The sequence below is a fragment of the Lepisma saccharinum genome, chromosome 11 (genome assembly GCF_977018435.1).
Source record: "Lepisma saccharinum chromosome 11, izLepSacc3.1, whole genome shotgun sequence".
NCBI classification, from domain to species: Eukaryota; Metazoa; Arthropoda; class Insecta; order Zygentoma; family Lepismatidae; genus Lepisma; species Lepisma saccharinum.
The window spans coordinates 77,387,737-77,459,825 of NC_139239.1; the positions used below are offsets into that span (position 1 = coordinate 77,387,737).

Consider the following 72,089-nt stretch of genomic DNA (forward strand, 5'->3'; position numbering starts at 1 on the left):
AATATATAGGGTGAGACCACATTGACAGATTTAAACTTTGTAATTCATCTTCATCCAATTCTTCAGTATGAAAAATTTTACTGTCGAATATTCTAGATAAGATGTCTGAAGACACATTATCTTTGGCAGTAATATGTTGAATTTCAAACTTGAAGGTTGAGAGTTTTTCTAAATAGCGTGCGTATTTAGTAAATTTCTTTGAACGTCTTATCATCCAAGTCACACTTAAACAGTCCATTTGAATGATAAATGGTTGTGCTTTCAAGTAATATGAAAATTTATCGAGTGCTAACATTAAACTATATAATTCTATGTCATAAATGGTTTTAGATTTTTCATTTTCTTTTAGTCTCCTTGAGTGGAAAGAGACTGGTCTTAAGTTACCTGTCTCGTCTTCCTGTAACAGAATTGCACCATAGCCAGACAGACTGCCATCAGCTTGAACAACAAATCGTTTATTCATGTCTGGTAATTTTAACACTACATTTTCCTGAAACAACCTTTTAACGTGATCTAATGCCTTTTGTTGGCAAGCCCCCCATACAAATTTTACATTTTTTCTTTTCAACTCGTTTAAAGGACCAATTATTTCTTGGAACTGGGGTATATATCTCGAAAAATAAGTAAGGAACCCTACCAATTTCATCAATCCTCGCAGATTTTTAGGGGGATTTAATTGCTTAATTGCTTCGACTCGTTCTGGGTCCATTATTAAATTTCCATTCTTAACAATAAAGCCCAAGAATTTAATTTCTTCCTTAAGAAACTGTGACTTACTAGGATAAATGGTAACCCCAAATTTTCTCATTCGGTCTAACACTATTTTCAAATGTTCAAAGTGAGAGGCTTTATCTTTTGAAAATATAATTAAATCGTCACAATACCAATAAACAAAGTTTCCTTTTAGATCTCCAAAGATCATTTGCATTGCTCTAGCTAGAGCCGCTGGACCAATCGTCAATCCGAAGGGAATGGTACGAAATTGATATTGATTGTCTTGGGTAACAAAGGCTGTTACTTTACGGCTCTCTTCGTCTAACAAGATTTGATGAAAAGCCTTTTTGCAATCCAAAACCGAATAAATATTTCCTTGACTCAAAATTGATAAACTTTCTTCTAGGTTACTAGGAGGAAACCCATCAAACATTATATGTTCATTCGTCTTAGAATAATTAACAACTAAGCGTTTAGATTTGCTTTTCTGATCGACCAAGAAACAAGGTGCAGCATAACTACTATTCGACGGTTCAATTACATTTTGTTCTAACAAATCTTTAATTATAGTGTTTACTTCTTTCCTTCTGTCAGGGGACGAAGCATAGGGAGCTGTGCGAACAGGTGTTTGATCTTTCATTTTTATAGTGTATAGAAAATCCTTAATTAACCCTATCTTATCAGTTATTACATCACTATAAGTTCGTTTTAACTCACCGATTCTTTGAGTGTACACATCATTGGGAGGATCGATTGAAGTTGCTAAAGCATTCATTGTTGAAGGCTGAGTAGTCTTCTTTTTCCAGCTTCTTCGGTTCCATCTCTGAAATGAAGTTTGGGGACGCGTCTGTCTTCCTGCAGTTGACTCCAACGAAGTGGACGTTTCCGGAAAGGAAATTTTCACCTGTCCCTGTGAAGAATTTTCCTGCGAAACATGAGTGGTATTAATTAAACTATCACAGTTCCGCACTATAGGCAAAATGTCTGGCACGTTCTCGAAACGAACTATTCCTTGATTCATATCCAAAATTGCTTTAGTTCGTATCTGAAATTTTACACCAAGAATAGCATCTACGGGTAAATTTTCCACTACATAAAAGTTCACTGGCCAAGTTAACTTTCCTAGGCGAACTATCACAGTAACTTGCTTATTAACTTGTAACATAGAGCTGTTACCGGTCATCACTTGACAGTTTTGAGGAACAATCTTTATTGCTCTTTTAGCTTCGAGAAGTTGCAAAGTTGTACTTTTAATTAAGTTATCAGTTGATCCCGTGTCTAAACATATATTTACTGGTAAATGTTCTAAATAACCATTTACAAACACTGCTTTGATACTGTTCGTACTTACGGTATTTGGAGAAGAAAACATCACCTGAGAAGTTGAGGGCATCTGTGAACGATCCTTCGCTCGGAATTTAGAATAAGACTGGTTCCTGTAAGTACTAAAAGAAGCTTTTTTTTCTTTCTTAGTTCCCAGTAATTCCATTTTTCTCTTCTCTCCACCATAAAAATCTTGAGTGAGACGGCTATGTTGATGAAAAAGAGTTAGCTTCTTTTTCAACATTTTTAGTGTGGTAATCGGTTCTTGAAACATTAGCTGTCTTGAAATGTGTGGTAAAAGTCTCTCCACTAACATGCTCACGAATGTTTCTTCTAACGTTGTCACTGGCAAAATTAGTGCGGCACGTATTCTACTGTCAAGGAATTCCACTATATCCTCATTCTTATCTTGCACTCTTAATACATATTTAGTGATCAGTCTTTCGCGACTCAAAGAATTTACAAATTTATTCACGAAATTATCACAGACTTGCTCCCAAGAATAACCTTTATAAATATTTTCTATCCATAATTTACTCATACTATCAGGCAATTTACTCATTACAGCCAACATGATATCCCTTAGGGGATACAGCCTCTTTTCTATTATTAATTGTACATTATACAAAAATTCAAAGATACTTTCCGCTGTGTCATCTTTCACAACGGGGACTACTTGTATTAATTGCAACAACGTTTGCTGTGCTAAATTTGTACACAATTTATTTAGGGCACTCCCTGTAAAAACTGTAGGACCCAATTCCTCATCACTAGAACTGGAGCCACTGAAAGACATTAAATTGCAAGCGGGCCGTCTATCAACCCACAACGGCTTACGAGGAAGCCTCGAACAAGTTTGCTGTACCTGACCTTCTCTTTGCTGGGTTGCCAAGTTTAACGGAGAAGTTTGCATTTCTCTCGTTAGTGCTACGTGTTCATGTCTTGTTGAAGAAATTGGAGGAATATACACAGTTGATTCTGAATCAATTGGCAAGAGTGGATCTGGTAGTCCAGTTACATTTATAGTATCAAGAGGGTTTAATGCAAAAGCCATTTTTGACCGTAGTTCCGTTTGACTGATAAAGCTTTGTTATTTCTTATCTACTCACGACCAGGAAATTAGGAAACAAAACTGAATACCTCCGTTGGCTACTAAACATGTGACTCAACACGCTTAATTTCCATATTCAGCGGAATCATTTACCCAAGCCGTAACAAGCATTGTGTCAAATTTTGAGTACTGAAAATAAAGTTTTTTTTTTTACACTATAACTGAGCATTAAGAACCATGCTCTGACTTACAACCGCCTTTCGGGGCTGAACTCCTACCAGAACTGGGCCCATAAGAGGTCCCCAATACTCGGTCGAACAGTAACCAGATTTGCAGTAGTCAAAATTTGAGTAACACACAATTCAAGATAACTACACATTTATTCAAATTAATCGGTGGCTTAGTTACATATTGTTGGTTTAGTTACTGAATATACTATTTCACATGGTCACACATTCAGTGGGAGCGTGCATGAGAGAGAGACAGTAGTTCCTTTCTTCAAAATGGTAATATGAAAGTTAAATCAAATTAAACTTCTTTTGGAATGATCACTTAATCAGTTAGTTACCAATTTATACACTTATGCACGCACAAGGAAATAAAGATCAAACCAATAATACTTAACTGAAAACTAGACTGGGGATTGAAGTGAAGACAAGGCGACTCTCTCTCTCCCATGGCTGCCGATAGACAAGAGCAGTTATCGTCCTGCACGTACTCCTCCACTCTTCCACCAATCAGCGCCCTTCAATGACATCACTGTTGACGTACATTCACTGTTGCCAAGCCTTTTCTTCATAATCGCACACTTACACAAATCAAAAAAAAACAAGAATATGTGATCGAGGGGTTATACCTACTTATTGATTTCTTTACTTTTTATTGACTTCCATGACTTTTTCGACTGGCAGACACCCTGAATAACTTTGTTCTCTATACCACTGCTTTACAATTAAATTATATTGAATATTAAATAAGAATGGGCAACACCTTGTTCCATCAGTATAAACCCTAAGGCAAGAAATTCTGCTCAGGCATTGAACAGTGACGTTATCAGAAAGTGGTCCCAAAAATTTGTTCATTAAGTGCTTCCGTTTTCCTGTTTGTTTAATAGCAGGGCAAACTTTTTTTATTTTTGGGCAATGACTCAATGACTGAATCAAAATAAATTTTACTATTGAGTTTGGAAGCGTAGTCCATAGACTTGTAACTTGCATGATTTCTTTCTGTTTCTTATTTTCCTAATTAATATTATGTGACGCTCAAAATGTAGGACATTTATGATATTTTTCAAATTCCTCCCGGACGCAGGACATAATGCTAAAATGTAGGACATGTCCGGGAAAACCGGACGTCTGGTAACCCTATTCATTTGATCTAAGTTATATATCTTAAAAATAGTGACTTTACCGTAAAGTAACATTAGCATATTGCATTTTTGGTTCAGGGAAAGTATGATTTTTAATATAAGTTTCATCCATTAAATATGTAGCTACCATATGATAAATATGTAGTAAAATTACAAATATTTAATTTCCAAGAGCCTATTATAAAACCAGGAATTAATACGAGGAAGTAGTAATTTGAAAACTTTTTTGTAGTTTACAAACATGCTTTTATATGTTTTTTTAAACAACGAAATGCTATCGTAGACCGTAGACCGAGACCGGAGCCATCTACTTCTTATTTTCAAGTAGCTCTCCAATTGTTCTCAGAACCCTGAGTCAACTCCAAAATCTTGGTGGCTCTCACTGAGTATTGAACCGGTGACGGCTCGCACCAAAGACGTTAGCTGTTTGATTGCGTATTATAATACCGGTTTATAGTTTCTAAGTTCATGGAAAGTGTTAAATTGAAAACCTATCACCGCAGCGTTTTTCGTCTAGTGGATGAACCTACTCAAAGTTGGCTACTCTCACCTGGAGCTGAAGTGCAATGTTGCTAAGTTTACGATTTCGGGACTTAGAATTCTTTCGGGGCGGTCAAATAAGATGTTGCGAAGTGTACTACTCGTATCTTTACTCTTCCGTTTTCCGCCTTCTATTCACCAGTATACTCTCTTATATATCTCTCTCTTTCTCTCTCTCTCTCTCCCTCTCTGTTCGTCTTTCCTTCTTTCCCCTCTTTAATTCTACCTTCTCTATTATTTCTCTCTCTCTCTCTCTCTCTCTCTCTCTCTCTCTCTCTCTCTCTCTCTCTCTCCCTCAATAGTTTTAATTTCTCATTTCCACCTTTCATTCTCATACTATACTACACTCTGTAAAAAAAAATAGCATCACTGTATTCTTATTACGGATGTTGACAATTTTGAGTTTCGTATGCATGCATCTTTCCTGCACAACTTCAAATCAATTGATTGAAGTATTGGTCTGGATTCACTGCGTAGTGTGGTGTTATTCTTATGTTGATTTAGTGTTTGGAGTATCCGCTAGAGGGTGTTGCAATCAGTTACTGCTGCAAGGCTTTGTAATCAATTGTCAGGAATCTGTAAAACGATTGTTAGTAGTGCAACTTCTGACGTGTTTTATGTTGCAACTACATGTTCATTATTGACAGTTTGTATACGTTATCATATTTGTGAAGTGTTCTGGTGCTGTGTAGTGTATTTGAGCGTGTTTTCTCGAAAAAAATGGGCAGAAAGTGTGGCATTTCACCACGTAAGCAAGGAATGGTTCTTGCGTTGCATATGGATGGTCATTCTCAGAGAGAAATCGGTCGACAACTTCAAATGCATCAATCCACAGTTAGCCGCTGCCTGCAAAAGTAACAAGAACATGGAAAATCATCACTGAGAAGTCACTGTGGCAGAAAGAAAAAGACATCACCTTGACTGGTTCGTATGATAAAGGACATGGCACTGAAGAACAGATGAATGAGTTCACGCCAAATTGCACATAAACTTCAAAATAAGGTGGGAGTTAATCTTACTCATGCTACTGTAGTATCCCGACTAAAGAAACAGGGTGTTTCTAAACACGTCCCACGTAAAAAACCCAGACTTACTGACGCACATGCAAAAGCTAGACGTGAGTTTGTCACACGTTATGGTGCATGGAATGATGCAGATTGGGAACATGTGATATTTTCTGAAGAAAAACGATTTAAATTGCTGGGGAATGACAGCTCAGTTAAACTGTGGATGCGGAAGGGAGAAGAACTTGCAAAATCTTGTAGTTTAGAAACTCAAAAGTTTTGTGGCAGTGTAATGATTTGGGCATGTTTCTCTGCAAAGGGGATTGGCAGGATGCATATTTGCACAGGGACAGTTAAGGCTGATCAATATCTGGAAATCCTGAATCGGAAAGTTCTACAAACTGCAGGAGATCATTTTTCTGGACAGAATTTGGACTACTTTATTTTTCAAGACGATAATGAAACCTGTCACAGTGTTCAGGTGGTGAATAACTGGTTTCATGATATGAATATTGAAAGACTTTGGTGGTCACCCAACTCTCCAGACATGAATCCTATAGAAAACCTGTGGGCTATGGTGTGCAAAAAACTTGGTAATTAGACGTACAGGTCAAAAGAGGAACTTATGGCAGCAATTGTACATGTTTGGAATGAAATTGAGGTCGAATATTGTCAAAATCTCATTCATAGCATGCCTCGAAGGTTGAAAGCACTTAGGAAGGCCAGGGGTGGCCACACTAAGTACTAGTCAATGTATTTACTTACTATCATTTCAAATTAACATATCATGATCGATTTAAAACCTTTGTTCAACCTTTTTACTTGTAAAAATTGTCTTTGTGCGAAAACGTTCCACAAGCTATATTTGCAATAATTTTTATATTAGTACTGTCAAGTGCATTATGTACGTAACTATGACTTAAATAATAAAAATATATTGTACAGATATAGTGTTTTATATAATTGTTAGGAAAACAAATCGACAAGTCGAATTAAATCAATAAAACAACTGATAATTCACGAGCGAAATGCCGACGACCAAAAATAATGAAGTGATGCTATTTTTTTTTTACAGAGTGTATATAATATATATCCCCACCTCTCTCTCTTTCAATACATTTATTTTCCCACTTTCATTCTCATTTTCTACTATCTCTCTCTCCCCCTCTCTCCCTCTGTCAAAACTTTTATTCTTTCCCCTTTTCATTCTCATTCTCTACTATCTCTCGCCGGCCCCCGTGGTGGAGTGGTTAGCACATCGCGCTACGATGCCAGAAGTCCCGGGTTCGAATCCCGGCCTGGGCATGGTTGTTTGTGAGTGTCCAGTCATGAATTTCAAGGTATCATCACTCATCCCCATCTTCGCAAATTAGCCAAAAGTGGCACAAGAAGCGAAGTAAAATAATGAAAGAAAATCTACTCTCTCTCTCTCTTTCTCTCTCTGCGCGTGTGTGTGCCTGTGTCGATTCTTTCCTTCCTTCTCCATTCCATTCTCATTCATTATTTCTCTCTCTCTCTCTCTTCCTGTGTGTCATTTCTTTCCTTCCTTCCTTCCTCTCTTTCATTCTCTAATATTTCCTGCTTTATTTTTTCTCTCCCTGTCTCTCTCTTTCTGTCGATTCTTTCCTTCCCTCCCCTCTCACATTCTTCCTTCTCTCTCTATTCCTCTATTCCTCTCTGCTTCTCAGAAAACATCCCTATTTTATAATGGACTGTAAAAATGATATCGCACGGTTTTCACACACACACACGGTGGCTGAGCACCTGAAGTGGTCGTCTTTCGATCTCACCACTGACGTTTCCGGGTTCGACTCCCGACGTCGTGGCAATTAGCCAAAAGTGGCAAAAAGCGACGTAAATAAAATAAGTACAATACACACACTGCGTAAGAACAATTTTGAAAATAAATGTTTTGACCGCTAAACAGTGGGAACAGGGTAGACCGCGGACTTTCAGGAAGAGCCACTCCCCCCAGTCACTATATGAAGTATATTTGTACTAATAGGTAACAAGATTGCCATGTACAGTCAACTGTGTTCCAGATTTTTGATAATTTGTTGTGTACCCCTCCCACCAAATCCGTCAATGGCCTATCCTTGACCCACAACTAAATTTGTTCTGGTGTCGCTACGGATTCTAGGCACGATATTCCACCGTTTTGGAAACTGTCAGTTGCAGGCCAACCGGTACAAATGCTCAACACAGCCTGAATTGTACATAAAAACACACAACCTGTTTCAAGATCTTTACGATCACCTTATCGTCAACACACAAGAGTGTACATTATCTACAGAGCATGGACAAATGTCAGTGGAAGTGAAGAATGCAGCGAGTTCCACTTTATTTTCATTCTCGATTCGTTCCGAAACCGCAGATTCTAGAGAGAGAGAGAGAAAGAGAGAGAGAGAGAGAGAGAGAGAGAGAGAGAGAAAGGAATAGCAGAACTGTTAAGCTTGTAGGGGAAGGAGAAAAAAGAGCGCTCCAGTTGCAGGATACGGCGATGTCTTTTTGTCCTTTTATTGCAGAGGTTCATTTCTTCTTCTCGGAAAAGTGGAACACATTTAGGGGATCATTTCTCCGCAACTTTCAGTAGGTCACCGAATTCCCAAGCACCCTTCGGACGATTGACTCCAGAAGAAAGTGTATTCCATGCACAAGCTCTTTCCAGCGACAAACAGTGACGTGCCCAAAGTACGAAATCGAGAGGGGTTAACACGTTAATAATTTTCATTCATCCATACCTATAACTAATGTGTTTGAACGGATGCATATCATCACGGCAGTATATATAGATAAATAATAGGAAGGGTTCAACTTTCAACGGTCCAAGGATAGTGAAATTGAAATAGTTAATAATAACTATTAATTGAGTTGGTGTTTTAAGTCCACTTCGTCGTCGTCACCTTGTAATTAAGAGGTCCCGGGTTCGATACCCGGTGGAGGCACATAGTGGTTCGAATCCCACTTTAAACTGTAGGTCCAGTCCCAATCAGCGTTACTGTGTATAAAGTAGACTTAAAACACCAAATCAATCAATCGAATTTATAAGTATATCACTCAGGCCCGTAGCCAGGCAGGGGCCAGGGGGTTCAGCCCCCTTGACATTAGGTAAAACTATTTTGTATTCTAATTTGTTTGAGGTGAAGAGTGAAAATGTAGACAGAATATATTCGTCGGTCCAATGACATAAAGACGTGTTTTTTTTTTTTGTTTTTTTTGCGAAATTGAGTTATTAACATCGTTGTGATAATACCGGTGTCCTGCATCACCTGGCAAATCGGCGTAACTCAAATCCAATTAATAAGGAAGTCATGAATTTTTTTTGATTTTGCGTATCTCAATTTGTTAAAAAATTTGGTATGACATAGCGGCGTATCTTGACTTCCGTCGTTATGTCAGATAAAGTAAATCCTAAACTGTTTCGCAAATTGGCGTATCTCTTTTTGCTTACAGCAGAAAGATGCAACAATCGGGGCCAATACACTCACAAAGAGGAAAATAAAGCAATGCAGAAATGTATATTTCAGTGTTTACAAATCAGCGGTCACAATCTTAACAATAGCGAAACGGTCTAACAAAGATACCTTTTGTTGATGTCGGAAATAGCACAATTTAACATTAGCGGCACGGTTTTTCGAAGAAGGATCAAAGCTGTATATTAAGCATTTTTTGTAAGCTCTGTTAGGAAATATGCAACGTTGTCAAAGCTTTCAACTTGTCCCGATCATTTTGAAATCAGCAACCTTAGGAATAAGATGGACGTCTTAGTGCTGTGGGAAGATGGCTCAAGAAATATTGTTCCATCAAGAGAACTACACGTGATCGGAAAGAGGAGAAATAACATCAAAGCCGGGATATCTGTAAAATTTTACTGGCCTCCAGAAAGGAAGTGGTACAAAGGAACTGTCATAGAAATATTGAATGAAGAATCTACCGTATCATCTGGCGAAGATGTACCTCTGTCTTATCTGCTGAAGAAGAAAGACGATGTATCATCCCCTACACAAGAACAGAACGAGAGTGACTTTGATGCCGAAAGTGAATTTCTTGAAGATGTCAGTGACCCGGATGATCCAGATTATTTGCCAGGAAAATCGCAACATTGTGAAGCAAGAGGATGCAAAGATGAGGTCTTTTCCTCGTGTTCCAGATGTTACATCCTGCTTAGCTGGGATCATTTCGTTAAAGATAATGACTGTACATTACACAAGAAACGGGGCCTTACTGACAATTCAAAATGTGTGGTAAACAAAGTGCAGGATAACAATTCTTTAATATGTGATAGCAATGCCATCACTAGAGACCACATTACAACAAATCCTGAAAGTTATGATGTCGACGGATCACCAAAAGAAGGCTCAACTACAGCTTCTAGAAAAGGAGGGAAGAAAAATCTGAGTAAGAAGTTACATAATGAAGGCTATGAATACTTCAGTTCAACTACAGGGAAGGTTTGTAAGAAAATAAGATTGCTGAAACCCCCCTGCACAGGTTCAGCCTTGGTTTACTCTACCACCTAACTCTGGTAATTAAAAGTTACAATACATATATGTATAATACTAAAATAGTGTAATTGATACTATAACCAGTACGAGAAATGATGAACCCCCCTCAGGCAGATTTGGCCACACTTAAAACTTGCTCAACATGCCCATATGAGCTTTTTGCTCAAGTGTGGTACTCTGTCTAATCCAAGATTTTTGTAAAAATGCCCTCGGGAATTTCCCGTGAAATGATGAGCCCCCTCAGATTGATTTGTCCACACTTACAAAAGGCACTTCTGTCAGATTGTTGTCCATAAGCTTGTTAAAAATATGCCCCTCTTGATATTTTTTGCCCACACCTAAAACTAAGCCAAGATACACCCACCCACACACACCCACCCACACACACACACACTCACACACACACACACACACATTTACTTCCGGTCCACTTCCGGTCCACTTCCGGTTCACTTCCGGTCCACTTCCGGTTTGGCTACTTCCGGTCCACTTCCGGTTTGCCTACTTCCGGTCCACTTCCGGTCCACTTGTGGCCTATTTCTGGTTTATTTATATTGCATCATGTTTTGCAACAAATTATTACCCAATATTATGCAATAAATTATTAGACATGTGTTGTTTTCTGATTGGTTGGTTATGACATAATATGATGATGTGTTATATTCTGATTGGCTTATTGTTTCAGATGTTTTCAATGCGGTCCGTGCTTAGGCTATATAAAGAGATTTTGCATTGCATATCAGCCAGTATTGTGAGAGTTGTTAAAGAGTAAGGGTGTGTTGTTGCAGTGCTTCTCATATTTTTTAAACACAAAAATATTGCAAATTTGTATAAATTGAATTACAAATCTATTTGATTTAATATACAGAATTTTTGACAACCTGTCATAGGTTTATTAAGTATAGAGTTTTGATTTGAACCCCAAGAAATTTTATATAAATACCAAAGCCAAAAATATTAACACACACACACACACACACACACACACACACACACACACACACACACACACACACACACACACACACAAATCACACTACTGAACCCAACTGATATTTTTTATTAAGTATAAAGTTTTGATTTGAATCCCAAGAAATTTTATATAATAAACAACAACAAAAATGCCAAATGAAAAATATTGTAATCAATGCAATAAGAATATAACCAGCCCCAATTGGGCCAGGCACCAAAAGAATTGTAATCCAGACAAATGCAGAACTCCCACAAAAATATGCCCTAAATGCCATAGAAAATATAGTCTGGAATATTTCACATATAAACATAAAGGTACTTGTTCTGCACAGTCATCAACATTGCCCCCACAACCATCTACATCTGGTCTGAAAAGGAAGCATGAAACACCTGTTAATGCTGGACCAGCAAAGCAGCCACGCTATGAACCTATCCATAGCAGTTTTAATGGCCAACTTAGGGATCAGAGCCAAAATGTGATATTAAGAATTTTTTGAACAGTATAAATCCTGATGTGCAGGCAATTCTAAATGCACAAAATGGCTCTTATAAGCTGTCCCTCAAATTGTTTACACAATATAAGAAGCCAAATGGCACAAAATTTACACAGCCCCACATAACAGAAACTGTACCGGTTTATTCAAATGCAAATTCAGACAAAATAATAAGCAGTTTGATAGATCAATTGAATATTAAACACTCTGAATTTGCTGGAAAAGAGTCTGGATGGAGCCTATGCGAATCTCCACACAAGCTCTATGTTAATATTTCTGAATTCAGCCCATTACAAGGATCTACATATTTGCCATTACCTGCCAATATTAAAAACAAACAAGCCGTGGTTAATATAAAAAATAATGATGAGAAATGCTTTTTGTGGTGTATTTTAGCTGCTTTGTATCCAGTTTTAAATAATCCAGAGAGAATAAGTTATTATAAACAGCATGAAAATGATTTTGATGAAGCAATGGAGGGCTTAAAATATCCAATGTCTGTCCAGAATATTGATAAATTTGAAAAAAAGGCCCGGGATATCAATGGTAAACAATTATCTATTAATGTATTTATTTGTTCTACTGGCCGTGGGAATTGCTTGATAGCACCTCTCAGAATCAGTACACTTGATGATGATTCTGCTGTTCCGATTGATCTGCTCTTAATTGAAGGGGATGACACATATCATTACACTCTGATACACAGTCTTGAAGCTTTAGTCAGAAAACAACAGGGCAAATCCAATACAATATTCAAGTTGTGCCGAAGATGTTTAACTGTATTTGATGGTCAAAAAATGGTGAATGGGGTTCGTGAAAAAATGCAGAAATTGCTAAAAACAAGTTAATTGAGCATCTGAAATACTGTGGCAACCATAAACCTGTTCATATGCTTATGCCTAACCCAAATGAAAATGCCAAATTCAAAAAATTTGAAGCCTTGTTGGAACGCCCAGCATATATAGTCTGTGATTTTGAATCAAACCTCAAACCCTTTGCATTCTGCAGCCCAGATCCTGATGAATCCTCAATTACATCATACCAGTTACATGAACCTTCTAGTTTTTATTATGTGATTGTACAGGATGGTGTTGTTAGTAAAGAATATTTATACATGGGAGCAGATGCCATCAAAGAATTTGCACATAGAATAGAAAATGAGTGCCATGACATAGCATCTAATATCTTATTAAAATCAAAACGCATGTTGCCTTTAACAGAGAAACAGATTGAAAATTTCAACAATGCAGAAAAATGCCCGGTATGTGATTCTGAATTTTCAGATACAAATATCAAGGTGAAACACCATTCTCATACAGATGGTAAATTCTTAATGGCCCTGTGTAATAGCTGTAATATTAAGATCCAGAGACGAAAATTTGTTCCTATATTTTGCCATGGTGCATCCAATTATGATTTTCATCATTTGATCAGGTACGAGGGGTTTGACAAGCAGAATTTAAATATTTTAGCAGAAAATAATGAGAAATATATAGCTATTAGCAAAATTATTAAAGTTAATGGTGTTCCTATTCACTTAAGATTTCTTTATTCCTACAGATTTCTGTCTGCTAGCCTGGCTACACTGGCCAGTCAATTATCTGATGATCAATTCAAAATCACATGTGCTTTGTTTCCAAATCAGGACCTGAAATTAATTAGGCGGAAGGGTGTATATCCATATGACTATGTTACAGATTTTTCTAAATTTGATGAGTGTTCTCTGCCACCACAACAAGAGTTTTACAGCAAAATCAGAGCATCTGGAATCACTGATGATGATTATCACCATGCCCAGTTGATGTGGAACAATTTAAAATGCCAGACATTTGGTGATTATCACAAGGCATATTTAAAACTTGATGTCACTCTCTTAGCTGATATACTTCAGGTATTTAGAAAATCTTCCATGAAAAATTATAAGCTGGATCCAATGTATTTCTACAGTGCCCCAGGCCTAGCATGGTCTGCAATGTTTTTAAACACTAAAATGCAGTTGGATCTGATCCAAGATCAAGACATGTATCTGTTTATGGAGCAATGTATAAGAGGAGGCATGGTGCAATGTTCTCAGAGATATGCCAGAGCAAATAACAAATATAATCCTGAATATGATCCGGCACTGCCATCAAATTATATACTGTATGTGGATGCAAACAGCCTGTATGGTTATGCCATGATGGATAAACTGCCATATGCAGGGCTTGAGTGGGTTGAAAATTTCAATATTGAAGATCTTAAGGATTTTGATGACAGTAACTAAGGCCTGTTCTTAGAGGTTGATCTGACAATTCCTGATGATTTACACAACACATTTTCTGATCTGCCCCCAATTCCTGAGGTTGAGTGCTCACCTGGCTCTAAACAGAAGAAATTGATGATGACTCTAGAGCCGAAACAGGATTATGTCATATATTACAAAAACCTCCAGTTCCTGATGAAACATGGTGTTCAAGTGACCAAAGTTGGAAAAGTCTTAAGGTTCAGGCACTCAAGATGGTTGAAACCATATATTGATACAAACACAGAGCTTCGAACATCTGCAATGAGCCAATTTGATAAAACTTTGTTTAAATTGATGGTCAATTCAGTGTATGGCAAAACCATAGAAAATGTCAGAAAACATACTGATGATAAAATAATTACTGACCCCAGCCGGAGCAAAAAATTGATTGCAAAGCCTAATTTCAACTACAGAAGAATTTATGATGAGCATATGGCACTTTTCAACATGAAAAAAACAAAGATTAAGTTTGATAAGCCTATTTATGTAGGGGCTGTGATATTGGAATTGGCCAAATTACACATGTTAAAATTGTATTATGATGTATTGAAGCCTTTTTATGGTGATCATGTAAAACTGATGTACATGGACACAGATAGTTTTGTTCTTGATATTCAAACAGAAGATGTTTATCAAGATATAACACAGCCTGAATTGTTTAAATATTTTGATACCACTGAACATTCAAAAGTTAAACCCCACAACAAAAAGGTGCCTGGCAAGTTAAAAGATGAGACACTTAGTGATGTTATTGTGGCATTTGCTGGGTTAAGGGCCAAGATGTACAGTTTTGAAACATGTAGTGGCGCTGTTGCCAAAAAGGCCAAGGGCATTGGCAGAGTGACTGTAGACAAAGAGCTTGAATTTGAAGATTACAAAAATTGCCTCAAATCATGTAGCACAATCAGAACATCAGAATGCAGAATTCAGAGTGTGGATCACTTGTTGACTACAAATATTGTAAGAAAAGTGGCTCTGGACCCACATGATGATAAGAGATGCATTTTATCATGTGGCATACATACTCTACTATGGGGTCAATGTGATTTGAAAAGTGGTAATCAATGCCCAATTACAGAGCATGATTTGAAATAAATAAACATGCCTATGAACTTATTTGGGTTCAAAAAACAGGCTATTATGGAGCTGCCAACACCACAAGCCTCTTCTGATATATTATCTAAACTAAGTGCTTTGTTAATTATTCATCTGAACAGCATACTTACAGATGTTGATGATGAAACAGGTAAAACATTGTATATGTTTAACAATAATTTAAATTATTACCAATTACCTGTAGGTGGTCAATTGCAATTTATTACAACCCCTGAGGGTAATGTCAAGATTTCAGTAGGGAGAAATATTTATAGAATTAAGCACTCAAACATGGTTTCTGGCACTGTATATACTGTTTCTGCTGGTGACTGCTTATATATTGAGGTCCCGGGATCATATGACAAGCTTATACCTTTTTTTATAGAATTAAGAATCAGATATTCAATAATAAATAACCACTAAAACAAAATGCCTAATGATATATTTGGCCATACAAGACATGAAGATCACAGTGATGAGATTCTGATGCTTGATGTCAGAGTCAAGAAATTAAGAAGTGATTTACAAGCTTTACAAACCACACTCAATGCCAGTCTTCAACTAGAAATTACAAATTTACAATCACAATGCATGGACCCTCTTCTTAAAATTGATTCTGAACTCAAATTGCTGCTTCAAAAATATACTGACTTGGCCACATTAGATAATTTTCAAAGTTTAGAAGAGGCTGTAGCAGCTCTTCAAGCCAAATTTAAGACCCAGGCCACCAACTCTGAGCAATTGAAACAACAATTGGAAGAGCAGATTAATAATGTCCAGACACAGCTCCAAACAATTGTCAAAAGCATAAAATCAAAAAAAGATTTTGATCTAGTGATTTCCACTCTAAAGGAACAGATTCAATCACTGGAGATACCTAATCTGGACCCTCTGAACAATGCCATAGCCGAGGTTAAAGAAAAAATTGAGACACTTGAAAATTTTATGAACAACTTGCCATCTTCTGATGCTTTGAGTGCAATAACTCGGAGTGTTGCCAACATTAAGCTGCAACTTGAAACATATGAAGATTTTGGAAAAATTCAAAGTACCATAACCCATCTTGAGGGTACAATAGCAGCAGTGCAAAGTGATTTGACAAATGTACAAGAATCTCTAGAATCTCGCCTGCCTGGGATTGTAGATACCCTTGCCAGTGTCCAGCAACAGATCACAAAGCTTGAAAACCTCAACACTGAATCTGAGCTATCTCATTTTCATCACTTGATCGATGATATCCAAACAAAGCTTGACATTTTACAACAATCAACACCCACTCAGGCTGATATAGCCCTGCTCCAAGATGCTATGCAAAATGTGGCTGATGCTTCTGAATTAAATAATGTGAAATTGGCACTTGAATCTTTGCAAAATACTGTATAAAATCTGCCTACATCACAGGAACTTAAAAATATTAAGAGAGCTGTGAATCGCATATTGAAATCAGAAGATATAAAGAATATCCAGACAGAGATCAAACAACTTACTCAGACAGTGGCCACTCTACCAACTAATCAACATATTAATGAACTGCATCCCCTGTTTGAGGATATCAGAAGACAAGTCCATGATCTTACTGCTCAAATTTCAAAATTGGCAGTTGTTGAAAATTTACAGCAAATTGTAGCTAATATCAAGCAACAGCTAGGGACCATGGAATCCAATCAAGCAAATGCTCTGTCTGTTTTTGCCACCCAGCTTCAAGAAATTGTGCAACAATACAAAAAACTTGTTGTGGACATAAAAATCAAGCCAGGCCATGATGATGTTGTTAGGACTATCAATGAGCACCTTGAATCTGTAACAAGTAGATTGCTTACAGCAGAAAAAGAAATAACCGGCATAATCGAGAATCCTAAACATACAGGAATTCTTGAATTGTACAGCATCCCCAACAAAGAATATGATTCACCATTTACACCAGGTGGCAAAATATATATGCTGTCCCCTGCACAATTTTATTACCAGTTTTTTGTTGGGGGCACACTGAGACCAATCAAGATCAAATATTGGCTTCAACCACAGGCACACCACTACCCCACCTTATCAATAACAAATGCTGACAACAAACCAAAAATCACCAGTGTAGAGTTAGAGGATTTTACAGATCCCAATACATTAGAAACATCTTATGCTGAAGATGATGGCTCTCTGGAATTTCATATACAAATAGGAGACAAATTATATTTAGAAAATCCTGTAGTATCAGCTGCTGAACACCCCATAGTTGCAATATTCTTGTTTTCATATTATGTCTAGACAAATTATTGTTGATGAATTACACAGACAAGCCAGACATAATTATAAGAGACTGCCAGTAGTCACAAAAGGCATAGATGATTTATGGCAGTGCGACTTGATTGAGATGGCAAGTGGACAGCTGAAAAACTTAGACAAAATCAACAAGGGCTACAAGTATCTACTCACTGTCATAGATACATTTTCAAAATTTGCCTGGGCTGTGCCACTCAAATCCAAGACTGGAAAATGTGTTACAGAAGCCTTCAGAACAATCATCAATCAGAGTGGAAGATCACCGCGCTATTTGCAAACAGATAATGGCAAAGAATTCTATAATTCCGTGTTCCAACAATTTATTAAAAGCCAGTCAATACAACATTATTCGAGTTACAGTGATCTCAAGGCCTCAATTGTAGAAAGATTCAACAAAACACTAAAAAATCATATGTATAAACAATTCACACTTCAAGGTAATTATAAATGGCTTAATATTCTTCCAGAACTTCTACATAAATATAACAACTCTGTCCATTCCACAATCAACATGAAACCCTCTGAGGTAACTTCATCTGATGAGCAAAAATTGATCAGAACTGTTTATTATCCTAGATACCAGCCAACAACAAGAAAAGCCAAATACAAGGTGGGTGATCAAGTAAGAATCAGCAAATATAAGCACTTATTCAAAAGAGGCTTTACAAGAAACTGGAGCACTGAATTATTTACAGTGGTTCAAGTTAAACCTGGGACCCTTAACACATATATAATAAAAGATCACCGAGGAGAAATTCTCAAAGGCAGATTCTATGAAGAAGAACTCAGCAAAACTAAACAGCCTGACACATATCTCATAGAAAAATCATCCGCAGAAAAGGCAACAGGATACTTGTCAAATGGCTAGGACTCCCAGAACACAGCTGGATCGATGCAGACAAAGTGATACAATGAGCACCTGGGATGTTATAAAGAGGCTGCCAGAGCCTGAACAGCAGAATAAGAGAAATGGAATGCTGCTGCCTGATAATATTAGATGTCTTATTGTTGGGCCATCGGCTTGTGGTAAAACTACACTAATGATTGATAATTTTTTATTGGCACCCAACTGGTTAGACTGGAAAAACAGGCACTTGTATGTCTTCTCTAAGAGCTTGGAACAATTAAAATATCAGCAGCTGATGAAGCTATATGATGGACTGGATATAGCCACTTTTGAATCAGATGTTAAGCCACTCCATGAATGTCTCGATAATTCTGTTGTTGTGTTTGATGACATTATACTGGATAATCAAAACAAGGTTAGAAATTTTTTACACAGGGGCGGCACAAAAACATTGATTGCTTCTACCTGGCACAGACTTTTTCTAAAATACCGAAGCAACTGATCCGAGACAACAGCAATTTTATATGTGTGTTTCATCAAGATCATACCAACCTCAAACACATACATGATGAATATGTAGGTGGGGACTTGAGCTACAATGATTTTTCCAAGTTTTGCAGTAGGTGCTGGAATCAGGACAGTTATGGGTTTGTCACAATTGATATGACAAGGAAACCCAATAGTGGCAAATACAGAAATAAAATCAACAATTTTCTAGACATTGAAACATATATAAATAACCATGAAAAGGCCAATCATTGATGATCTTAAATTAAGAGATTATCTTGTAAAAAGATTTAAGGGATGGAAATCAGAGAACCGAGGAATCTATGAAAAACACAAGCAAACAGAACAACCTATTATTGATGCTATTAGTGAATTAGGTAAAAATATCAAAACTGTTACAGAACAAAATCAAAATTTAATCACAGAGCTTGTACCTGTAGCTGCTAGGAACATATTAGATTATCCAATCACCCACTTTCTAGTATTCATACACCTAGTCCTGTTGCTCCTCGAAGAATTGAAGCTACTCAGGATCCTATTGAATTGGGTCCTCTTGCTCAAAAATATTTAAGCACACCTAAAGACAACAAAGATGAGGTCTTTGGCTTATATGCTGACACAGAGCGTGATGGTAGCATCATACATAGAATTGGCAATTTCAGAGTAACATTTATGGGAGATGATCTCATTGTATATTCAGAATCTCATCTTGGAGAAAAAGGTGGTTTTGTTAAATATCCCGGCACACCTGGATTGTGGGAACTGATGACTAGGAAAAGGCCTGGAAGCTATACAGATCAAGATTATGAGCATTACAAGGAAATATTAATAAAATCAGATGCTCTATACCAGAACAATTATCCTACACAAAAAAGAGTCAAGTCTAGCAGTGGAGCAAAATACAACAACTTAATCAAGCCCATATGGTCACAAATTAAGACAGGCAGTGGAATCAAACAATACAACACCCTGCCTAAAGAATTTGTGTGGGTTGATGATGTCAGGAAACTTGTAGATAGGTTATTGGTGATAGCTGGGGAGGAAAATGCTGGCAACCACAATTTTTACAATGAAAAGGTTGGAATTATGGACATGATAAGCACAAAAAATGTCTAATTTTATAGTGAATGACACTAAGGGGATTGGATATCTTATAAAAATTATTAATACTCTACCACCTAAATTTTGGAATATTTCTGAGGGTCGGGGGTTGGTTAATGACATTATAAACAAGCTGCCATTTGAACTACACATTCCAGGCTATCAGTATTGTGGTCCCGGTACAAAATTGGACCATAGATTAAACAGAGGTGATCCTGGTGTTAATCCCCTAGATGCTGCTTGCAGAGACCATGACATAGCATACAACACACATTCTGATCTTGACAAGAGACATGTTGCAGACAAGAAATTAGAAGAGGCTGCATTTGGTAGATTTGTAAGCAAAGATGCTTCTTTAAGTGAGAGAATAGCAGCATTGGGAACCACCATAGCTATGAGCACCAAACAAAAACTGGGGTGGGGTTTGTGAATATGTATATAATAAACCTAGGATGAAGGCCTAGGGTGTTATGTATCAGATACCTTATGCAGGCCTTAAATCTCTTAATACTATTGATAGTCTTTTAACCAAAAAGCAGCGCAAGAAAAAAAGCTCTTGTCTTGCCAAGGGCCATGGTATGAAATTATTACTTAGTACCCCCCAATTAAAAAAATTACAGCAATCTAGAAAAAAATTGCATACAGGGGGTTTCATATTTACTATCCCGGCCATCTTAGCAGCACTTGGGGCTGTTGGGAGCTTGGCTGGGGGATCAGCTGCCAAAGCAAAAACAGTAATAGATGCCAAGAAGAATAGGGCAGAATTAGATGAATTGAAGCGCCATAACCTGGCCATGGAGAAACAAGACAAAGGTGTTAAGAGAGCCATGAATAAGTTTAAAAAAAACAAGAGCCGCTTACAAACCAAGATATTGAAGCTTTAATCAAGCCACTGGGCATCAAAAATTTTAGAGGTGTGTACATGTCTGATTCTTTGCCAGAACAACCACTCAACAAAGAGTGTGGCATTGTTAATTTGGATAAGTACAAAAATCAGGGCACTCACTGGATTTGTTATCTTAAATATTTAAGCAATGAGGCATTTGTGTTTGATTCATTTGGAGGTGTTCCACCTGAAAATTTAATAAAATATCTAAAATCAGCTAATCTTTATTACAATAATGCCCGTGTTCAAAATTTCAAAGATGTTAATTGTGGACATTTGTGTTTATCTGTTCTTAGATATCTGTCTCAAATAAATAAACCATCAATTGAAGATTTTCAAAAAGCCTTGTGGTATTTAAAACATCATGGGGGTATTCCATCTCACCAGCCAAAATTCAATATTGAAACTTAGATTACATGATGATATAGTATATCCCAAAACAATAGCTCTCAGAGCATTTTATGGCATGTACTTGATCCCTAATATTACACACCACAACAACAAAATTGCAGTTGGTGATCAAAAAATTGTCATCACTCCAGGGCAATATAATCTATCCACTCTAAATGCTCAGTTACCCAGAGGTATAGTATTAACTCAAAATTCTGTCACTCACAGAGTAGAGATTGTATCTGCTACAGAGACAGTGGATCTGGATACTATAGGAGAGCTGTTAGGATTTGAGAACAACACAAAACTTGAACCAGCCATCAAACACACTGCTATTAATATGCCTAAATTCTTAGCCATAGAGACTCTAAATATTCACTGTAATGTGGCCGAGGGTATGATCACCAAATCAAATGGCATAGGCACTCACAAACAAACTGGCATCATTGCAACCTTTAAACCTAATTCTGAATTTATGGAGCCAATCATCTACACTCCATCCCCAACATTATATTTTCCTGTGTGCCATAATAGAATAGATTATATTGAGTTGATGATCACTAATGAAAAAGAAGAATTAGTTGATTTTGCTGGAGCCACAACAACTGCTATCATAGAGATTAATATTTAAATAAAAATACATACAAAAAAATGGAAAATATTGAGAGTTATGAGCTACAATCATTCCCCCCAAACAGGAGGACATTTGCAAATTTAAATCAACCCAACACAGAAATTGAGGTTGATCTTGATGTAGGGGATGGCTTTATACACCCCCACAGAGCAGATCTATACATCAAATTTGATGTTGTAAAGCTCGATGGAACAGATTATCCGGCAAATTCAAATATAAGATTGGTAGACAATTTTGTGCCGCATCTGTTCTCTGAAATTGAGATCAGAAAACATGGTGTTGTTATAAACAGAGTGGATTATCCCGGCATTACCTCCACAGCTTTGGCCACACTAAAATTATCCAAGACCGAGGCTTCTTACTCCAAAATAGGTGGATTTGAGGCTGGTGATAAAATATTATCTAAAAGCCACACAGTGCTGTTCCCCATGCGCCTGTTGCCAGGATTCTTCTCAGATTACAAAGATATTATGTGGAAGGGTGGTTTAAGAATTACATTTAGAAGAGCTGCCAATGATAATAATGCTTTGATGAGGTACAGTACATTAAACCCTACAGGGGAAGCTCTGCCTAATACCCTACCTGATGAAGGCAAGTGCATTATTCAGACTATGGAGCTAAGAATTCCAGTTGTTGAATATGAAGCCAGTTATGCTCTTAAATACAAAGCAGATATAATAAAAAATCCACAGATTCCTTTACAATTTTATACATATCAATGTGTACAGAAGCCTGCCGCTGGTACTTATTATGAGTTTGATGCTACAAATTCATTCTCCAGTATACAATATGACATGCCGGATTTTGTGGTGGTACTGTTTCAGACTGGAAGACACAATAATCAGGAAAAAAATTCAAGTAAATTTGATAACTGCAACATCAGGAACATATATCTTAAAAATGGCAGAAATGTGGTGTTCCCTAGAGAAAATTATAATTTAAACATGTCCAAGGATGATTTCCTTAAATTATACGAGACATTTACAGCATACAAAAGGGTCACTACTGGCAATACTGACATGTATTACACACCAGATGAATTCAAAGCACAGAGACCCATGTTTGTCATCAACACCTCAAAAAGGAAACAAGTTGTGGTTAATGACAGGACAAACATTAAAATTATCTGTGAATTCCACGATACACTCCCCGATGACACCATATGTAGTGTTATTCTTATAGGTGAAAAATCATATTTTTATGATGTAAGAAATGAGAGAGTCACAGAGCAATTCTAGAAGACCTCTGCATATTACATTGTTTTAGTATTAGATATGCAAGTTGGGCCTGGTGTCCAATTGAACTTAAATCGGAAGTAAATATGTGTGGGTGTGGGTGGGTGTGGGTGTGGGTGTATGTGTGTGTGTGTGTGTGTGTGTGTGTGGGTGTGTGTGTGTGTGGGTGTGGGTGTATGTGGGTGGGTGTATCTTGGCTTAGTTTTAGGTGTGGGCAAAAAAAATATCAAGAGGGGCATATTTTTAACAAGCTTATGGACAACAAAAATCGCTCTGACCCTTTGGAGGAAACAAAATTTCTTACCTCAGATCCTGGTTCAAGGGCTCACAATGATGACATTTCATTTTCAGTCATATGTGCTCTTCAGATCACCTTTCCTGGGAAATACATTATCACACACTAAACACCGGAATAACACAGTACAGCCTTCCTTATAGAGTGGAGTAAGGCTTTTCATGAATCTGAGAGCAGATAAGTTGGCGTGAATTTTGGCATGCACTTTCAATTGGGATTGTGTAATTAATTATTCCGCACAATTTTCTTCTGTTCTTTCCTCGATAAATATAAAAACTGTGAAAAAAATTTCTCTGGGCATTTATAAATACACATGTATGAATTCAATGGGATTTGGATTAATAAACGTTGCAATTTTCACGTCTAAAGACAAAAGTCCTTGTGCATTTCTCTGTGTTCATCTAGTTCAGCATTAGTAGAGAACATACTGTCACAATTCAGACACTTCATGCATCTTCATGTGTTTGCTGAGATCACCACTCCAACAGAAATGGATGCTCATCAGTTTGCACCCTGGTGTGATTTTTAAGTTCATGAGTTCAAGTGAATGACTTGTTGCATTCTGTACACTCAAGAGGCCTGCTTTCCTTATGTGTTGCAAGATGTTTTTAAAATATTTTTATGAAATTCTTCTCCACAACTTTCAGATGAATATCTGGATATGTTGGTATGAAGTTTCATATGTTGCACAAGGTTGAATTTTCAAGTGAATACCTTAGCACATAATGGACACTAGTTGCTGCACTGTTGTGTATTTTAGAGGGTTGTTTCCTGTCACTGGCATAAGAGTAACTGTTACCGCAATACTTGCACATGCATTCTTTTCATGCCCTCTATCAAAAACGACTTCAATTCCTTCACGTCATGCGGACGTGGACAATTAAGCAATGCTTCAATCTTGCACTGGCATGGTTTAATTCCTTCCGCAGATAGTTCATATCCTAAGTATTGAATGGATGATTTAAAGAACTTGCACTTTTCCAAATTAACCTTCACGTTATATTGTGCTAACCTGTGTATGACCTCAATACATCTGCTAACCGTATGTGTGACGCTTATTGCGTAAATAGTCTGTATGGTTTATAAGACCTTGGAAGTTGTCAAAAATGTAGGTAAAAACAGATTGTGTTTTGTCTTGTATAAATGGAGTTCATTATAGTTTGTTGAATGGAATTTTGTGATCAATTAAATATTGTTGAATTATGCGTGCATATCATTTATAATCTATTCGACACCTTGTGTAAGATCTGCATGTGTTCCAAATACACAACAGATGTATTAAATGGCGACGAGAAAAATATTTAACGGCGTAGTACAGATTTAGTTGAGTTTTGTCTATGATTAATTGGATTTAATCGTTGCGGTAGGCATCATGGCGTATGTGCCAGGATTTGACAAATATGATCCAGATGAAGGAACCATTAACTCTTATTTGGAAAGATATGATAATTATTGCGGAGTTTTCAACATATCTGAGGAAAGCAAAGTTCCTAGATTCATATCTGTAATTGGCGCCAAACCTTATGAAGTGTTACGCGAGTTGTTCTCTCCAATACTACCAGAGAAGAAATCGTTCAAAGAAATTTCTGATAGGCTCATTTCTTATTACAATCCAAGTAGTAATTTTATAGTGCAACGCCTAAAATTAAGAAAATGCACACAATTGGATGTGGAGAAGGTTGAAGATTTTACAAGAAGGCTCCGAAAGATAGGTGAAGCATGTGGATATGGTGAGTTTTTACCTATTGCATTGTTTGACACATTCGTGAGCAGTTTAAGGTCTGACGTTATTAGGAAGAAAATAATAGCAGAAAATATCATGGAATTCCAGAAAGCTTTTGAGTTAGCTAGACAAATGGAAAAACTCGAGTGTGATATGAAGGATTATTACCGTGAAGTGAACTTAAAAGGCACAATGAATAATATTAAGTGCAAGGGCAATGACAGAAGATTTCATGAAACGAATAACGTTTCACGTAAAAATGAGATTGATTCCAAATTTAGCAATCAGCAAAGTAATCTTCATGGTCAAGGTAATAATTCAAAATCATATAAATCAAAGTCCAAAGTGCAAGGACATTATGAAGGAAGTTTTTGTTCGTTTTGTGGGAAGCAAGGCCATAATTATGTGAAATGTTATAAAAGGATTAACATTGAACGTAGTAAATCCACAAATTATGAACTCAATAACAAATTTGTTGCTCATACAACTGAGTTAGAATCCGCCCATAACTCTGAAGCTAGTCTAACAAACACAGCTGCAACTCAAGATTTATTTATTGCCACTATTTTTACGCATTCTAATGATACTCAAATCAACTTTAATAGTAAAGTTGATAAAGAAGAAATCGTGGATCATGCATCCAAACTTCAATCATCACAACATGTGGTCAACGATTCGGAAAATGATATAAAAGTGTGCACAAGGGAACTAGATTCCAACATTAACCAGCGTACATATTTAATAGATATTAATGTACATGGTCATGAAGCCAAGTTTGAGATTGACACTGGATCCTATGCATCTGTAGCTAGTAAAGATTTTTATCAAAAGTTTCTGCATAATGTACAAATGTCTGAACCTAACTGTACATTGAAAGGTGCTGATAATAATGTGATACCTTTACTGGGAAAAGTTAATGTGCATGTTGCGTGGATAAATCAGTTCTATTGTCTAGATTTGTACATAATTAACTGTCATTTAGAATATCCGCTTTTAGGAAGAAGTTGGATTCAAATTATGATACCCAAGTTACATTGTGAATTGACTGAAATTTGTGCAAGGGGAACTTGTTCTCCGCAATCTGATATTATTGCACACAATGTCACAAGAAATAATGCAATGAACTCTGATGTTCGTAATGTCAAGCATATATTAAATAAATGTGGCAATTGTATAAAAACTAATAATGTACAAGGGATCGTTGATATTATAAAGGAAGAATTTCATTCTACATTTGATGGCGATTTAAGCTTGCCTATAAAAGATTTTAGAGCTGATATTCCATTAAAACCTGACGCAACTCCAATTTTTAAGAGATTTTACAATGTACCTTATGGAATTAAAGATAAAGTAAAATCAGAATTGGATAAATTGGTAGAAAATGGCATTTATGAAAAAGTCAATACTAGTGAATGGGCCAGTCCGATGGTTGTCATTAAAAAGAAAAATGGAGATTTACGCATTTGTTGCGATCTAAAAAGTACATTGAACAGATATGTAGAAAATTCTTCTTATCCCCTACCACTGTTAGAGGATATTTTCCAGAAAGTTAGAGGAAATGCCGTATTTGTTAGTTTGGATTTGCAAAAAGCTTATTGGCAAATAGCTTTGAGTGAAAAAGCAAAAAGGTTGCTTGTAATGAACACGCCATGGGGATTATTACAACACACAAGATTACCATTTGGAGTTAAAATTTCGTCTCAAATATTTCAGAGAGTAATTGAACAGATATTGCAAGGTCTGCATTATGTAATTCCATATCAAGACGATATTCTAATTTGTGGATCTGGACTGAATGAAACGGTTAGCAGATGTATTGAGGTCATGCACAGGTTAGCACAATATAACGTGAAGGTTAATTTGGAAAAGTGCAAGTTCTTTAAATCATCCATTCAATACTTAGGATATGAACTATCTGCGGAAGGAATTAAACCATGCCAGTGCAAGATTGAAGCATTGCTTAATTGTCCACGTCCGCATGACGTGAAGGAATTGAAGTCGTTTTTGGGAGGCATTAATTTTTTTCGAAGGTGCATTCCAAATATGGCTGTACTGATTCCAGCCTTGTACAATTTATTAAAGAAGAATGTGCATTGGAATTGGAGTGATGACTGTGAAAGTCAGTTCAAAAAGGTTAAAGAAGCACTGCAGTCATCCGAAACTTTAACTCCGTTTGATCCTAGCAAGGATACAGTAATCATATGTGACGCTTCGAGCTATGGACTAGGAGCTCAGATATGCCATAGAATTAATGGTGAATTGAAAACAATAGAGTGTGCATCTACTACTCTTTCGCAACATGAAATGGCTTATCCTCATCATGAAAAGGAAGCTCTTTCAATTATATTTTCCGTGAAGAGATTTAGAAAATATATTTATGGAAAGCAATTTCAAATATGGACTGATTCACTACCCGCAAAACAACTACTTCAACATGGAAAGGCTATACCCATTATGGCTTCATCCAGGATTCAACGTTGGTGTTTGTTCTTGGCTAATTATGAATATGAAATTGTGTACAAGAAGAATGTTGAAGTAGCGGATCTGTTGTCGAGGTTGCCATTGCAAGGGGAAACAGTTGATATCGACGGGATTCAGTTTGTAAATGCAATCAAGCTCACGGATCGTCTGAAAGATGTCTTCCGAACTTTGCAAGAACAAAATGTGATGTTGAAACAGGTCAAAAGGTACGTTATGGAAGGTTGGCCAGAATCTAAGATTAAGGATCCAAATATAGATGCAAGTGAATTCGAAGCGCTGAGAAGAAGAAGACATGAACTACAATGTGAAGAAGATATATTGCTGTGGAGTTCTAGAGTTATTGTACCTAATTCAATGAGGCAACAAGTTTTGGAGAAAGCTCATGAGAATCACGATGGCGTAGTTAAAATGAAGTTACTATTGCGTGAAAGATATTGGTGGCCTGGTATAGACAAATGCGTTGAAGATCACGTAAAATCGTGCAACGTTTGTAATGCTGTGAAACCTGACACCAAAAAGAAAGAATACATTGATTGGAAGGAAGTAAATAAGCCGTGGGAGAGAGCACACATGGATTTTTTCTATTTTCAAGGAAAAGTGTTGCTTCTCGTTGTTGATGCATTTACAAAATGGCCAGAATGTGAAGTTGTATCTTCTACATCATTCAGGGATGTAAAAGGATTTATGTCAAGACTAAGTTCAAGGTATAATCAGCCATACATTTTAGTTACGGATAATGGTCCTCCCTTCCAATCTGCAGAATTCAAGAAATATTGTGAAGATCAAGGGATTGCTTTGATGCATTCACCAGCTTATCATCCGGCTAGTAATGGACAAGCTGAGAGACACGTACAAATTATAAAAAGTGCTCTGAGATGTAAATTGTACGAAACTAGAAGAGATGACAAGCATTTTGATTTAAATAATGCTTTGCTGGATGTGCTACATTGTGTCCGAATGGCTCCAAACATCGTTAATTTGAAATCTCCTGCTGAAATGATGTATGCATTTGAGCCGAGACCGAAAGATTATATAGGTCGGTTGCAGGATATTCCTGATAAAAGCAAACGCGAGGATACCAGAGGAGGTGTCAAAGTTTGGGTGAAACTTGCCAACCGAGATTCCAGTGGTGCATCCTATGTTCAAGGTGAAGTTGTCCGGAGAGCAGGGACATATACTTGGTATATTAAAGTTGGTAAAGATGTTAAGTTAGTGCATGGGAACCAGATAAAATGGAGAAATGTGAGAGAAAATGATAGAGGATATCATCATGATAGTGATGAAACAGGCGATAAGAATAATGACGCATCTTCAGAAGTCCACGAAGGAAGATATTTAGATGCGAATGATACGTTTAAGGATTACGAGAGAGGAGACAATCATGAAGTGGTGGAAGAAGCTGCAAGAGGTAACATAGATTTAGATAGACGTGAAGCAGCAGAGTCAAGAGTGTTAAGGAGAAGTCAGAGGCAAAGAAAACCACCTGACAGATTCGATTTGAGTGATTATGGTTAAAAGAAGTAAGGACATTAAAACCAAAATTTTGCTAATGCAAAATTTCATCGACGCGGGGGAATGTCGTATGTGTGACGCTTATTGCGTAAATAGTCTGTATGGTTTATAAGACCTTGGAAGTTGTCAAAAATGTAGGTAAAAACAGATTGTGTTTTGTCTTGTATAAATGGAGTTCATTATAGTTTGTTGAATGGAATTTTGTGATCAATTAAATATTGTTGAATTATGCGTGCATATCATTTATAATCTATTCGACACCTTGTGTAAGATCTGCATGTGTTCCAAATACACAACACTCTGCATATTACATTGTTTTAGTATTAGATATGCAAGTTGGGCCTGGTGTCCAATTGAACTTAAACCGGAAGTAAATATGTGTGGGTGTGGGTGGGTGTGGGTGTGGGTGTATGTGTGTGTGTGTGTGTGTGTGTGGGTGTGGGTGTGTGTGTGTGTGTGTGTGGGTGTATGTGGGTGGGTGTATCTTGGCTTAGTTTTAGGTGTGGGCAAAAAAAATATCAAGAGGGGCATATTTTTAACAAGCTTATGGACAACAATCTGACAGAAGTGCCTTTTGTAAGTGTGGACAAATCAATCTGAGGGGGCTCATCATTTCACGGGAAATTCCCGAGGGCATTTTTACAAAAATCTTGGATTAGGCAGAGTACCACACTTGAGCAAAAAGCTCATATGGGCATGTTGAGCAAGTTTTAAGTGTAGCCAAATCTGCCTTAGGGGGGTTCATCATTTCTCGCACTGGTTATAGTATCAATTACACTACTTAAAATCAAATGTGTAACATGAATGACATAATGAAAATAATAATAATTATTATAATAAAATTTTAAGAGAATACAATGACAGATACATTTATACACACACACATACATACGCACATACAAACACGTGTACATACGCAATTTCCAAATCGAGATTAAAATAACATGTACACAATTTGAAATATTTGCTGTGTCAGATAAGTGTTCGCAAAATACAGGGTTTTATTTTGTTCTTGTTGCTTAATTGTACGAGCTAATGTTCACTTATTAACACTTATTAGATCAATTGGCGGGGTTTGAACCCGTCATACCCACCGCTTATAATATGGCCAAGTAAATTATTATTGTTTTAGCTAACACAAAAAATGGATTTGAAATTATATTATACCATTCCTCAACTATGGAACACAAACTACTGAAATATCATTCGGAAAAACAGTTAATTAACCTTTAAGACAATTGCATCCTACTTCACGTCTGAAGTTCTATTTTTAAATAGCTCATTATTTACTTGTTTATTGTCTTCGGGTGCATATGTTTTACAAAAAGCTCCCAGAGTAACACCGTTGCCCTATCTTTTGTCAAATATACTACGAAAGTCTAGCGCTATGGCAAGAAGAGCTGATTTCGTCAGCTTTATTCTTTCTTGGATATTCGTTGTTGGATATTCGTTGTTGGATATTCGTTGTTGGATGTTTATCACATTTCTCGTCATTGAGTTGAACGCGCAATATATACTTTGTCACGTTTTCTCAATGTTACTATTCGTAGTTCAATAGCTCTTTTTGTGTATGGTTTTGGGTTCTGTTAGAATGTAAAAATACTGTTTGTAAATTACGTGTAAATGTTATCATAAGATTTTATATCCTATGTACTTAGTAAAACAATAATAGAGTTCACTGACTGGTAACTTGTATACAACTTTGCACACAAACACAAAAAGCTACACTCCAGGAAATGAAATCACAAATGCGAAGTCGACTCAGCAAAAAAAGCTTAATTCGCCCGCTGATGCGAACTTTGACCCCACCTTAATAAAAAATGCACCTGCATAACCTCTTGGTGCCCTAAAACAGTGGTTCTCAATCTTTTTCAGTCCGAGACCCACCTTGAAGGATATTACACTTCATGGGACCCATAAGCATGGGCACCGGCAGAATTACTTGTAGGTATGTGTACCCAGTTTAAACAAATTACACATACTTCATTCTAGAAAAATAAACATGCAATTTAAAATACTAACTTAGTCTAACATCTAACTATTCACATATGCTGAAATTGAAAATAATTTTCCTTTAGTCACGGAACTAATGTGACAGTTGGGGCTGCCTTTTTCGCACAAGCTGGGGTATGTTAGGTTCAATGGTGGTTAACTTAAGTCTTAAATCTGAGGGTGTGTCAAATCTATATCTGTACTTGCTTTTCACTTGAATCAGCGAGGTGAAAATCTCTTTTCACACAAATATGAGGTGGAGAACGGCATGAGCAACTTTATCCGAAAGATCAGGATACTCACCGTTGAAGATATCGAAAACTTAAAGATATCACAGCTGATATCACACAGTTCTTCTCTTAGTTTTACGGACAACATGTTTGAACTTTCAAAATACGAGAATGGGTCTCGAATCCAATTGAATTCTCTGTAACTTTCTGCAAAGTAATTTTCAATCTCGTTACCGAGAGCAGAAAGGTGAGATAATACAGATTCGCAACACTCACTAGGTAAACAAAACATTCTAAGGTCTGTAAGGCAGAAAAATTATCATTTTTTACATACTCTGACCACAAACTGATTTATTTCTGGAATGGCGAAACGGAAACGGCAGATATCCGATTCCCTTGAAGTACACACCAGAGAAAGGCAGGTAGAAAGCAATGGTAGAGAGCGAATAACAGAAATGCAGAGTTGAATTTATATTGTTAAAACAATATATTTTAGCAATTTACATGTAATAGGTTTCTAAGACACAGTAAATAAATTTTCGAGCCCGACTTCGGACCCCAGCAGTGGGTCCATAGGTTGAGAAACGATGCCCTAAAACAAATATTTTTTTTACAGAAACATCGTTACCATTAGTCTTGCCAATCACATTTCAATGTGACTTCTACCCACTCTTCTCTTCTATCTCTTGCTATTTTGTCGAATCATGCTTAGTTTCTTGCCGAACACTTCGGGCTTACGTCACAGCTACAATGGGAAGTCGGTGGCGGGTGTCATTTGACAGATTCTAATCAGCGACAAGAAAAGAAAACACCAGGTAAAAATAACTATATAGTCCCCTATACTGAGAAGGGGGTGGTGCCCTCTCCCCCAAGAAAAAGAATCGGGTGGTGATTTTCACAGGGGAACAATTTTCACACACACACAAACATATACATAATGTGGTTCGTATAAGAACAACAACTAATTTGTGGGGGTCGAAATAATTATACTATGTTTATTTGGAAGTAAAACATCATTGATATATCAAGCTTTATCTTGATGATTTGATAGAAGTTAAGAAAAAGATAAAGGATTTAAGAAGATATACTGTGAATAAGTCTAGTTGGAGAGAGATTGTCTTTTGTCTTTGTTGAATGTCTTTCATGTAGTTTTTATAACTTGAAGTTATAAGTTAAATAAATGTTGTTTTCTTGGTTAACGTTTTGCCTCATTGAAGGTCATTACAATTGGCGACGAGGATAAAGATGGAACGAAGGTAACAAGAATAATGTGTATAAGAAGATTAGTCTTATTATGAATAAGAAACTATATGAATAATGGAGGTTTAGAACAGTTCGATGTGGAACGTGGCAATATTCAAACATACATTGAAAGGTTTGACCAATTCTGTTTGGCAAATAATATTGCAGCAGATAAAAGAGTTTGCACATTAATTTCCGTAGCTGGCGGAAGAGTGTACGATATACTAAGCGATTTAGTAACACCAGCAAAAGTTTCACCAAAGTCATATGAAGATTTACGTTCTTTATTGCTAACCCATTTCAGACCTAAAAGAAATGTCATAGCTGAAAGGTATAAGTTTCATTTGTTGAGACAAGAGGAAGGGCAAACGTTATCTGAATTTGTAATATGTTTGAAGCATCAAGCAGCTAATTGTTCATTTGGTACGTTTCTTAATGAAATGATGAGAGACCAATTAGAGTTTGGCATACGTAGTGAACTAACAAGAAATAAATTATTAGCTGAACCAGACCTTGATTTTGTAAAAGCAGTATATTTATCTTCAACCATGGAAATGGTAGAGCAAGATGTGAGGTTGTTTTATCAAAAAGATAAGACGGTATTCAGTAATGTAGATCATGTACAAAAAGATAGAACAGTTAGTCAGCAAAGTAAGAAAGCTGCTTTTAAATGTTCAAGGTGCAATAATGTACACGAAAAGTACAAATGTCCAGCTTGGAATGTGCATTGTTTTGAATGTGGATTAAAGGGTCATTTTCAGCAGTGCTGTAAGAATAAAAAATAGCAATATTATTAGGAAGGAAGCTTCAACTAAGGTGAGACATGATGTTGATACATCTATGAAGCATTTGTTGTTAAACGGCGTACATGTGGAAGTTAAACAACCAGTGTACGGTAATAAGAAAAGTAGGTTAGACTTAATGAGTCTTAATGATAATTCAAGATTCAAGTAAACCTTCACATGGGATTAAGGTACATAAAAATCAATTATATGTACAAAAATCGGATATTGAAATGAGTAGCTCTAGAAGTGAAGCTGATAATTGTTTGGTTAGGTTGTTGTGCAATGGCAAAGAGGTCCAATTCGAAGTGGATACGGGTGCAGCAGTATCTGTTTGGGATGAGGAATTCCATACAACGAATTTTAGTTACATTCCAGTTATAAAGAGTGTTATGACTTTAAGGAATGCAGATGGAAAACCATTACCAATAGTAGGGAGAGTTGTGCTGGATGTGCAATTAGAAAATAGAGGATTAAAAATGCCCTTGTACATTTCCCGAAATAAATTGAAAACACCTATTTTAGGAAGGACCTGGTTGAATAAATTATGGCCAGAATGGAAATCTTGGTTTCAGTTAACGATTTCTAGGGACAGTTGTTTGTTAACAGTATCTAAGCAACTAACTTTTACTAATCAGAAAGTTGAATACTTAATAAATAAGTACAAAGAAGTTTTTCTTGTTAATATTTGTGAGCCTATTAAGCAATTTAAAGTTACAATACCAATCAAGGAGGGAGCAGTTCCAATATTCAAGAAAGCATACGAGGTTCCATACAGTTTACAACCGAAAGTAAAGGCTGAATTGGATAATTTAGTTCAATTGGGAGTTTTGTCACCTATTCAGTATTCTGATTGGGGTACACCTTTAGTGGTAGTAAAGAAAAATAATGGTGATCTATGGCTGTGCTCTGATTTTAAGGTAACCGTCAATAAAGTGGTAGAAAAAGTAACTTATCCTTTGCCACGAGTGGATGATTTACTTAATTATTGTTCTGGTTCAATCATCTGGGAGACAAAGTTGATTTAATTGTACAAAGTACTTCAAATATTGGCGATCTGGTTAATTTTACCCCCTATTTTCATTATTTTGGACTATTTTCGTGTCATAATTTCCTTTCTGGATTATATCTTGAAATTGTAAATTACATGTGTTTCATTTACGATATTTAATTACATCCTCCATTGGCGGAAGATATTTTTATTGAAAATTTCTCCATATTCTAGACACAAATCAATTTCGAAGTTGCATGACTTACTGGAACGAGATACGCTAGACTTAAACTAAACGTGTCAAGACAATTGAAATGGCTGAAAAGAAACAAACTAACCCAGATTTTTGTCATACATAATAGGCTTCCAAGTATTTGATCAAATGAATTTAAATTTTACTTTCGTAAACCCTTATAAGTAACGTAACTCCAAAGATTAACATTTAACAAGATTTCAAACGTCATATGTCGTCAACGTCAACAATTTACAATTTTGCAAAGCAATGTCCTTTACTTGTACATTTTATGTTTATTAATATTGTACACGGCACATCATTGCTTTATTCTAATTTTTCCTTCAATTTGAAGTTTCAATAACCTGTCGTGGCTTGAGAACTCTTTATTCCTTATGAGATTTGTAATTACCCTCCATTAGTTATGTTGCTTTTAGTATTATAAAGATAAATTATGCATTCAAATATTCGATCGCTAGTTACACAAGAGAAACGTTTGAAAAAGTGATCAAGAGTCTTCAAGGCGCTGGAAACAAAGAGCAAGAACTTTCTTCAGAAATATATGTCACGATTATAAAATTTTAGGTAACAAAATTTAAGCTTACACGGATCGTTAAAAAATACTTCATTAAACGAGGATACTTACAGATAAAATTGGATCTTTAGACGATTTTAATCCCATACGCCGAGTTGGAATATTCACACATTTAATTTGTGGAAATATTACTTGAGATATAATCGTTGGTAACCAATACACACTTACATTTAATGACTAAATTAAAATTATTGATGCCTTTTAGCAAATAATCACGCGAGAAAACTTCTGTATAAGTTCTACAGTAGCTGCAGTTTTTTTTCACTCATGGATCTTCACTTTTCACTTTTTCTCTGGAAATCCTAGAGAACTCATGGGATATTTTTTTTAAGGCAATTAAGATCGAACCGAGCTGTCATGTTATAGAGTTCAGTGGTCTAAAGCGATAAATGTGGAGACTAAAGCATAGACACTTTGATATTCTCTAAAGTATTTATTGATTGCTATTCCAAAGAGTATGCCTTCCGCACCTGATGAGCTGAAAGTCCAGAGTTTCGGGACGATTTCTTGCTGTGGGTGTTCTGTCTTGACCCTGAAAGAATAACAATTGAATACACATTAAATTATTTTCAGCGTGTTCTGTAACGAGAAATGCAACCTAAAGAAGTACCTTCTAATCACGAAATATGGTTATAGAGTGAACAATGTCCAGACTTCGCGATTTCCGGAAAAGGTAGCAGCAAGTACTGCTCGTACACCTGCATTGAACTTGAAAAACAAAGGGTTAATGATGTGCTTGTGGCAAATGCACACTTTGAGAAAATCGATTTTGAAAAAGCCTGCAAGTTCTCATACCCCCAACAAATTATTTTAATTATTGTAACAATCATAGTGTTAGATAAATCAAGAACGAATTAAGCAATAAGACATATTAATTCGTCAGAAGTGAGGCTTGTCACTCTTGCCCCAAGCCTTTCGTTTCTAAGAAATTTCCAGTGATTATTTACAACACTAGGAACGACCATTTTAAAACTATATTACAAGAATCTCTATCTATCTAGCCAAACTGCTCATATCAGAATGTTCTTTTCATGGAGATAATTCAAGAAATGTAACTGTATACCTACTTTCAATCGCCAGTATACCCTTTGCAGCTGGGACCAAGCCAAGTGACCATGTGATATTTGGTTCGTGTTAACAGTAATATGTATACACATAGTTCTGTGAATGAGTGTTTTATGTATACGAATATAATTCTAATGGTGCCAAGTGAAGGCTACAAAGCTCGGTAAATAGAAGAGATACATAGTAGGATTATTTTGTGTGATTGTTGTAGTGAATACCAATGTTACTCTAAAATATAAATGAATCGAATGTTATTGAAAACTCAACTAACATTAATACCAATGAGACTAGGTACTTTTATTTCTACCTGCTGTTTTACTTCTATTGAATTTATACCCGTTTGATATAAATATTCCACAAAACAACAAGACTTACCTGTTCATGCTGCTTCCCTTGATCTTCGCAGGCTCAAAATTTGACGCAGATCGCTGCCTATTTTTTTTTATTATTTTTTTTTACACTATGCTTCCGCGGACACTGGAGTACCACTCTCTAAGAGGCAGACTAACCACACCTCCCACCCTGAGCTCTGAGGGCTTCTTGGACCCTTTGAGATCCAATTCGGCCCTCAGGACACCTGGCCTCTTTCAAAGCTCCCCTGGGCCCCTTTGAGGACCCCCGGGAGCCCTTTCAGCCCTCCAATCTCCCCTAAGGGAAAACCAACACTGCTGAGGAGATCCTGGACAATGGGGAGCCCAGGTCGGAGGGGGACGTGGGGTACCTTCCATGCCTTCCACCCCCCTTCCCACCGAAACCCCCCTCCCCGTGGGAATGAGCCCCCCAGGGTTCCCGGACGCCGTAGTGATGGTGCAGCAGAAGAAGGTCTAGGGATCAACCCTCCGTAGTAAGTGCCGAAAGGGACGAGAGAAGCCCACGCACGCACACATGCACACACACACTCACACACATACATACACACACAGACACACACAAAAAAAGAAATCCAAAAGCTATGAGCTAAACTAAAGATGGAATTGGGGATTAACTACAATGGCCCTAGTCTAATAGCTACTGTGACTCCGGCCACCATACTACAGCAGCCAGAGATCGCTCTTAATCACTATTGTGGTCTCTAGCCGCTCGAACGGCCGGAGACCACCCTTAAAATCCCATACACTACCTCGGAAATAGTGGTAACACAGAAACCCTGTTGTATGCGGAGATAGTTTTTCTGTAACAGCATGTCTAGGCCCAGCCTCGTTGCCGTTCCCCCTTGTCTCTTGTTGCCTCTTGAAACTCAGATAATGGTGAAGATGGGTGATTGTAGTGTCGACAGAATGGACGTCATGTTACAAACTACTTGAGTCATATCACAAATACTTTAATCTATCGTTGTTTTTATCTTAAACCTTTACCTAAAGTAACTTATAATTTACCTAAGCTGAACCTAACTATACTCTTCCCCTTATTTCACTCTAGATTTCCAGTCTGGAACCTCGCTTTCGAACATATGAAAATAAATTCTAAACATAACATTCTCAATAAATTCATGTAGATTTCCGATAATTTTCCACGGCCGTCTTATTATTGAGTTTCCTATAAAACCTAAATCTAAATTCTAAACTTAACATTTTTAATTAATTCATGTAGATTTCTGATCATTTTCAACGACTGTCTTATTATTAAATTCCCTTAAAAACTAAATCTAAATTCTAAACCTAAAATTCTCAATATATCCATATAGATATCCCATCATTTTCGACGGTCATCTTACTATTGAGTTTCCTATAAAACCTAAATCTAAATTCTAACCTTTACAATCTCCATAATTTCATGTAGATTTCCGATAATTTTCCACGGTCATCTTACTATTGAGTTTCCTATAAAACCTAAATCTAAATTCTAAACTTTACAATCTCGATAAATTTATGCAGATTTCCGATAATTTTCCACAGCCGTCTTATTATTGAGTTTACTATAAAACCTAAATCTAAATTCTAAACCTAACATTCCTAATAAATTCATGTAGATTTCCGATAATTTTCGACGGCCGTGTTACTATTGAATTTCCTATATAACCTAAATCTAAATTCTAAACCTATCATTCTCAATATATCCATATAGATATTTCATCATTTTCGACGGCCGACTTACTATTGAGTTTCCTATAAAACCTAAATCTAAATTCTAAACTTAACATTCCTAATAAATTCATGTAGATTTCCGATAATTTTCGACGGCCGTCATACTATTGAATTTCCTATAAAACCTAAATCTAAATTCTAAACCTATCATTCTCAATATATCCATATAGATATCCCATCATTTTCGACGGCCGTCTTACTACTGAGTTTCCTATAAAACCTAAATCTAAATTCTAAACTTCACATTCTTAATAAATTCATGTAGATTTCCGATAATTTTCGACGGCCATCTTACTATTGAATTTCCTATATAACCTAAATCTAAATTCTACACCTAAAATTCTCAATATATCCATATAGATATCCCATTATTTTCGACGGTCATCTTACTATTGAGTTTCCTATAAAACCTCAATCTAAATTCTAACCTTTACAATCTCGATAATTTCATGTAGATTTCCGATAATTTTCCACGGCCATCTTACTATTGAGTTTCCTATAAAATCTAAATCTAAATTCTAACCTTTACAATCTCCATAATTTCATGTAGATTTCCGATAATTTTCTACGGCCGTCTTATTATTGAGTTTCCTATAAAACCTAAATCTAAATTCTAAACTTAACATTTTTAATTACTTCATGTAGATTTCTGATCATTTTCAACGACTGTCTTATTATTAAATTCCCCATAAATACTAAATCTAAATTCTAAACCTAAAATTCTCAATATATCCATATAGATATCCCATCATTTTCGACGGTCATCTTACTATTGAGTTTCCTATAAAACCTAAATCTTAATTCTAACCTTTACAATCTCCATAATTTCATGTAGATTTCCGATAATTTTCCACGGCCATCTTACTATTGAGTTTCCTATAAAACCTAAATCTAAATTCTAAACTTTACAATCTCGATAAATTTGTGCACATTTCCGATAATTTTCCACAGCCGTCTTATTATTGAGTTTACTATAAAACCTAAATCTAAATTCTAAACCTAACATTCCTAATAAATTCATGTAGATTTCCGATAATTTTCGACGGCCGTGTTACTATTGAATTTCCTATATAACCTAAATCTAAATTCTAAACCTATCATTCTCAATATATCCATATAGATATCTCATCATTTTCGACGGTCGTCTTACTATTGAGTTTCCTATAAAACCTAAATCTAAATTCCAAACTTCACATTCTTAATAAGTTCATGTAGATTTCCGATAATTTTCCACGGCCGTCTTACTATTGAGTTTCCTATAAAATCTAAATCTAAATTCTAAACTTAACATTCCTAATAAATTCATGTAGATTTCCGATAATTTTCGACGGCCGTCATACTATTGAATTTCCTATAAAACCTAAATCTAAATTCTAAACCTATCATTCTCAATATATCCATATAGATATCCCATCATTTTCGACGGCCGTCTTACTACTGAGTTTCCTATAAAACCTAAATCTAAATTCCAAACTTCACATTCTTAATAAATTCATGTAGATTTCCGATAATTTTCGACGGCCATCTTACTATTGAATTTCCTATATAACTTAAATCTAAATTCTAAACCTAAAATTCTCAATATATCCATATAGATATCCCATCATTTTCGACGGGCATCTTACTATTGAGTTTCCTATAAAACCTAAATCTAAATTCCAAACTTCACATTCTCGATAAATTCATGTAGATTTTCGATACTATTCCACGGCCGTCTTACTATTGCGTTTCCTATAATACCTAAATCTAAATTCTAAACTTAACATTCTTAATAAATTCATATAGATTTTCGTATCGAGAGTTCACAATGAATGAAGTTGTTCACCTAAAGGCATCTTGGAAGAGGTAACTGAAGGTGCCTGCCAATTATATGATAAGAGTTAAATTGGAAAATAATCAAAAAATAATCAATGAACGATGCATAGGAGTAGTGATAAAGATATTTCCACAGTTAAACATGACTTGAGAGAAAATAGAAGAAACATCAACGACCCAAAGATGGATAACATTGAAGAAGACAAAAGAAAGCAAGGAAGAAACGTAGAAGCAGCCCAATCTCCTCTTGAAAGGGTTTAAAACTGGAGGTAACGCCTGTCTCCTTGCAGTGTGGTTAGCACTGGGAAGCCAGAGGCCGTAGGATCGAATCTTTCATAAAGCATGGACGTTTCATCAATTCATGATTAGGGACCTTGATTTTTGGCAAACGCGATATCACCAGAAAATGTTAAATGTTGCCCAAAAGTGTTTGTGTATATACAGTCACATGTCCGAAACACACTTTTCATACATTCAATAGAGCGAAATAACGCGAATTTGGGACAAAATACGAATTGTGGCTTTTTCGCGAATATCAAAGACGAAAAATATCGCGAAAATACAACAGTCTTGTGTTTTAGGCTTGAAAAATAAAATGTACCATAATTATAAATGTATAACGTGCATGTTTTCCAAATTTTTAGTACACTCCTAACAAACTATGGTGCGTGTTGTACATGGATTAATTCCGAGATTTATGCGAAACCATGTTTAAGGGGAAGTTTTCCATGATGTTTCACCTTTTGTGCGAACGTTGGGAATCACCGAGCAAAGTCGCTGGGTTCGAACGGAAGATCAACGTCACTTGGGAGCAGTTACGCAGATATTTGTCACTCGTGAAACCTTTTGCTTTTCCGAGCGAAGATTCGTGTTTTTAGCTGACATCGAGTGAGCACTGGGGCCGTAACATCGGTATTTGTCGCGTGAGAAACTTTTTGCTTTACCGACCACAATGGCGCTGTTCTGACGGAGATCGAGTGTGCACCTACGGTCATTCGGAGCCGTTACATTGGTATTTGTTGCACGAAAAATAACGCGGGAAAAATGCCTCAAAAACTGTTTCCAAAGAACGAAACTGTCATGAACAGCATTGACCATGTGACCTACAAATTAATGTACTTATTTAAAGCTAAATAAAATAAAAACGCGAATTTTGAAAAATGGAGGGCAAAAAAGTAAAAACAAAAATCACCAATTTTGGAAAAATATATGACTGAAACTTCGAGGTCCCTACGTATTATCTTTATGATGCTGGGTGAAGAGCAACATTTAGGAAATCCCATGATGCCCCGTGGCGAAATCACAAGTGCTGACCTTGTGCCTACGGGGGATCTCTGGTTCACATTTGAAAGAAAAGGGAAAAGGTTATTGTAAATCTTATGTAAAAGATGCATAGACATGAGTGGACGAAAGAAATGTCACGTTTCTCGTTACATAAGTACATAAGTAATATACAACTGTACTTCAGTAGAACAGGCGCTCTTTTGACAATCTTCTTCGTTGAAAGAAATTTGTTTAGTATCAAAAGTAGTTCATATTCGATTAATTTTGGGGTAAGATTAAGCATTAATAACGTTTAACGTTTTATTTGTCATTTTAATACTGAGTGAAGCTTGATTGTTGAAAACGCGAATTCTGAGAAAAATGGCATGAAAAGCAATAAAAACAACACCGGTTTTTCCATATTTTAAAAGCCAAAAATAAAGGTCCCTATTCATGATCCATCCTATTCGTTGCTATTAGAAGATCATAAGCAACGGAAAGTAATCGAAATATAAATAAAAAAGGGTAGCATGTGGGGGGCCTATGATGACAGGAAAACACCAGGATGGTAGAAAATAAAATAAATGAGGGTAAGATACAGTGGCGGCGATTGGAGGGGGTACGGGGCAGTTCCCTTTACTTCCACCTCTCTTTTATGGCCACTTAATGCTAAGCCTAATACTTAATGCTAACCAAGAAATAGTAAACTATCCTTGTCCCCAAGTTTTGGCTCCGAATCGCCGCTACTGGTAAGATAACAAACAAGAACTATGGGCAAGAGGACAACGGATGTAAGAAATGATATGCTAAAGTATAAAGCTAAAGAAAAACTATTGGACAAATTTACCAATAAAATATGGTTACGGGAACACAGGTACAAACACGAAAAAAAAACTTAGAATTCTAAAACAGAACTGAGACAGATGTAGAAGTGACATTAGTGTTCGTGGTCCAGTGACTCATGTTCACATTCAGTATCAAATGACTTTTGGATTCCTACGTCATTTGTCTGCTCTAGGCGTGAATCCCGAATAAGGCAATGTTGAGTTTGCGTCCCTATCTATTTCATAAATTCATCCTCATTGTCGCGATTACCTTAGATAAGAAAAAGGCGACGAAAAATTATAATATGTCGTTTGTTCTACATACAATTATTTCCTTTTGTAATTGTATGAATGATAATCCTTATCCTTATTAGGAAGTAGCCTTCATTATATATGTCATTATTCCCCTTACCTAACCGTGTAATCTGACCCTAAATCTGTGTTTTTCTAATGTTGCTGAGAAGAAGATTAGAACACATTGTGTGGGAACCTATGGACCTTAGTAACGGCTTAAAATGAATTTTGAGGCTTATTTTTTTGCATCAATTTGCTCAATGCCTTTTACACGAGGTTTACTGAAAAGCTTAGTTTATTTCTTTAGGGGACATTGGCTCTACGTGAAAGTGCTTCTGAACCTCAATTTTTAAATGTAATGCTGTAACTTGTGATTGAACAATGTAAAATTGTAATTTGCATAAAAGTTCAAGTATTATTATTATGATTATTATTGAGTTAGAAGACAGAAGGTATTTTATACGTTGTTCGTTTATTTTAAATATTCCATTCACTTGTGTTTTCCATTGTGTCCCAACGTGACACGAAAAAAAGAATTAATTTCTCCTATAACTATTACATTTCCCCCTCAACTCCACTAGAATACTAAAAGGCCAATTACCTTCTTTGCCTTAAATAATTTATTTTTCATCATTTGAAAATTCACAGCAATTAAATTAAATTTATTATTAAGTGAAGAGGCAATGTTTCGTCTGTCCCACCCGTGACACAAAATTGATCTTATAGTTGTAAATCTGGGAAAGTATTTTAAGGGTAGTTATGTTTATTGAACAGTTTTAGTTTCATATTTCTTTGAACAGAAACTGAAAGAACAATGTTGCTTAACTATCAGAAGAATAGTTACTTTTATATGAAAAGTGTAGTCTTGTGTCCCACTCGTGACAACGGAAGCCCCTTTCGATATTTTTCATGCCTTTAGAACGTTAGCAGCAACTAATGTGAAAAGTTGGCACATGGAAAGTTAATAGTAATTACAATACTTGCTAACATGTTCTAGAAATGTATCATTAAGTTAGAATGATTTGTGTCGTACATTTTGACTTAAAAGTCAGCATGCCATATTTTCCTAATCATAAGAAATGGGAACAAAACATGAAGAGAAGCTGTGCCTACGAGCATATTCCCAGATTATGGTGACAGTACAAGAAATTATTGTAAGTTAGTGTGGTGAGATAAATCTTTACTATTAAGGTTAGTTGTGTGTTATTAGTAGCTACGAGGTTTATAGTTAGTTGAGATGTTCTGAGATAATAGAGAATATACAGTGTTACATGAGGTTTTGAATATTTGTATTTTGAGTAAATATTTATAGAGTTTGTGTTTGCCTGTGCTTTCTAGAAGATTTTGATATCTAAACTGTGATATGAAAGTGTAAATATAGCTTTTATGAATTCTGTGTGAGAGAAAACGCACGTGAATGCTATAGGGTGTCCCATAAAATGTACACACGTTTTAACAGCTGATAACTCACATAATTTTCGGACCTTTTCAGGTTTAATCAATTTACTTGAATCTAATTTGAAATAAATAGCCAGACTAAGCGTTGAACAAAAGAAATTTATCCTAAACTGCGACAGGAAGTTTGAAAATGCAGTTGAAGTGTATAGACACTTTAGGAGAGAATTTCAAGCAGACCAACCTACGTGACTTACATCACTTGAATTGAAGAAGAAAATGATCAGAATGTCAAAAAGGAAAGTTCTGGAAAACCGCGGACATCGACGAGCCTCATAACGTATGAAAGCTTGATGGTAACGAATGGCCAGAGTTCGAGAATACGTGTGCGCCATACAGGTCTTTATAGCACTGGTATTGGAAGAGTTACATTCCAAGAAGAGTCCATCCCCTCAATGTAGATGATCCAGACCAGAGATTGCACTTTTGTGAGTGGTACTTGGGAAAATGGGATTGAGGAAGAGGTTGAGAAGAATACCCTCTGCGTTCACCAGAACTCACATCACTAGACTTTTTGTTTGGAGATATAAGTATAAAAGATCAAGTTTACGGTACAAAATCGGAAAGAGTCGACGAACTGAAGGCAGCGATTGAACGAGAATTCTCCCAAATACCGAGAGGAGTGATTCTTGATGTTCGAGATTCCATTACTTTGCATGGTTCCAGCAGTGCCTGGACCAGAACGATCATAAGTTTGAAAACAGGCATTGAAAAGGAAAAATCATTCATGTCTGTAGGTTCTCTTAAATTTTGAAAATAAACTTTACCTTAATAAACACTGACGTTGTAAACATTCAAGGTGAGTATATATTTTATTGAGACACCCTGTATACATGGCAGATATAACGTGTGAAGGATTAAGTGATTTCGTGTACTGACATGTCTATGTTCTGTGTATCAGTGACTGTGATGATGGAGTGGTTAGCTTAAAGCATTTTGAAGTTAGAGATCCTAGGTTCGAATTCTGAATAAGGCATGAATGCATCATCCTGTTTGTTCCCTCTATATTATCATTCATTTTTTATGTTGCGATTAGCCCCAGGAAGTATAAGAGGATGCTAAATATCCAAAATGCAATATAGCCAAAAATGCTGCCTACTTTAGCTGGCTGCTCTGCTTGTGGAACATGAGTCACTGGAAGAATACTGGAAAAAATCTGGAAAAAAGGGAAAGGAGATCGAACTGCTTCCAGGCGACAGAGGACCGAGCGGTTGGAGTGTAGAGGAGCGAGTCGTGCGAGTTTCCATGCAACCACTACATCCCCTGCAACCCTTCCCCTACACAACTAAGGAGGGAAAAGGGACGGCCTCCCCCGCCTCTCACGAACACCGACAGAGGCGAGCAGTCACCCACGCCTCCTGTACGCCATCGCACCACCCCGATACCGAGACCAGGAGCCCCAAGGAGCCCATTCAGACAGGGCTCGGCAAAGGGTGGAAGTATGGAGTTTTCACCAACGACTGCTTTTTCAGCAACCCGCTGGTGCCTACGTCCCTCCTGACCTGGGTTACATCCCCCACGGACCATTCACCCCTCCGCAGTGCTAGTTCTCCCCCTCTGAAACCCTTCCCCCTTCCCCTACCCGTGAGTCAACCCTTAAGAAATGAACCCCAGTGTTTCATCTGGCCCTGAAACTGGCCTTTTATCAAAGGAGGGGTTTCTTAGGCAACGAACTTTTTTTTTTTTGTGGAACCTGGAACAAACAATAACATCTATTTTAGTCGTTTTATGAGATTGAAAAACAATGTAAATTAGCTAGTTCTTTATTTTGTTAATAATACTCACTTCAAGAGCTATAGCTCGTGGCTTGCGTATCCGTACAGTACATAATATACATTGATTGCGTTGTCCGTCTTCCTGTTGAGGAATGTTGGAGCTGCAGTCGTCATTGACACGCACGTATGCTACTGACCTCCCGATGTAAAGAGTTATCAAGTAACATTTCCGATAAACATGTCTTACCTTGTATCCTCTGTTAATTCGTCACTAGAAAAAATTGCCAGCAAACTACAGCAGAAATGAATATATTTAATCTGCCTTTAAAAACTGAACTTTCATAAATAAATTATTAAAATTTTATGAAAATCCTCACTCATACGCAAACTATGTTTGAAAGATTTTCTGTTCATAACTAGAACGAGATATTGACTTACATTTTTATACAGGAAGAAGTTTCTGTCGACTAGGTGGAGAGAGCTTTACGGCTTTACATCACACTACCCAAGTTACCGGGTTCGAGTCCGGGTATGGGAATGGGTGATATTCTTCACCAGTTTAATCTAATCATCACTCGTCCTCATCGCAGCGATTAGCCAAAAGTGGCAGAAATGCGACACTAATTAGCAAAAATGCAAAGCAAATCAAGATGTTCCCCAATATTCATCTCACGTTCCATGATGTATCTTTCCCAACGTACAGGCAGCACTTCTACTCATATACAGTGTGTTCGACAAAAAACCTTTACGCACCGGATATATCGTACAGTACAGGCGTACCAGTTTTATGTGGGACATCCTGTACTAGCTAAAGCAAAGCTGGGCAACCCGCCGTATGTGTGGAAGAGCGGAGCGAGCGGCGGTATTGTAGCGTTGTAAGATGAACGAAGAGAATGGGACGAGCTAGGCAAGAGATTCCGTCGGTCGCGTCCGTGCAGTAGGAAACCCTTCGTTGTTTTATTCGTTGGTAACAGTACACCTTGGCATTCTACTTTATGGTAGAAAAACAGGAGGTGGTTTCGTGCTGTTTCTTCCGCACTATTTTTGACTCTCTCAACGAAAGGTGCTTCCCCACTTCTGCTCTACCGTTTGCTGGCCTCGAGGTGCAGGAGTTAAGCTCACGCTGCATGGAGCGCTCATTTGTCTCCACAAGAACAAGCGAGTTGCTCAAGCCTCAGTTAAAGCATTGGAATGAGACGGTCAGTGGCGTGCCCAGGGTTTGCCGGACCATTTGGGAGATCTGCTTAATTTAGCAGCCACTATTTTACAACATTTCATTACCTACTTGTTGTATGAAGGTTGGGTCAAAGAGAGATTATAACCACCATCAACCCCGCCTCCCTCCCCATGGTCACTCCTCTGAAAATAATAATCTAATGTGACTTCCTCGATGGCGTAGTGGTAACGTCGTCGCCTTGTAATTAAGGGGTCCCGGGTACGATACCGACTTGAAACACATAGTGATTCGGATCCCACTTTAAACTGTAGGTCGAGTCTCGATTAGCCTATCTGTGCATAAAGTGGACTTAAGACAAAAACTGAAATTAATCGAACAATAATCTGATTTAGCAAAGTGTGAAATGGTTGACGCTTAATGTTTTTCGTTAAGACCGTCCTGGATCTGTAACCTGCGGTATGGTATTCTATATTTTGAAGAAATGCAATGGTTCAGAATTCCTTCTAAAGCGCTCAGCACTCAAGCTGATATTTCTGTATCTTAATCCCTGCTGTATATACATATATCTGTGAGTGATAGAAAATAAACTCACTGTGCCACGATATTATCGCACGTATCTAGACAACAACGCAACCAAACCACACTAAGATGCTCTGAAGAATTCTAAACCGGTGTTTCTACATTTTTAGTTTTTGAGGACAAGTTAAGGGGTGATCAGGTGGGCCCCTCTTCCCCCGTGCATGCATGTAAAGAACATGAACAGAAAAAATTCTATCTTTTTGCCATTGACAGGTATTTTTTCTTTTCTCTTTCTCCCCAAAACAATGTGACATTATTTACTATAATAAATCAATCAATTGACTACTAACTTACTTTAGAAAAGTGTACGCCCCTCACCTCTTACAAAAAGGAGCATTAGTCTGCAGCATGATTTTCTGAAACTTAACATTATCCGTATCCGCTTCCATCGTTTCACGCACTTTTTAAACAGCTTTCATCTCCTTAAAATGGTATCCAAGAGCACAGATGAACTAACTTAGAGTATCACAATATACATCAGTAAACTTATATGTAGTAGTAAAATAGGTTAGTTAACCCTGTTTTCAATCCTTTTGGAAAGAAGATAATGTTTGTAAACAATATAACTTTGTGTTGAGTTATTAGCAAATAGGTTCTTTTTGTAGCAGCACCTTGCGTCTTTCAAATTACGTATTTTAGGGGTGCAACTCAGGTCCTGCGACACCGTCTAATGACGTAGTAAAGAAGAAGTTTTTCACTTATAAATTGCTAAATATTTTCTCATTTATGAAAAACTATGTCGCATGAAGTTGTGTAATGTAAATCTTGTAAATCACAAAACAAAAACATTTATTTTACTCCTTTAATGGAGTTCGAATGACTAAAATATATAGAAAATATGAATTTTCAGATTTTGATTTGAGAGATCTGAAAGCTGGAACTCTATTAACTATCACGTCACCAGGCACAATATTATATTTTATGATGTAACGTGTTTTAAAAAACGTGAAAGATCTTAACCTACAGATTTATCTAAAGAGAGTGATTCAGCTGATATTATCTGTGTAGATATAGACTTGTATTGTATTACATTTGTTAGAGTTGGTTATTCTATACGAATATTGTCTTTCAATTGTTTACTTTCATTATTTAAATAATATAAATATCATCACAAAGGAAAACCTGTGCTGAAACGGTAACGAATACTCAAACTATAATGTTAAAATTTCATCTTCATATACCTAACAGTTTCTGTGAAAAAGGAACATAAAATTTCGACAATGGGTCTTACATTGTCCAGATAGGCAATTGAAACACCCCTTAAGGCACCCTGAAATAACTTGATCTGCGCAAACCTATAATGTTTACACAAAGATATTGAACATGTTCATACTAACCATGCTGTAAAATGAACAATTTTAGTAATTATAACAATGACACTAAAGCAGTGGCAAGCTGAAAACTAATGCGGGAACGATTTTGAAGCGAAACCGAGTCCTTCCTGTGGTGTGCTTAATAGCATCTGTGACGTTATCAAAGAGCGACAGACAGAACATGGAATAAGTGGTACTCACCAGCCCCGTGTAAGTTTTCTGCTCCCAGGAGGCAGCACTTGTAGTCTGACTGTCGTCGTCGTCCCTGTGTCACTCTGTTGCCTCTGAAAAGGACAAAGTAAGACGCAAATCAACCAAGTGCTGTAATGCTATTTATTCTCAGCTGAACCTAAATGCTACCAGTCAATAGCCCGTCTGCTTCGCTACACTTTTTGACACAAGGTGTAGTGCAAGTGTATCCCAAGGGTAGTGCAAAAAGACGATAAGCTGTGTTCAAGTTCAGTAGAATCAACAAATGCCTGTCTGCTGCTTTCAACATTCATTCGACTATACACCACACTGTAAACCGCTCCAGAACGTAGTGCAAACGGTGGAGACACTAAGTACACTACGTGACACAAAATCAGCACGAAGTAATTGACTCGATGTTGCCCTTTGTAATCACCTAGACGCGTGAGTGCAAACAGAGTCAAAAAAGTGCAGCGAATAGACGGGAATAATTAAGCCAGCGGCCTTATGTATTCAGACACTGTCATGAACTAGGTAGAACACACACACGCTCTTACTAAAACGGACTAAAAAATCTAAATATATATTTTTGTACACAAGCAATCCATGAGTAATAATCACACGCCCTCCTGTTATGTCTGTAATTAATATGCCTTTGCTGATGTCTGGAGCGAATCGAGAGCCTCTTAATGGTAAGTCTTGATTTTAGAGACGTCTGACTTGTCTGGTTCCCGCCTCGCTGCCATACCTAGATCTCTCTCAACCAAAAATAACATGGTCTTTATTTTAATTGCTAAACAACCATTTTTGCTGTCCAGGTCATCTTGCATCCTATGTAAGCCAGCATTCTTTTTTATGAGAGTGTCTGCATCATCATCATATCGCGATTCATCTTCGCGATTAACTAAAAATGGCAGAAAAGCGAAGTAAAATAAACCCAATCAATCAAAGCTTACCTGCTACTAACAGGCACTCCTCTTGGCAGGTGCTGTTGTTGGCTTCTTTGACGTCATAGCCTGGCTAGGAAGTTGAACTTAGCTCCATCATCCAGTACACATGGCTCGTTGAAGGTGTCGTAGTCTGAGAAATAAAAATGTAAGTTTCTGTACAAATCAAACCATTTTATTTCTTTGCAATAATAATAGCTACCTAAAATGTACAAAATGAGTAATTTTAGTTTGCCGACATCTGCAGGAGATATCTAAATGTGATTTCCAAGTTTTCGAAAGTATGTTTTGTAGCGCCCTCCGTGGCGGAGTGGTTAGCACAGCATGCTACGATGCCAGAGGTCTCGGTTTCGAACCCCGGCCTGAGCATGGGTGTTCCTTGTGAGTATACCTTCATCAATTTCATTGTAACATCACTCATCCTCATCTTCGCGATTAGCCAAAAGTGGCAGAGAAGAAAAGTAAAATAAACCAAATCAATCAATCAAGTCAAATCGAAAAATGACATTTTCTTATGTACACTTTGTATACTTGGACTACTATTTTAATCAAGTAACATTTGTTTTTTCGATCCAGATTTATCAGTTTGCACGCATTATCTCTTCTCTCTATATATAAAAATGGATGTATGTGTGTGTGTGGGTGTGTATATTTGTTTGTTCCGGCATAACTCTCGAACGCCTGGAGCGATTTCAACCAAACTTGGTACACGTATCACTTGCAACCTGGAAAGAAATACTGTGGCGATAAGACAGACACCCCTGGCATGTAAAAATAATCGAGAACCACCGATATTAAATTCCACACAGACAGACATCCATAACTCTATGCAATCCGGACAACGATAGTGTTTCTCGGGTTGTCTAACATTCAGGCTGTGTTGCGAATGGAATCCATACTTTCGTGACACTCCCAATACGGTTCAACTCCAAGTTCATCACCTATCGGCAAGGGGTGTGAGAGGGGGTGAAAAATAAAATGCCACAAATGACCTAGATTAGTGTCGAATCCATAGTTTTCGGAGTGCCTAAGCTAATTGGTGACATTCACGATCACATTTAAAATTAGTTACATTTTACACTTTAGTTAGAATTCATTATTTTCCTGTCTAATACAAGATTTGGGATAAATAAATACCCGGGAAACGCCGGGTAATCAGCTAGTATAAAATAAAAATGCCAGTGTTATAGTGGTTAGGGCATGGTGAAATAGGTTCAGATCCCGTTTTCTGTGTTTGTTTCTGACATACACCAATTATCCATCTTTGTCATGGATCTCTAGAGTCGCCGCAGTGTTCATTCTTAATATTTCGAGTGTAAATATTATCAAAAATTTATTTCTTTATGCTCAAAAAAGGTTAGTTGGAACTGCAAATTAGAAATCTAACCCTTTCACTGTGTCTTTACCAGGAATCGAATCCGGGATTCCTTGATTACAAAGTGACATGTTTTACTATTGCGTTATATCTTATTGTTGTATTTGAAATATTTACACATAGACCAAAAAATGTCATTTTAAATATGCGTGACTGAGAATTATAAAAAAGGAGGCCATGAAAGATTTTGCAACAATACATGTTAAGAAGTGTTATTACAGAATTCAGTTTATACGTACTAACAGACAATCATTTGTAAGAAATTTCTGTTTGGCAAATATGTCAACAACTTTATAATAGTAATATTAAATTCAATACCATCCTCAATTGTTTTAAATACTGTAGTGTGTACAGTAATATAAAATCTGACTTGAAAGTTAAAGCAATATGGAGAAGGACAAATAACAAATACTGCAATGATTTTTGTCAATCTGTGTAAAAGGAGTTTCTTATACTACAAGAATCATAATTCTCGCAGAAACGAAAATTTTAGAACTGGTAAATATTGTCCGTTGTAATTTCGGTTAATGCACACTAACCTATGTAATGAGTAATGGCATTCATTATTCTGTTTCTGTAGACGAATTTACCACTCACCTCCTTATGATAACAAAAAAACATTCCTGATGATAATTAAATTTTGAAATCTTAACATTTTGGGGGACATGTAGGGGATACTATCCCCTCAGTTAAGAATATTTTCGTAAAGCATTCCCCAGATGGATAATATGCATGGGCATCCCCCATCTACTGCATTGTCCCCATGTTGCTCATACAACCATCTTCCCCTTCCCCTACAAAGCATAACATCAAGTATTAATTTCAACTTCAAGCACTGGAGCGAGTAAAAACAAACATGTACTATTTATATTATTATGTAAGCTCTAATTACCTTTTGTTCTTTGAACCGCATTTCAATATAGACTCAGCTTTTAATAGCGTTCTAGTATGATCATTTCCATGGGATGCAAGTATTGTTGGCTTCCAAGAATAATAGAATTCACATATTTAAAAGAGGACTCACTTGTACATTGTCGTAACAACAATGCAATTATAAGATTACCAAACGTCTTGATTTAATAGCCTTGAAACACCTTTTATGCAAACGTTTTTTGGTTGCAACGGTAGGACCACAAAAGTGGTCGCGTTTTAGTGATTTTGAACAACACCTCCTTGTGATTTTTCGAGGGTTAGGTTCACCCGATCCCAATTGACGTCATCAGATGGTATGCATTTTGATTATACACCCAGACAACTCAATCTTATGTAATTCTAATAATCTTGCTAAGAACAAAAAATTAATGTTCTTGGTAGCCTGTGCGTTACCACAAGTTAACCAACTACGAGTAGTGCGTCACAATCTGCATGACGTCAAATCTCAGGAAATCTCAGTTACAACAGTTTGAACTTTAAATGTTTGAATATGCAACACGTAACAAGGTACTGCAGAAAATGTAATACAAATATAATAATTTACAGGATCGCTGCATGAGTTAGGTTCATGGGCTCACCCACATTAGCAGGGCAGATCCTATCAATTGTCTATGATTTTGGGACGAGCGGATACAGCTATAGCAAGTTGGATCGGCGTTCAGCCAATACGCAGCCAGAGCTGTCGCGCTGCTGCCAAACCAACTGCTAGCGGAAAGGAAACGCAGAAATTTCGCCGTCCCCAATATTCAGCTTTTTATATACAGCGTGAGGCACCTAAAAGTACCACCTGTAATAGCGAAGATTGATTGATTGATTGATTTAGTTTATTTTACTTCGCGTTTTGTGCCTCTTGGCTAATTTGCGAAGATAAGGATGAGTGATGAAATGATGAAATTGATGAATGTACATTCACAAACAACCAAGCCCGACCGGGATTCGAACCCGGGACCCTTGGCGTCGCAGCGCGATGGGCGAAATAACGAAGAAACCAAAAAAAGTAGCGATGTGAGGTTTGCTGGAAACAATAATATCAAATGGGGCTCGTAAATCGGAGGTATGGGGTGGGTCGAAAAATATCGACAAATGGAGCATCTGGAGCAAAGTCATATTTTTTTTAATGGAACGATATACAATAACATGCATAATATAAAAGAGCACACGCAGAGAAACACAACGCCGTTGGTCTCATGCATCTACTGCACATAGGAACGAAGATATGGCCATGTGAAAATATGTAAACAAAGTAACAAGTGGCCCACTTGACCGTCAGTACCACGGCATGTACAAGTATGATATGTCGGAAGCCATTGGACAAGATGAAGACAGAACGTGTTAAAGGAAGAAAAAATACAGTAGACATCGTCAGCACCATGTATTTGACATTGTTACAGCAAAATGTCGAAGAACCACTGCGTAAGAAGCGAAAACCTGTCAAAGTGTGTGTTCAAAGTGGTGGCCGTCAGCTGCGATACAGGCAACGAGGCGCCCACGCAAAGATCGTTGCACAAAATGTAGCATCTCGTAGGGAATGTCCCTACAGGCCGCAGTAGTGCGATGTTGCATATCCTCTGGAGTTGTTGGAACATCCCGGTAGACAATGTCCTTCAGCTTTCCCCACAGGAAAAAGTCTAACGGTGACAAATCTGGGGAACGAGCCGGCCATTTGACAGGCCCTCCACGTCCAATCCAACGATTTGGAAATGTATTTTCCACACATGCTGTAGCGCGTCTTGCACTGTGAGCTGGGCACCCGTCATGTTGGTACCACATTTCCCTCCTTGTCTGAAGTGGTATGTTCTCCAATAGTACAGGCAGTTCATGTTGTAAAAACTGTATGTATCGGTCAGCATTCAGTGTCCCTTGTATAAAAAAAAGGGCCAATGAGATGTTCACCCACTATACCACTCCACACGTTCACACTCCATGGGCGCTGGCGTTCCACTTGGCGAAGCCAATGTGGATTTGTCACCGACCAATAGTGCATGTTCCTTATGTTGACATTTCCATGATTGGTAAAATTTGCCTCGTCAGTGAAGAGGATACGTGACAAATCGGGTGTGTCGTGTCGTAACATCCATGTGCAAAACCGAACACGGTCCACAACATCATTCCCGTGAAGTTCCTGATGGAGGGAGATATGATATGGGTGAAACTTGTGTGTGTGCAGAATGCGCAATACACTTCGCTGATTCATCCCAGCATCCCTGGCAATTTCACGGGAGCTAACGTGCGGATTCACAGCAACAGCGGCGAGAACATTTGTTGCACCTGCCTCACCTGTAGTTGGCTTGTTCCGCACACGTGCTCGTGGTGTTACACTTCCGGTGTCTCTTAATTTAATAAATAACTTACCAAACAGACGTCGAGATGGCTGTCGTCTGTCCGGATATCTTTCTGCGTACACACGGTAGGCTTCTGAGGCATTCTTTCGGCATTCCCCATAAATCAGGATCATGTCCGCTTTTTCTATGTTTGTGAACACCATAATCTTCGCTCTTACCACTACGACTGCTTGCTATGAACTAACACGATCTCGTGGACCTGCTATCAAAACTTGCTCTGCGTAAAGACAGTTCTGTGAGGTACCTGAGAAGTCTTACATGCCGTGGTACTGACGGTCAATTGGGCCACTTGTTAGTTTGTTTACATATTTTCACATGACCATATCTTCGTTCCTATGTGCAGTAGATGCATGAGACCAACGGCGTTGTGTTTCTCTGCGTGTGCTCTTTTATATTATGCATGTTATTGTATATAGTTCCATTTAAAAAAATATGACTTTGCTCCAGATGCCCCATTTGTCGATATTTTTCGACCCACCCCATACCTCCGATTTACGAGCCCCATTTGATATTATTGTTTCCCGCAAACCTCACATCGCTACTGTTTCTGGTTTCTTCGCTATTTCAGGTGGTACTTTTAGGTGCCTCACGCGGTATAATGCATGCACTTGATATTTGAGTACAATGAAATATATACTTAGTTCATTCAAATGAAAAGGTCCATTTTATTTTTTCTGAAAAAGCGTTTTATACGAGACAGTAATTTCATGTGTTTTGTATACCCACAGGTATATGCGACGTTTTAGTAATGAGGCATCTGCGCATGCGCAAGTGTGTCCAGGTAGCACGTGTCCGTTATCTAATCACCTTCACTTTCTTCCCCCCAGGTGGAACGCTGTGCTGAACAATGGAGCTGCCATTAAGGGACGTGTCCAAGGAAGAACAGCGGGGTGTCATTCGGTTTCTTCATGCCGAAGGAGTACATCCAGCGGACTTTCATAGGAGAATGAATGTTGTGTATGAAAAATGTGTATCGGACAAAACAGCGAGAAAATGGTGTAGGTGTTTTCGTGGTGGGCGAAACACATTGGGTGCGTTCCGAAAGTCTTAACGAAACGAACGCATTCAACGAAAATAACTGGGCTCGTGAATCTGGTGAAACCAGTTATTTTACGGACTTATGGGACACTCTAGGCGAAAGCGCAGGCGCAGCGTTTTGTTTAGAGAAAGTTTCCGCATGGCGTCAGCGGAAGGAATGTCCTTATGGCAAAAATAAACTCTATTATGGCCACTGTTACTCATTTTAATCACATTCTAAGAACGGTCAAGGCATACTTATCTTGTGCATGTTGCTTCATATCGCTATCTGTTAAAATCATAATACATTTTCCGAACTAGTGCAGTTTGAATCCATCAGCACGCGCTTTGTCTGCAAGGAGCAGACGATTTTCACGGAACAAACCAGCATCCTGGCCCGTGCGTTTGGTGAATCTCGTTCTTGCACGAAACGCACGGATTGCGATTTTTGGGACAGCATAATGAAACTCACGAAACGCACGGAAGCACTTATGGAACGGCCAGTTACCATAACTCGTTTAACGCGTTAAACTCGTGAGACTTTCGGAACGGGCCCAATGAAGGACGATGCTCGGCCGGGACAGTTGAAAAATCGCATCCCTGATTGCACAGTGGCTGCTATTGACAACCTTATTCAAGAAGACAGACGAATATCCCTGGCAGCGATTAGCGAACAAGTGAACGTGTCATTGGGTAGTGTGCATGACATTGTGAGGCACAGACTGTGTTACAGGAAAGTGTGCGCACAATGGGTGCCAAAGTGTTTGTCAGAGGAACAACAAATGTGCAGAATGGGAATGAAGGAATGTACAGGAATGAAGGTGAGGATTTTATCAGCAAAGTCATTGCTGGAGATGAATCCATCTGCCCTTATTACCAGCCAGAATCAAGGAGGGACAGTATGGAATGGAAGAATACAGGATCATCAAAACCAAAGAAAAGCAAGTCACTACCTAAAGTCGGCAAACTTATGATGACAGTATTTTTCGATGACCAAGGACCACTGCTAGTGGAGTTCCTTCCGGAGGGACACGCAATTAACGGAAACAGGTACTGTGAACCACTGCATCGTCTACGGACACCAATCAAGAATAAGCGTCGAGGAAAAATCAGCAAAGGCATCATTTTACTCCAGGACAATGCTCGTCCCCGTAGAGCCAGACAGACACAGGATCTGTTGCAATAATTTCATTTGGAAGTGCTAGACCACCCTGCATTCAGTCCTGACTTGAGTCCATGTGATTATCACATTTTCGGACCTATGAAGAAACACCTCAGAGGACGACGCTTTGCCTCGAGTCCTGAGCTGCAGGAAGCTGTCAGGGATTGGTTTCATTCCCAGCACAAGGACTTCTTCTACCAAGGAATTCATAACCATGTTTCAAAGTGGGACCAGTGTCGTACCTCATGCGGTGAATATGTGTAGCCAACTACTGTAATAAAGTTTCTGCAAGGAAATGTACCTTTTCATTTGAATGCACCTAATAGTAAAGAATTCTACACAGGATTATATCATATCACTGCAGCATATCGTATAAGAGAAACTCGTACCTGAAAGAAGTTTGAAGGTCTTTATTATAGAGGAACTGCAAGGTCATCATCATCACTCTCGTTTCTGTTTTCTGGCATGTTTCCCAGAAGATTTGAATAGGGGATCACCGATTTCTGTGGTAGATACGTTACCCTGTTTTATAATACGCAACACAGTATGCACACAGACACCACACGCATTAGCCGTAACTTCTCGACTCTGAGAAAACACTGTTTCAGCACGCACTTCTTCCGACGCCAATTCTTTGAAGCAAGAATACACTAGATTTCTGTCTTGTGAACGTAATATTTTACCCTTGGTGCCTGTAATACTTGTAATAGATTTCGAGAGCGACATTATTAATTTGATTTGATTTACTTTATTTTATTTAACTTTTCTGTCACTTTTGGCTAATTGCGAAGATGGGAATGAGTGATGATATGATTTAATTGATGGATGGACATTCACAAAATCCATGTCCAGGCCGGGATTTGAATCCGGGATGCCTGTCGTCGTAGCGCGATATGCTAACCACTCCACCATGGGGGCCGGCGCGAAATTATTAAGTAACACTCGCGGAACACACACTATTGCATAACTATCGAACATAAGGGCTGGACTTCACAGCGCGCTACGACGTCAGGGGTCTCGGGTTCGAATCCCGGCCCGGGCATAGGTGTTTGTAAGTGTCCCTTCATCAATTTCATCATATCATCATACATCCTCATCTTTGCGATTAGCCAAAGGTAGCAGAAAAGCGAAGTAAAATAAACCAACATTTAATCAATCAATAAGGGCCATATTGAATCGTCTCACAACTGTTCTTCGTGGCGTACGAGTACAATTATCTTACACCGCCCTTGTTACGAAAACGCTGAACTGAATGTGACTCAGACTCGCAATGTTCGTAAACGCCCACGACAATGAAGTGCCATTGTTCATATTCAGCCGAATTTGACACCCATAGCTTTACCAAGACACAACTCAGGGGGGTTAACAAGGTGGCAAATAATAATAATAAAAAAAAAGCAGACGGAACACTGAAGGAAAACGAAGGCTCATTGTGTGGGTGTAGAGACGCGCTGTTTCCCTTGTTTCTTCCAGAAACTATATCTCCGGCTGTAGGCGACGGAAATGCATGGGACTTGGACAGTCAGATTCATAATGTCGTGTCCCATGCAATGATGAACCTTAAAGTGGCGAGATTTATAAAGAACTTCTTGCGCGCAAACAAATTATAGAACACGGCGCTTAACTTGCTCGCCGCAGTTTCCTAACTGTACAACGTTGCACTCCTGCTATTGGCTGGTCGCCAAGGACACGCTCTCCGTAACTCCGCCCGATATCGCTTCTAAAACCGTGCGTCGTATAACCGAAGCAAATCTGACATGCCTAACCTACTAACGCATGTAAGCTTATCTAATAGCAGAAATAAGCATGTAGCTAGGTAGGTGTGGTTTAGTGTTATTAGCGTAGTTTGCTGAGCAGACAATAAATACATGAGGTCATAACATCACTATTGACTGTATATTTCAGAAGTTGCTAAAGCTGTTGCCAGCCGCTAGTGATTTGGGGCTGTTAGTTTCGTGTCCTACCCGTTTGATGGCGCTAGTCACTTTCTTGACGAAAATGTGGTGTGACAACTTCCGCATCCGCCTAATGATTGTCGTATTTTCAGGTATCCTCATAGGTTCAACAACAATTGTTGTTTGGTAATCATTGCATTCTGAAAATATAGACTCCTGTGCAATTTTCAGTGTTCTTAAATGTGGATATAGTGTGGGGAAATGGCAGTTTGTGTAGGTCTAATATTTGTCTGAATGGAGAAGAAAGCAGCGAGATTGTGTGTTGTGTCGTCAGTACTGCATATGTGAGGAAGTGTCATTTCCTTCACAAGAAACAGCATAAAATACCATTCATTAAAAACAACAACTAGCTTTCCTATTTTGTTATAAAATCAAGGTCCAATATTAACTTACGCACTGCACTTGTTTGCAACATTTCTGCCAACAATCAAAGAGATTAGATTAGTGCGAAGAGCACTCAATGGCCTTTGCAGTGTCCATGATTTGGAAAGGGTCCACTGACCACACATGAAATTGCCCCTCCCCCCATTAACTGAGATTATAGATTCACAATTACGAAGATAGAATGTATTTGATGAGAACGTATCTCAATCGACTAGTGTAGAGATAAAATGGTTACATCCTTCTTCAACTTTGTAGCATGGGTGAACACAGAAGCTCTCGGAATTAGAGGCTTGACGATTAGAGAATGTCCATTGCCTCCTCTAAGGCTTTTGTAAGCAACGCTTCTCCATGCGTCAATTCCAATTGGACATATATGTGCGTATTTTCCATGAAGAAATCTTCGAATATGTAATATGTACTTTAAGGCATCAAGGGGCAGCTAAAAATATTTGTATTCTTAATTGGCATGCAACTAGGGAAGTATATCAAATAGTTTTAAGAATTTTTGTTTACAGTTTTTGGATAATAATCATGTAGTTACAATGATATCTTGGGATGGAGATGCTACCATGTTATGAAAATTTTCTATCCTAAAATCCACTTCCTTTACATCCATTTTGAATTCATGTTACTTTCAATGAGATATGACTTGTTAGTATGATAAAAATATGCACCAGTGAAACAGATAGTAAAATTCGTGTGGGTATTAATATGTCTGACAAATTTACAATTCATGATGGGTTAAAACAAGGAGATGCATTATCTCCATTGCTCTTTAATTTTGCCTTAGAATATGCTGTTAGGAAGGTAAAAGAAACTAAAGAAGGACTAAAATTAAACGGTGTGACTCAGTTGTTAGCATATGCAAATGATGTAGACTTACTGGGGGATGATGTGAATACAATTAAGAATAATGCTAAAATATTTTTCAAAACTGCTAAAGAGATAGCTTTGGAAGTTAACAAAGAGAAAACTAAATATATGCTTACAGGCCGAAACCAAGTGTTAGGTAATAATCAAAATCTAATTATTGATAACTACTCGTTTGAACCAGTTTCCAAATTCAAATACTTAGGAGTAATATTAACAAATGAAAATTATATTAAAGAGGAAATAAAAAGTAGGCTTAATTCAGGAAATGCATGTTACTTCTCTCTTCATAAACTTTTGTCTTCTCGTTTAATATCTAAGAAACTAAAAGTTAAAATATACAAAACAGTAATTTTGCCTGTAGTATTATATGGATGTGAAACTTGGTCCCTTACATTGAAAGAGGAACATAAATTGAGAGTATTTGAAAATAAGATCCTTAGGAAAATCTTTGGACCTAAAAGGGATGAGGAGACAGGTGAGTGGAGAAGGTTACATAATTTAGAACTACATAATTTGTATTCATGTCCAGATATTATTAGAATAATTAAATCAAGAAGACTTAGGTGGGCAGGCCATGTGGCACGAATGGGAGAGGAAAGAGGAGTTTACAGGATCCTGATGGTAAGAGACCTGTAGGAAGACCAAGACGAAGATGGAGGGACAACGTTGAGATGGACCTAAGGGAAATCGGTAGGGATGGAAAAGAGTATATAGAACTTGCTCAAGATAGGGAAAGATGGAAGGCCTGTGTTGCTGCAGCCATGAACCTTCGGGTTTAAGAAGGCTAGGGAGTTAGTTAGTTAGTTAGTTCAATGAGATATGTGTGAAATTTTGTATTACGTAACTGGCAAAATTTCGTGATAAGATTAAGGTGAAAACTGGTTAAAATTGAAGCCAGATGCATGGGTTATTTTATTATCTGTTCAATTAAATGGCATAGAAGGAGGCATCAAATTCCTTAATAAAAATTAACTGATTATTTCAAAATAATGTTTGATTTTACCTGTACCTATGACAAATTGTCCTAACATTTTTTTAAATACAGGGTGGCACAAAGTCGCTTTCCCCAATAAATGAAGAAATATTTATTTTGGGGAAAGCGACTTTGTGCCCACCTTGTATATTGTATATCCAAATTATGGTGACAACTCATACACTGTATACCCTGAGGTGGCCCTTGTGGCAAGGAGATAATTGCCCCCTGGGCATCACTTCCTGCTAAGTTTTTGGCCCTTTTGATGTGTTTAACAATTAAAAGAAAAATGCGCTACCATGCCACAGTAAAGCTAAAAATCAAAGTTACCCTGTAGCACGCAACAGGTGTGGAAAATTTATCTTAGCTCTTATTTGAATATGAAGATGCTTGAGACCTCCTTGGAAATAGTTGGTAAGAAGTTACATTTTAAATACAACACGTAAAACAAATATTAGTGGTAAAAGTTCATAAATTTCCAAGTTTGATTGTTTATTGTGAAGCAATAAAGGACCGACTGGCTGAGCAACTGAATCTTCCTACTAGGACTACTAACTGTAGATAATTTACACTCTATAAGTTTACGACAAAAGGTATAGCTATAAAGGTAAGATATGAGGAATGTTGGAGATTTATCTTTAAAACTAACCACGTTTATTCTTTCTTTATATATTTATCTTTATTTGCATATAGTTTCAATTGTTTATTTGTGTATATCAAATGCCTTAAGAAACCTGCACTCCCATTGGTTAATTCATTCTGAGGCCGGTGTCTTGTTACCGCCATACCTTTGCACTCTGCAGTGTCAGTGTTCGTGTAGAAGCCACTTGGGCAACAGCCGGAAGCCGTCGCTGACAATTATGGATACCGTAAGCCTAACGTGGCTACGTTTCATTAGTGGCGTGTTATTGTAACACCAGCTGCAAACCTCACGTAAACAGTTTCCTTAGACAGGAGTGCAGGGAAGTGCAATTAAGTGTTATGTGTATATACATTATAATACATGGTTATAGTTATCAGTGTGTGTGCCTGTATTTTCTTTGCAACTCCCAAGAAGATTGTGGTGAACTTAGCCCTATAGTTATATAATCCATTACAGAGGGATGTAAGTTGTAACCTACAAATACGCTTACATTTAAATCCTACCGGCCCGGATCATCATTCATTTTTGGTCCTCTACGGGTCAGGTTCCACGGTCATTTTGGTCCTACCGGGCAGGATTCACAGTCAAGGATTTTTTCTTATCGATGGCCATCTTCGAACAAATAAATTAATGTGGCGTTTCGGAGGGAAGCCACTTGTCAAGTTGCCCGGGTTCCTGTGCCTGAGTCAGTACAACCCTGCTCATTATCGCAGAATTGTCTTATGATGTTACTGGGAACCCACTCGACCACCTCCCAACATTACAAGAACAATTAAGGAGTCGTGAAGTTATTCTTCGTACCCATTGACTCGTACAATGCGGCCAGCTCTATTATCTAAGTTCACCGACAAGAAAAAAGAAAGATCAGCTCTTTCAATTTAATTCTCACCTAAAAGAATTTCTAGTTTGAATTGCGTTTTGTTGTCCTACATAGTAAATCGAATATTTTTATAAGCAAATAAGTTGTATTATGCAAATAAGTTGTATTATATAACAGTATCTGTTGAATTTCTGGAATTGAAGACTAAAATTGGTAAACGCTACAAGTGCCACAATAATTCATACACCGTTTTCAACGTTAAACTGTGAAACGTGCCATGCTTTATAATGTGGTAAACGTGAAATGTGACTGGTAGCCCTCTAAGTAGTTCAAAGGGCATGTAGAGAGGTCACTAGTGTGCACGTTCTTACGAGCTGATGTGCGGAACGATGCGATTTCCAAACACTTTCGCTTTTGGCACTTACAACGTTTAGTCCTCAATTATACGTATAAAATTTCAGAAGCAAAGAAAGCATTGCGGAGACGGCCGCTGGACGTTTCCATCTGACCCTACTCTGGGCGAGATCAATTCAATCTTGATCCCTTACCAATTTGCTTCAGGTGCACTTCAATTTCAGTTGCCTTCCAATGACAAGCAGTCGCTTGTTTATTGGTCCAATGCACACCTTGAACTTCATCTTGCAAGACAAAATGGTAGTTTACACCTCGTAACGATCGTAATGTGGCAACTTCTCAAGGTACACTTTGTTATAAAATAATGTAGTGCACATTTTCTTAACGTGTTCTGTAAAATTATCCATAAATTTTTTTGTTCATGTCATCGAGTAAATAACGGTTCAATGGTTTATGAGCAACTTCCTCCATTAAATTGCTAGTGAAAATGTTTTCTAAATTACTATGAAGTACTTCTGTTCCAAAACACTCTTTTTACAAAGCAAAGCACCGGTAACACTCATACAGATAATCACGGTAGGAACTAAAAAATGATTTATATTTTGTGGTTTTAATTGATCTAGTTTTGCACCATTGAACATTTGTTTCACATTTTGGTGTATGAGGCACACAGATACAATATGTTTGTGCTAGTTGCTTTGATAAAATATATTTTATTGGGCTCGACTCAGCGAATTCCGAAAACCCAACCGTGCAATATTTCTTGAAAGGTTCGTATACTTCTCTCACATTCTCAAGCACTTTTTCTTCTGCTTAAGTATTTGTATTCCATCTTATTTGGCACTTTAATCTTTAATTCCTGGGAGCTATTAGCAAATTTTGGAATCACATGGCGAGAAGTTAATATTTCTACAGACTTCACCACATTTACTTCCCAATGTTGAAATTTTCTCACAAGGTTCATCAGAAGATTCACTGTTTTCGAGAGAAGGAACTTGGTGAATTCCTGAAGATTCTTGTGAAGATTATTTTTGTGATTTTCATTAATTACTGTAACATGCGCTGTTTCAACTTTATCTTCCCATAATATAAGTCCTTCTTAGTTTAATTTCTGGACACTGGAAGGGCCTGAGCATTTTTCTGCGTAGATGCGTTCAGGGCTTTATCCAGAATTTCCCATCTGAAGCTGGAGTTGGTATGTAGAGGGAGATTATTTCCATAACATCTTTGGCTGTTATGCATTTGAAGCTTCGAAACGAGTCACAACTCCCGAAGCAGCCAATCAACTAAGCGAGCCGCTGACGTCATCTCAACCCAGAGCATATCGCTAAGCCCCTTGCTCAGGCTCTACACGCCCAGTAGGCTCGCTACACAGACTCGCTCAGTCCGCTGGAGATGTTCCGAAAGTAATTCGACTCTACTAGGTTGTGGGGAAGTAAGGGTATTGAAATTATTTATATTCAATAATACGGTACATTAATTTATCTCTTTCTCTCTCTCTCTCTCTCTCTCTCTCTCTCACACACACACACACACACACACACACTTTCTCTCTCCCGATCGCTCCTTTATTTATCATCCCTCACTCCCTTTATGTTTATCTTCGGAATTTCTCTTCCGTCTTCTCTCTCTCACTGTCTTGTTTTCTCTCCCTGTCCGTCCATCTTTACTATCTCTCTCTCTCTCTCTCTCACACTCACACACACTTTTTCTTTCTTTTTCTCTCTCCCAATTGTTCCTTTATTTTTCTTCCCTCACTCCCTTTATGCTTATCTTCTCAATTTCTTCTTCCGTTTTCTCTCTCTCACTGTCCGTCCTTCTTTACTCTCTCTCTCTCTCTCTCTCGCTCTCTCTCTCTCTCTCTCTGTTTCTCTCTGACACACTTTCCTTTCTTTTTCTCTCTTCCAATCGCTCCTTTATTTCTCTTCCCTCACCTCCTTTATGCTTATCTTCTAAATTTCGTCTTCCGTTTTTTCTCTCTCTCTCTCTCTGTATTTCTGTATCTCTGATCTCTGTATTCTCTCTTTTCCTTTTCTATCTTTTGCTTTTATATTTTTCCTCTTGTCTTTCTCCTTCTCTGCCTGGCTTCTGCATTTCTCTACCATTTTGCTTCCTCTCAATTTCTATACTTTTCATATCTTTTCTTACCCCGGTTAGGGACAAAATTTGGGAACTTTACTTGGGTGCCCATAGCATAGAATAGTTTATTCTATGCCCATAGCCTGGTCTCGTTCTGGTCAGTAGCACCTTCTGGCTCTTCACACATTCGCACGGACACCATGGCCGTAGCCAGGAAAAATTTTCGGGGCGGTGGTCCCATTGGAGTGTCCAGAAATTTGATTAATAGAAGTAATAACAGTAATAATAATAATTAAAATTTCGTGATAAAACAATTTATTCCAAAATGTATTATTATTATTGCTGTTATTATATTCTTAAGAAGACTTTTCTACTCGATCCGTCAAATATGTGAATATGCAGCACAACTGTGTTTTTATTGTTTTTTTCTTTGTTTCATGCAGTGTGTACTGAAATGCATGGTTATTATATTTTGTCATTAAATTTTAGATACCTTCAAGAAAAAGTTTTAAAAGTTAAATAGAGATTTCAGTCATAAGCTTATGTTGTTTTACCTGTCACATAAAATTTATTTTTTTGAATTTTTGAAAAATATATAACAAGTTATTCTTTAGATTAAATGGTAGAATATTAAAAAAGAAAAAAGCATAACCTGGTTCTTGTACTATAACCTCAATTTTACGATCTTGCAGTTTTTATTTGATTATTCTGTTTAAATACTAACTAGATGAACTTCATTTCTGTTATTAACAATAAAAAATAACAAACGATCTGCTATTTTGTAACTTGCACTAAACGATGCCATTTCCTGGGAGAGCAGTGGTCCATAAATGTCGGACAATTCTAGCTCGATCATCCTAGCATTGTCTATCTGTTGTATTTTTGTGACGTTTCGAATACATTTTTGAAAATGTGTTACAAATTTTGGTTTCTGAAATTCCATTAATCCAACATGCCCTAAAAAAAACTCTAAATACGGCCATGACGGGCACACCCAAATAAATCTGTAATGCAGTTATTTTATATTATGCTTTTTCACTGAACACCATCTCCATGAAAACATCAAATGTTCCCGCGCCGCTTCACCTGCCATTTGCTTCGCTTCTGCGATCATTAACACTTTTCGAAATATGTTTGTTACCTCTGCCGCCGTTCGCAACACGCCTTTCTGGCTTGTATTACTATGGACTTCATTCGTACAACCAACGCGCGTACTATTTTTGTTTATACCACCACCTGCCATGCGCTGGAATTTACTTTGCAATCTAGTTCCATTCGAGACCTTGCAACAGTGTCGACGCAATCCACACATCAGTGCAAATAGGGATTTTTTATAGAAAATGAAACTTTCAATGTTATCTTGCTCTTCTCACCCTGTTCCAAGCATGGAAGAGGCGGGAAAGAAGGTTGGGGGGTGCGAGACAACTGAAAGCGAAACTGGTGTTTTAAACATTGTCTTGCATTGCCATTTGATTACACACTCAAAATCAACAATTCTCACCTACTCCTCTTGCCAGATGCTCTTTCTTCAATGGCTTCTCAGAAGACAACAAACTGGTGAAGAAGTCACAGTTGGAAGTAGAACTTCGGGCAGTTTACGAATGTAAACTTCTTTCAACTTGTCGAAGCCCTCAAACAGCAAGTTTTCAGGCATCTTCTGGGAAACAAAAATGTATTCCTTTTTACTATTCAGTTCATTTCACAATTTATTACATAATAATACTAAAGAAATTGTGTAAATATACAGGGTGACCTGTAATTAGAATTAATCCCTGAAAGGGGTTAAAGAAGAGGCAATTTGCAATAAATTTGACTATATGATACCCCGTCCGAAAATTAGTAGTTTTTCAGATAATCGAATTTCTATTGTTTTTTTTAAATGACAATTTTCCACATAAAAATGCGAATTGAGAAAAAACAGCTCATTGTATGGCACATATTTCAGCGTTTTCCGATAACTAACAATTAAAGGGTTGGTTGGAAGAAAATTTGTCCCAAATAACAATCACATGTAAGTAACGGGTGGGTCTAAACTTACAAGTGATAATAAAAAAATGCACTCTCAGTTTATTTGGCAACGTATTAATAACAAAAATGGTATGACACGAAGCGTAAAAATTAATTAAATTACTTCCTTGTGTCATCTGCTATCCAACAAGGTACAAATGTTGCTAACATTCACATTTGTGTACAAGAAATAATACTTCATTCATCTTCATGTGAATGGAATCAATGAACAATACAATTAAAGAACATTACACGTCTTGCTCAAAGTGGACACCTCCGTTACGAATGCAGGCACGCAGGTTTTTAAGAACATTTGTTCTCTTAACTCGTGATGTGATGGTGTTCTTGATGTGTTGACCAGCTGTTAAGATCCTCTCCTTGAGCTCTTCTTGCGAGTTTACCGGTGTCTTGTAAACTAAGTCTTTCATGTGGCTCCAAATGTAGAAGTCGCAAAGCGTCAAATCGATCGGGGGATCGAGCTGGGCAGCCATCATGCTGGTAAATCATGTCACGTCTTGTATCTAGAGGCACATCCTCCAACAACACTGCCATCCCGTTCCTCAAAAAATGTTCATAAGTGATGCCATTTAAGATTTTGGGGCAGGAAAAATGGGTCGATGAAATGATTGTTGATGACGTCCATCCATACTTCTGTCTAGGCGTGCGACAGTGGCTTGATGAAAATTACCCAAAGTAATGGATTAGCCGAGGCGGCCCGATCCCTGGTCGGCTCGATCCCCCGATTTGACGCTTTGCGACTTCTACATTTGGAGCTACCTGAAAGACTTAATTTACAAGACATCGATAAACTCGCAAGAAGAGCTCAGGGAGAGGATTTTAACAGCTGGTCAACACTAAAGGACACCATCACATCACGAGTTAAGATTAAAAAACGTAAAATCCTGCGTTCCTGCATTCGTAACGGAGGTGCCTACTTTGAGCAAGACGTGTAATGTTCTTTAATTGTTTTGTTCATTGATTCCATTCCCATGAAGATGAATGAAGTATTATTTCTTGTACACAAATGTGAATGTTAGCAACATTTGTACCTTGTTGGATAGCTGAAGTAATTTAAGTAATTTGTACGCTTCGTGTCATACCATTTTTGTTATTAATACGTTGCCAAGTAAACTGAGAGTGCATTTTTTATCATCACTTGTAAGTTTAGATCCACCCGTTACTTACATGTGATTGTTATGTGGGACAAACTTTTTTCAACGAACCACTTATTTGTTAGTTATCAGAAAACGCTGAAATATGTGCCATACAATGAGCTGTTTCTTCTCAATTCGTATTTTTATGTAGAAAATTGTCATTTAAAAAAAACAATAGAAATTCGATTGTCTCGAAAACTACTAATTTTCGGACGGGGTATCATATGGTCAAACGTATTGCAAATTGCTTCTACTTTAACCCCTTTCAGGGAATACATCTAATTACAGGTCACCCTGTATAATTGCACTGTTGTGTACAGTGTCTCTCAAAAGTTTTAGGACAACGATATTTTAAACTAGGCAACCCAAATTACGTAAGGCGCTGGTGGGTTGCGTGTAGAGTTAGGCTCAATTTCAGGGTTGCCATATGCACAATAGATATTTACGAAATACGCGAAAGGAATACAACCAAGTATTATTGTATGAAACTCTAAAAAAAAAATATCAGTATTACACTTGTCGCAAATAAGAAATACTTTCTGAAAGAAAAAAAATAGATTTTCTAGGATCGCTGATGAGTCTACACAAAGGAAAAGAGGAGAGAGGAAAAGAAAAGGGGACAAAACTGAGAGGAGAAAAGAGAGAGGGAAAGGGGAAGAGGAAAAGTAAAGGAGAGAAGAAAAAATAGGACAGATGTGGATAGGAGAAGTAATGAGGAGAAAGGGAAACGATGCGAGGAGAGGAGAAGAGGAGGTTTGAGAGAAGAGGAAGGGACGAGAAGACGGGAGTTGATTGAGAGTAGAGTAAAAGAGAGAACATGAGAGAACAAAAAGAAGAGGAGAAGAGTGCAGTGGGGTCGGAAATCTAAGACAGGAGAGGAGATAAGAGGGGTGGAGAAGAATGGGATGGAGACAAGAGGCGAGAACAGAGAGGAGAGGGGTCGGGTCATCTTCAGTCATACCCAAACAAGTATTCTCTGCACACTACATGTAGGAGGAGAGTTGCATCTACATTCCACACTGGTCAGCTGCTCCTAGCTATTCTCAAGAACGAAAGTTTGTACGGTAGTGGTTACCGTTGTAGATTTGTGAACCTGATGGTCGTAGGTTCAAACCCATCCGGTGGCAGAAAATTTTCGTAAGTTTTAGGCGTATCCCATTGTGTTCATTGTCCACGCAGTTTGAAAGGGAGTGATTCTATGTATTTGGAATTAACGATGGGGGGAGGAGAAATATTAAATAAGAAAACCTCCATTTCAACGAACTGAGAAGTGGAGAAAAATAAGATAATTCTTATAAATATGAAAATTACATTCATGTTTTAGTGGTATAATCGCAGGTAGAATCAAACATCTTACGTGGCAGATTTTATCTCGCTCTGAACTCAGCCAAGAGGTATTTCGCACCGATCTAATACATTCCTCAATTCATTTTAAAATATTATTGAATGTTTAATATCGATATTTTGATCAATGCATCAATTCTTGACGCTGAGACGATATTTTCTACAAATACCTCATCTGCCCTCTCGTCTCCTTTCTCTTCTCTCCTTCTCTCCCCTTCTTCTCCTCTGCTTATATGTCATATCGCCTTCCCTCCTGTTCTCGCCTCTTGTCTCCATCCCATTCTTCTCCACCCCTCTTATCTTCTCTCCTGTCTTAGATTTCCGACCCCACTGCACTCTTCTCCTCTTCTTTATGTTCTCTCATGTTCTCTCTTTTACTCTACTCTCAATCAACTCCCGTCTTCTCGTCCCTTCCTCTTCTCTCAAACCTCCTCTTCTCCTCTCCTCGCATCGTTTCCCTTTCTCCTCATTACTTCTCCTATCCACATCTGTCCTATTTTTTCTTCCCTCCTTTACTTTTCCTCTTCCCCTTTCCCTCTCTCTTTTCTCCTCTCAGTTTTGTCCCCTTTTCTTTTCCTCTCTCCTCTTTTCCTTTGTGTAGACTCATCAGCGATCCTAGAAAATCTATTTTCTTTCTTTCAGAAAGTATTTCTTATTTGCGACAAGTGTAATACTGATATTTTTTTTTTAGAGTTTCATACAATAATACTTGGTTGTATTCCTTTCGCGTATTTCGTAAATATCTATTGTGCATATGGCAACCCTGAAATTGAGCCTAACTCTACACGCAACCCACCAGCGCCTTACGTAATTTGGGTTGCCTAGTTTAAAATATCGTTGTCCTAAAACTTTTGAGAGACACTGTACAGGACATATCCAGGTGGCTTGCGAAGTTTTCAAAGATATGGATTGAATTTAAATTGCTATTTTTCCTATGTAAGTGTGGCGTGACACAAATTTTTTAACCTGATTTTTGGATTCAGTTGTTTGCAATACCTATCACCGTAACTTCTACAGAACAAAAGTTAAAATTTCTTAGCTAGTGTTATTTTTTCACGAACACACATGCATATTTCTAATGATAACATATACTATGCGAATTTTAGTATTTCTTGTGTTTACTGATAATTTGTTTGAATGAGAGCACAGTACACATTTAATTACAATACGAGCAATACTTACTTTCGTTTTGTTCTTGATTAAATTTTGGTTTTGAGAATTGTAAAAAGCCAAACTTTCTCTTTGCAATTTTTGCAGATAAGCTCTACGGAAACAATTATCACGTAGGCAGTGTTGTACTGTTGTATTGTCGTAAGCCATCAATGAAAATGTTCTGGTGCACGAATGACTAACCAATATTGCATTTTTGATTGGTGAGTTACGAAATAAGAAAGGAATTGTGCTGAGGTGCACAAAAAAAATAATTAATACTAAAAGTTATAAATGGTAGTCTCCGCTAAGTCAAAAACTCTCATGGTTCTATCAGATTAAACTACCAAGAGAAACAATATCTTCATAATGCGAATTCAATGCGGCATGTTCGTTTCAACACTCACTTGGCGAGGTTTGATTCAATTGGTATTTTATGTCCACTTTATGCACAGTAAGGCTAATCGGGACTGAACCTACAGTTTAAAGTGGGATCCGAACCACCATGTGCCTCCACCGGGTATCGAACCCAGGACCCCTTGATTACAAGGCGGCAATGATACCACTGCGCCATCGGGGAGACCCTCACTTGGCGAGGTTAGGACGAACCACCTTATATTTAATTGTGGAGAATAATATCAAACAATATCCCATCTGTTCTGTTGGAGATATTGTTCGCTCGAGTGGGATACAGGGAGGGAGAAATATTTCCAGGTGACTCTTCTTCAGTGGTTCTAGCTAACATGATGCTATTTGTTCCTCTGTTTTCTCTCACATTATTTCTTCCCTTGCTTCTTTATCTCCTTCTAACTTTTTCTCTATCTTTCTTCCTCCTTGTTCTATTGTCTTCTTTCTTCGTGTTTCTCTTTCTTTCACTTTATTTTATCTCCCTTCTTTTTATTGAATCTTTCTTTTTTCTTCTATATCCCTTTCTGTTTATTTCGTCCTCTTTCTTTCTTCGTCTGTTCTCTATTTCTTCTCTAATTTAATTCTTCTTGTTTCTCGATATCTGCCACTTTTTTACGTGTCTCTTATTTTTTCTGTTATTCTCCCTCTTTCTTTATCCCTCTGTACTTTATGGCCGTGTTTAGTTGTAAATGAGTTTAAAAAAATTCTCCTCCTTTGCTATTTGAGCGTCCTTGATTATATTTGTATATAACGCATGTGAACTATGCTGGAACTTATTTGTGTGGATTCACTTTCTTATTTCCAGGTTACGTGCGAGAGGCATTTCAAAAGTAATGTCAATTATTTTTCCTCGAAGACATAATAATTGTACTGTACATACTCATGCTGTGCATCTCTTCTCAACATACTCATCATTCTTTTGGAACACACTTTGTTCAGAAGAACAAGGTTTTAGATTCCCCTGCATTCAAATCCGTCGTCTGGGAATCGAATCAGTTAGTCTTGTTGCTTTTAACCCTTCGCTGTTCTCAGGCTTCCAATATTCTCTCGTAGGACATCCTGGATTTTCAGTGACTATTCATTACACTGCACTTGGC

The 72,089-nt window shown here is 37.5% G+C and overlaps 1 protein-coding gene and 1 long non-coding RNA gene across 2 annotated transcripts; one reads left to right on the plus strand and one right to left on the minus strand.

The window, feature by feature from the left end:
- Positions 1 to 49,090: 49,090 nt before the first annotated feature.
- LOC145995325 (uncharacterized) lies at positions 49,091 to 52,357 on the minus strand. Its single transcript, XR_014442438.1, has 3 exons — positions 52,288 to 52,357; positions 50,030 to 50,153; positions 49,091 to 49,168 (listed from the first exon to the last, which is right to left on the minus strand). It is a non-coding gene; the product is annotated as an uncharacterized LOC145995325 (long non-coding RNA).
- A 4,078-nt stretch (positions 52,358 to 56,435) lies between these two features.
- LOC145995088 (histone-lysine N-methyltransferase SETMAR-like) lies at positions 56,436 to 56,873 on the plus strand. The gene has a single exon (XM_083131622.1). It carries the CDS (start codon positions 56,436 to 56,438, stop codon positions 56,871 to 56,873), a length of 438 nt encoding a protein of 145 aa, XP_082987748.1.
- The last annotated feature ends 15,216 nt before the right edge of the window (positions 56,874 to 72,089 follow it).

What these genes read in the sequence shown, in the direction of transcription:
- LOC145995088 (XM_083131622.1), top strand. Translation starts at nt 56,436, where the DNA reads ATGGGTGCCAAAGTGTTTGTCAGAGGAACAACAAATGTGCAGAATGGG.